A 72,089-nucleotide genomic window follows, 5' to 3' on the forward strand; every position below is an offset into this window, starting at 1 on the left:
GCCAGACAGAGTCAGCCCGCCATCTTTCCAAGCTCAGTAAAATGAGTAATGTAAATTGTACAATAAGAACAAATGTTATTTATGGCCGGTATGCTGAATAAGACATTATGGAGAAAAAAAATTCATTACGCACATAACGTTTAAAAACTGTAGCGTCTTCTGTAGGTCACCTAAGGACCAAAAAAAAGCCATGTACACACAGCAACACTATGAGGTTAAAATGTACTGTTCTTGTTTATCTTTTCCTGGGGCTATTTCAGCAAATTTACTGTGTCTGATTTTGGGATTGATGTTCTTCTTTCACTTTTCATTCAGTACTCTTACTAATCGGTCAGAGTTTTGGGCTCCACTTCTTTTCCTCCAAGTACTCAACATCTCTATAGAACCTACTCTCATGCCTACACTGGGAGCACATTTCTTGCACACGATTGCCATTTGTCCCCTAATAGAAATGTGAAATATTATAGTTCTCAAGTCAGAGTAGTGGCCTCTTCTTCCAACAAGAAAAAAAGTTTGACCTTGTTTCAGTGCATCAGAGAGTGTTTATGTGACTTACGTTAAAGTAATTTCAAAGACCAGAGTGCCAAACTTCGAAGCAAATATACATGCATAAACTGTATCCATTATACTGGAATCCCAAGTGAGTTTAGATGGGTTTTCTTGAAATTGAGATAGGGCAAATCACACCCACAGAGGCATCCATTCTGGAATCATCTGACTCTATAGGGTGATGCACATACTACTTTTAATGCCAGCAAGTGATTCATCACTTTGTTCTTGGAGACACTAAAAGCAATGCTTACCAACTCCATAAATGGAAAGAAGTGAAAAGACAGTAGAAAGAAAGCAGTTTCATAGGTTGGGGAAGTGGTAACAGCAAGGAGGGCGGAGGCTCTGCAGTGTTCATTGGAAGCTCTATGTGGAAAAAGTACAGCCTGGCAGAGCACGTACATGTAAGGACTAAAGACCTCAGCATTGCAAAGCAGTGGCTGCTTCCCCATTAGGGCCGTGGATCATTGCCCCCTGATGCGAGTGCAGCAAAGGTGAAAAATAAAATGGTAATAAAATTAATTTATTACCATTTTATTGATCACTGCTCCCAGCCAAGCCAAATCCATGTGAGGGTGTTACGGGCCATTGCTGCTGACTGGCTGCAGGAGAGGAATGGTGCCCACTCCTATTGAAGAGCACAAATAATTTTGGCTAGCTGTCTTGTGGCTGATGTGTACTGTAAATCTCTCCAACCAAGCTGTCTTAGACATCTGGATGGAGAGCAGGCCCAAGCCCACAGTGCCTGAGGGAATGTCGATCAAGCCCACTCCAACCAATCCTGGTGCTTCTCTCTTATTGCTTAACCTTATCAGCAACATGAGGGCAGCATCTGGATTGCTTAGGGGAGATGGCTCAGACTACATGCTCTGATGGATTGGAAGCAAAGCGAGGACCGGTGTAGGGGAGCCAGTGGGTAAGTGCACATCGTAAGTTTATGTTTATGATCCACTAACAGGTACTGTGACAAACTCACACTGCCTTCAGCCTCAACTCCAGAGCTCTCAGGTGTAATCCTTTATAAGCATTGTTTATAATAAGCTATGATTGAAAGCTTAGGCGTTGACACAAAAGGCATTGATGGTTTTAATGCCTTGTGACACTTCCTGTCAATAGGTCAAAATTGTTGATGTGCTTACCCCATCAATATTCATGTCACCAGCTTCAACTGTCAGTGGGTACTCTGAAGGAAAGCAGTAGCCTGGCAGAGCAATGAAGTCGGTGTGGGTGTAGCTTCTGATGTAGCCAACAGGTAGGGTATTGTTGACAGAGGGCTTGGGTTGGTAATGGGCTCATCTGAAATTTCAAGGTGGCTGGGATGTTTTCTTACATCATCCTTGGACAAATTGCTGCTGCGGGTAAATTAGTTGGCATGGTGGGCCTTTGGCTCTCCTCTCTTCTTTTGGGGCTGTCCTCTACAACAAAATGTAGTAAGTGGATAGAGCTTTGCAGATACGAGGGAGGTCTGTTGAACAGTAGCATTTCATAGTGCCCTACAGGCATTCATTGGCTAATTGGGGGAATATACAGCAAGTTGATGAAGGGCGTATAGACGCTATCGTCCCCACCCTTGCAGAGCAACCCAGGAAAAACAATGATACACTATATGAATGAATAATTGGCAATAAGGATGACGTAGACACACTGTATAAAAATATTAATACAAAGACTCTCAACAGACTCATGTACAATGTCACAACATTATGAGAAGCCAGGACGGTTTTAAGCAGGAGACCCATCTGTGAAGATGCACGATTCAATGCTCACTAATTAAAATGTTCACTGTTTTGAATGCTCACTAATTAAAATGTTTATGGAAAAATTGTAGACATCCACAAAGTGCTGTAGGAGGATACCAACACTGACAAAAATCCCTGTTAGCTAATACTTTAAGGCACACAAGCCAATTACTGAAGAAGACTGAGCCAAAGGCCCTTTCTATTATATGGGCTTTTCTGTTGTACGTGTTATGTGTTGTGTATGTTCAGCATGGTGGGTACTGGTAGCAAGAGGACTTGCAGGTAGCTGTCTGCTGTGCATTGAGTGTGTGATGTCTACTGGTGACATGCAGGATTGGACTGACCTATCAAACAATCAGGCAGTGCCCAATGGGCTGGTCTGACAGGTCAGTGTGTGGGCCAGTTTTTATGTCTGGATGTGGGCTTGTTTAATAGTCTGGTGGGCCAGTTTTTACTCTCAATGTCATTGCCTGTAGCAAGATCAAATCCATATAGCCTCCCATAGTTGAAAAAAAAACCTATGCAGTGTGTCTTTCCAGTTTTAAAACTGCCCCAATTTGCAATTATGGCCCTTTTTTAGCTATCTATTCCACTAATGGGGACCACTTTTATTTTGATGACTGGGCTTTTTTTCTGTCCCAGTCAGATCCTGGTGACATGAGATCTTGTAGACAGCTGCAATGTCAAGCCTGAACCAAAAAGCTACACAGAGCCCAATATGAGTTAAAATTAGAAAGTACTCACAGTTATGATGCTATAGAAAATCCAAGCAGGCTATTCCTCCATAAATATTTAAAAAACAGTTTCATATCAAATTCTCTGCAAAAATAAAAAAAACATAATAAAATAAAATCAGGTAAACCAAAAACATAGAAGAACAAGGTGAAACATGGTACCAAAATAAAGCACTCTAACACATTTTCCCCAAAAACATAAACACATTGAAATAAAGGTAGCTCCAAAAGGGAAGTACCTACAAGCTTAAACAATATGTACACCGACCCCCAGAACAATAAAAATAACTAAAACTTCTACAAACAAAGCTTCATCACAAACTTTAAATATACATTGGTTAGTAAATATTCACCCCTATCCATTCTACACAATTTTACCAAGCACCCATTGACCTACTTCCAATGAAACCTAACCAAGCTGAGGCTGACCTGTGATTCAGGGTCGATGGCTGGATCTTGGATGGTGGTCCTGGCCTCAATGGATCTCCAGGTAGAAAGCTTTTAAGTTCCATATCTTGCAATTTGGAGACAGGACAAATATACTCATCACCCAATTTTCCAGGATGTGGGGAGCTCCCTTTGGGGCGATGAGGGCATGGAAACCGGGCTGCAGGTAGCATCATTAGTAGCTACTCCGTGCAGGTGGGAGCAATGCAGGCACCCATTGGATGCGGGGAGTCAGCAGGGGCCATTGGGGGGCTTGGAACTCCCCTGCAGCTCTCCACAACAGGATGGTGGATGCCTTGGCTAGGCACGAGGGCACCCTTCTCTTGTTACAAGGTCCCTGGGAGCTGAAATTGGCCCAGGGAGAGGGGCCATGTTGACCTCCCTCCAAAATATCCCTGCAGACCTCAGGGGATGGGGTCCCCTGGGCCAAAATTGGACCAGGGAGGGGGGCCCTGCATGCCCCCATCCCTTATTTTTAAATAAGTAGCCCCAGGGATGGAGTCCTGTGGGGCTGTGAGGGCTTGGGGAGGTGGCTCTCACAGAGGACAAACATTTTCCTGAGAGAGCATCTAGAAGTGTCATGAATAAGACCACATCACTGATTGGCTGGCTACCTGTGGCTGTACTGTGGCTTTCTGGTTATCACTTATATGCCATCAAAACAGGATGTCTGCCTGTACTGCTGATCCTCCCTGCTGACAAATAGGATTTATACAAATGAAATCACAATAAACAGAGTCTGATTTATGGTAAAATGTGATATACAATGGCCTGCTTGATATTTCTCTTAGTGAACTGTTAGTCAATGGATATCAGTGAGTGAAGGTTTAATGTAAGCGCCAACCAGGATTTAAACCTATGACAATGAGTTCAGTCACTGATGCCTGAAGTGAATGCATTGGCACATTAAGCCAACAGGCCTATAGTACTATAGATGACAAGCACCATCATCCTTTATAAATAGCAGGATCTATTTTATTTAATTAATTTGCACTAGTCTCTCATTATACGCATGTATCAACTCCTTTGCCTCCTGAGCTCTCCTGTCAATCCTCTGCCAATCAATATTCTTTGGCGAAATTCTCGTTTTCAAAAACTCAATCACCTTATAGTAATATTTCATTACCTCAGGAGACGGTGCACCTGTATTCTTGTCTCTCTCTGGTTCACTTGTTGGCCAATCTGCACTCCTCTTACACTCGATTAACAGATCAGCTTGAACCACTATGTATAATAATGTGTTCAAGTCTTCCCGCAAACGCTTTGCAAGTTTCACAAACCTGTCTGTCTGCTAATACCAATCTACTGGCTTTTCCCTCAATTTTGAATAATCATTTGTGAAGAACAGAATGTCACTTCTGCTCCATGGGACATGAACAAAACTCCCCCCGAAATCTCTCTCATTGGTAAAATTTTCACTGGATTTTTATCCTGCTGCACATTTGCAGTCAGCTCCAAAGAATCCCTTTTTCTCTTGTCTCCTTTCTTTACCCATCCGCCTTCCCATTTGTCTAATGCTCTCCAGGTCTGAGCACTTTGAAGCAATTCCTTAAGGTGTGCCTTCATTCCAGCAGATCTCATGTGATCTGTAACTCCTTTGCAAATGCTTCGTATTCTATATTTCTATGCCATACTTCTCTGCCAAGTCTGCTAATTTCTGATGTACATTGCTCACCTCTCTCGTAATCTTTGGGCACAAATATGCCATACTTCTATGCCAAGTCTGCTAATTTCTGATGTACATTGCTCACCTCTCTCGTAAGCTTTGGGCACAAATATCTAAATTCTGCCCCTGTGTAGGATTCTAACCTATTCACCCCCATGGTTCCCTCAATAAATTTCACCTGCCTCCATGCTTAGTCTAGCTTAATTCAAATACTCGTCTCCCTTAGGAGTACTCTGGGGGTATTCAGCTTGTCTAACCATTCAGTCAATTGCTGAGCTCTCAAACCTTGCAACAAAATGTTACTTGCTGGGACCAGTGGCACCTGCTGTGAAACTACATTCAGGATCTGTGGTGTCAATAATTTCAAACTCTGGATAACATTTGACCCAGCCACAGTATCTGGAAGTGCTGCAAATGGACTAAGGTCTAACAATGATCTTGATCCATCAAAAGTCTACCCACAGGAGAGACTACTCAAGCACCTTCATTATGACCTCCCCTCATTATACTCTAGGACATTGCTCCCTGTTCACCTACAGTAGGTTTCTTCTGTACAGATGAGGGTACGGCTGGACCAACAGTAATAGGCAGCGATATACTATCTGGGGCTATTCTGGCACTTACATTCTGATGGAGAGAAACTCCCCTATTTAGATTAATCATTGGAGTCATATCTGACTGTGTCCCTGTTACTGGAGTGAATCTTGGCATTACCTGCGGCTGCACTTGGGGCAGTAAAAGTGGAGTTTGTTCAGTCTGAACCAACATCGGTCTTGGGTAAACCTGTTCCGTTGGCACCACTAGGTTTACAGTCGTTTCCATAATGGGCACATCAGGATAAATTCTCTGAACCTGTGGCGGTTGCATCTGATTTTGTACTAGAGGAGTGGTAGGCACATTAAGACCACTCTGCATTGCATTCTGTTTCAGGCTAGCATTAACCTGCATCGGCCTCATTGTCGCATTAACCTGTGTCAGGCCTGTTGGATCAGCACTGGTACTTGGACCACTCTCATGTACTGTATATGGTTGTGGGTGATCTCTCAATAACTGTGTAATAATCTCCTCATTGTCCAATTCCTCCTCCACTGTTGAAGACTTTCTAGCCTCCCTACTCTCGGACGGACTTCTGTTAGTCTTCCTAGTAGCTTTCCTTCCTTCCTCCTCATTGTCCTGCGTAATTGCTGGAAACAACTTAATTCCATGCAAAGTCTCCATCCTCCAAACTCTCTGAACACTGTCCCATCTAGTCTCTGCTAGAGTCTTTTCTGCCTTTCTCATCCTCCTCTTGAATTTCTGTCTGGCTACTAGCTCCCAAATCGCTAATGCTTCAAACTGTGCTGGTCTTGGAAGGGGCTTCGATTCATATAGCACCATCCTTAAATGCTCCAAAATACTCAAATTGAACATCCCATTTGTAGGAAACGCTAAGGTCCCGTCCTTCTCTGTCAGTTTTCACCATTGCTTTACACAAAGACATGGCGCAACACCCTTCTCTTCAATTACAATGTAAGCTGGTGTACCTTCTGGTGGGGTAGCCTCGTCTAGACTCGTTATAATATACGTATCTCCCATTCGGGCACTCTTTAAAGCTTTGAAAAACGTCATCTTTTCTACCTTTTTGTTATTCAAAATCAAATCAGGAAGTGACTTTTTAATCCCAAGGTTCTTTTCACCTACTTTCTCAACCATTTGTCTCTCACAGATGGCTGCCAATCCGTGCTCGACCCTTCTCACTAACCGACCTATCCTAGCGCGGATCCAATGACGTCAGACTCACACGTACTGCGGCTGAAAAAGTCTTGTGGCTTGTCCTCCCAAACTCTGATTCACAAGAAATAATTAAAAAATTGTGCGTACTAAATTGAAACCTCAAAAAAAGAAAAATAAATCTGCTGGTTTACTACAGGAAAGGTAACACAATCACTTTGCTTCAGCGCCAAGAAATCCTAGCTATTTCTTCAAACTGAATAGTGGATTTTGAGCCATAGGCCAATGGATTAACGCAACATAGGCTTGAGGGGATGTCAATATTGGACGCTATAGTTATTAACAATAGTCAATATATTCAAAGATCTGAACATTAAACAATAACCACACCAGTTTATTAAGAAGGTTTGTGAATTTATTTCCCTATATTAAGAATGCTAATGTTATGAAAATACCTCTCAAACATAAATGATAAGCATATAGAATCAATAATGGCTGATTAGAACGCCTTATATATCTGAGTTTCATCAATGCAATCAAACAAATTATCTCAAGTATCATAACACTGATTAACATCACTAGGGCCCTCATTATGACATTGGTGGCAAATGCCGCCTACCACCACGGTGACGGCTGCCAACATACCGTCGCAATGGCTATCGACCGTCCATGGAATTATGACCGTAGCCAGAATTCCACTAGAAGGCTGGCAGAATTCTGGCGACGGTCATGGTGGTGGACAGCAGTAAGGTGGCGCTGCTGCCAGTAGCAGCGCCACACCAGCAAAACACCGCCTACCGTATCATGTCCCATGATACGGCCCGGTGGTGTTTTGCTGGTGGATGCTGCTGCTGGCAGCAGCGCTGCATCCCGTCTCGTGCCGGAGGACCCCCTGCAAGCAGGTAAGTCAGGTTCTCTGACAGGAGAAGGGGGTGGAGGGGTGTTGTGTGAGTGTGTGGGGGTTTTTGTGACTGTGTTTGAATGCATGCATGCGTGTGTAATGCGTGTGTGCATGAGTGGGTGTGTGTCTACGTGCATGTTGTGTCATGTGATTGCGTGTGTGCCTGGATATATGTTCGTGAGTGTTGCTGTGAGGGTGTATGAATGTATGCATGCATGATTGAATGTGTGTATGTGTGTGTGTATGGGTGTGCATGTATGTGCATGTATGTGTGTATATCTGGGAGGTGGGAGGGGAAAGGGAAAGGGGGTGGAGAAGGACTCTGGGGAGGGGGAGGGTGGTGGGAGATTCCCCTATCAGTGCCAGGGAAGGAATTCCCTGCCACTGATAGTGACCCCCACCATGGTTTCCATGGCGGTACAGAAACCACGGAAATCATGGCGGTGGGTAGGGTCAAAATGCCATGGGCGGCCTAGTGATGGCCGCCAGACTGGAGACTATAGTGTCCAGCCCGGCGGTCATTACCGCTGTGGCGGTCGGTGTGTTAACTTGGCAGTTTGGTTTTGGCCAAAGCGCCAATGTCATAATAGTAGAGGTATGTACCGCCAGCCTGTTGGTGGTAATACCTCCACTATTGCACTGACCACATGGTCGTAATGACTCCCTAAAATTAGCAACAATGGTAAAGTATACATCAGGGCAAAATAGATAAATTCCCTCACTAACCACAAATTAGCATTAACATGTTGGACTTCATGTAAAAAGAATTTAGAAACACAAATTTAGAAAAACAACACTAGCTCAGGTTATTTGAAAAAACATTGTTATTATGCAGCAATTAAGCTATAAGTTGCAGCTGGTACCTGGAAAGCAAAAGAGACACATATATCAATGCAATTTCATACATTACCCATAGAACAACAACATGCAGTCTACTTCAGCAAGGGGACACCATCAGGTAAGCCTTCAGAGAATCAGGCCTACATCGACAGCTAAACCCACATCGCTAATATGACTCAAATCACTATCAAGAATCATGGCTAAATGATAATCTCAATTGTAAAAGGCAATAGCAAAATCTTGTACTCCCGCTAATCCCCGGAACAGATGACAGACTGTTATATTAAATCTAGAAAAGTTCATGATTGGTCAGTATATGGGGTGGCTTACAATTCAACCAATGAACTTCATATTGGATAATCAAAAGTACGCTGATGACAGTGTTAACTTGGACATAATTATAACAGTAACTTCTCCTCTTCCATCTCGTCTGTGACTCCATTGTTCCATCTCGTCTAAACTTCTCTTCTCAGGAAGAAACATCTTAATCTTTGTATCACTTGCTTCCATCCTCGAGGAAGAAACCACGTATTAGTGACAATTTCAAACAATAGAACAGTCAAACTCATGTAATGACTTAATAAATCTGACCTTGTAAGACATAGTGCAACAACCCACTAGGGGAAGCTTTTTACACACCTATAAGCTATTAATCACACTCTTTTATGTAAGCATTGAGCAACGGAAAATAACTAAGATTTTAACTGAGGTTTTGCTTAGACAGAGAACAAAATGAATTATGGTGACCATTTAAAAAAGTCACCAGTTTTCACATGTTAATTCATCAACGATTAATACATTATTGATTAATAAAGAAATCATTAAAAAATTGCACTGCTGCAGCTTCAGAAACCTTACGGATTTATCCCTGATGGCTCTTCCCGCACTTACAGCTACTTCTTCTTTCTCGGTTTCCCAGATGCGCAAGCAGATATTTGGTCTGCAAATTTTACTCTCAACTGATCAATGGGTCTGTCATGGTGCACATAGGACTCACCAAATCTCTGTCGCAATTTTTCTTTCACTCACTTTACTCACACTCTGACTTGTTGACCACGCCCAAACAGATTACAACATAAAACCAAGTGTCTCATACACTTTTCAACATACCGCAGAGTCTTAGACCACGGAGGTTCCGTACATCAACAACCATGTGGACAATTTTTTAGCACAAAGCACCACACACATGTAAATTTCGATGACTTCCCTACCCACACACTGCGTAGTACGCACACTCCTTCTACAACTTCATTTGGAGTGCGCAAACTCCCTAAAGCCCTCACAAACCTCAAAATTCACCTGCGATTTGCATACGCTGTGCAAGCACAACCTACTTCATTCACGCTGTTACTGGAACGCCGAGAACATCCTCAAACAACCATTTGCAGTAGTCAGGATTCAGGGAAAGTCATTTCTGGACATTAGTGAACATCATTTTCTCTCCAATTAGCATCATTGAAAAATAAAATCCAAATCTCAAGAACAATACATTTTGCTACTACCTCTGGGACCTTCAATCCTGCTACTATCTCTGTTATAAGCTCTTAAGGAGATACACCATTACCTCCCTTACCATCTCTGTTTGCCTATTATTCTATACCAGACGTTTATGGTAAGCTCTTAAGGAGACGAACCATCACTTTGCTACCATCTCTGTTGGCGCATCTGACCTTAATAAGTAAACTTAAAAAGGGATGCGAATAGGTCGATGAACCTTTTGACCGGCAATTAAGATGTTCTTAGCATAGCTTCAGTACATAATCAATACCCAATACACAATAACCAATAATCATTAGCAATCAATAACAGTAATAATCAATGGATTCAGTAATTGTCACCCACCATGACCTTTCAGTCATGAATAACCACACCTTTTACTAAAAGTTAGAATATTTATTCCCCTATATTAACAATGATAAGGTCATGTAGATTAATCTCAAAATCAAATGAAACACTGTAGGAGGCTGGACTGGCTTGTAGTGAGTACCAAGGGGTACTTGCACCTTGCACCAGGCCCAGTTATCCCTTATTAGTGTATAGGGTGTCTAGCAGCTTAGGCTGATAGATAATGGTAGCTTAGCAAAGCAGCTCAGGCTGAACTAGGAGACGTGTGAAGCTACTACAGTACCACTTAGTGTCATATGCACAATATCATAAGAAAACACAATACACAGTTATACTAAAAATAAAGGTACTTTATTTTTATGACAATATGCCAAAGTATCTTAGAGTGTACCCTCAGTGAGAGGATAGGAAATATACACAAGATATATATACACAATAGCAAAAATATGCAGTATAGTCTTAGAAAACAGTGCAAACAATGTATAGTTACAATAGGATGCAATGGGGAAACATAGGGATAGGGGCAACACAAACCATATACTCCAGAAGTGGAATGCGAACCACGAATGGACCCCAAACCTATGTGACCTTGTAGAGGGTCGCTGGGACTATTAGAAAATAGTGAGAGTTAGCAAAATAACCCTCCCCAAGACCCTGAAAAGTGAGTGCAAAGTGCACCAAAGTTCCCCTAAGGACAAAATAGTCGTGTTAGAGGGAGAATGCAAGGAAAACACAAATCAGCAATGCAACAACGATGGATTCCTGTCTGAGGGTACCTGTGGAACAAGGGGACCAAGTCCAAAAGTCACAAGCAGCTCGGAGATGGGCAGATGCCCAAGAAATGCCAGCGGTTGGTGCAAAGAAGCTCTTTCTAGGCTGAAGAACTGTGAATACTGCAGGAACGACAAGGGCTAGAGACTTCCCCTTTGGAGGATGGATCCGCCACGCCTTGGAGAGTCGTGCAGAAGTGTTTTCCCGCCGAATGGACGCCAACAAGCCTTGCTACACGCAAATCGTGCGTTTGGCGTTTTTGGACGCTGCTGGGGCCCAGGAGGGACCAGAAGGTCGCAAATTGGACCTGCAGAGAGAGGGGACGTCGAGCAAGACAAGGAGCCCTAACTGAAGCAGGTAGCACCCGGAGAAGTGCCAGAAACAGGCACTACGAGGATGCGTGAAACGGTGCTCGCCGAAGTTGCACAAAGGAGTCCCACGTCGCCGGAGACCAACTTAGAAAGTCGTGCAATGCAGGTTAGAGTGCCGTGGACCCCGGCTTGGCTGTGCACGAAGGATTTCCGCCGGAAGTGCACAGGGGCCGGAGAAGCTTGCAAAGTCGCGGTTCCCAGCAATGCAGCCCAGCGAGGTGAGGCAAGGACTTACCTCCACCAAACTTGGGCTGAAGAGTCACTGGACTGTGGGGGTCACTTGGACGGTGTCGCTGGATTCGAGGGACCTCGCTCGTCGTGCTGAGAGGAGACCCAAGGGACCGGAGATGCAGCTTTTTGGTGCCTGCGGTTGCAGGGGGACGATTCCGTCGACCCACGGGAGATTTCTTCGGAGCTTCTGGTGCAGAGAGGAGGCAGGCTACCCCCACAGCATGCACAAGCAGGAAAACAGTCGAGAAGGCAGCAGGATCAGCGTTACAGAGTTGCAGTAGTCGTCTTTGCTACTATGTTGCAGGTTTGCAGGCTTCCAGCGCGGTCAGCGGTCGATTCCTTATCAGAAGGTGAAGAGGGAGATGCAGAGGAACTCGGCTGAGCTCATGCATTCGTTATCTAAAGTTTCCCCAGAGACAGAGACCCTAAATAGCCAGAAAAGAGGGTTTGGCTACCTAGGAGAGAGGAAAGGCTACTAACACCTGAAGGAGCCTATCACAAGGAGTCTCTGACGTCACCTGGTGGCACTGGCCACTCAGAGCAGTCCAGTGTGCCAGCAGCACCTCTGTTTCCAAGATGGCAGAGGTCTGGAGCACACTGGAGGAGCTCTGGACACCTCCCAGGGGAGGTGCAGGTCAGGGGAGTGGTCACTCCCCTTTCCTTTGTCCAGTTTCGCGCCAGAGCAGGGGCTAAGGGGTCCCTGAACCGGTGTAGACTGGCTTATGCAGAGTTGGGCACCTCTGTGCCCAACAAAGCATTTCCAGAGGCTGGGGGAGGCTACTCCTCCCCTGCCTTCACACCATTTTCCAAAGGGAGAGGGTGTCACACCCTCTCTCAGAGGAAGTTCTTTGTTCTGCCATCCTGGGCCAGGCCTGGCTGGACCCCAGGAGGGCAGATGCCTGTCTGAGGGGTTGGCAGCAGCAGCAGCTGCAGAGAAACCCCAGGAATGGCAGTCTGGCAGTTCCAGGGTCTGTGCTACAGACCACTGGGATCATGGAATTGTACCAACAATGCCAGGATGGCATAGAGGGGGCAATTCCATGATCATAGACATGTTACATGGCCATATTCGGAGTTACCATGGTGAAGCTACATATAGGTAGTGACCTATATGTAGTGCACGCGTGTAATGGTGTCCCCGCACTCACAAAGTTCAGTGAATTGGCTCTGAACAATGTGGGGGCACCTTGGCTAGTGCCAGGGTGCCCTCACACTAAGTAACTTTGCACCTAACCTTTACCAGGTAAAGGTTAGACATATAGGTGACTTATAAGTTACTTAAGTGCAGTGTAAAATGGCTGTGAAATAACGTGGACGTTATTTCACTCAGGCTGCAGTGGCAGGCCTGTGTAAGAATTGTCAGAGCTCCCTATGGGTGGCAAAAGAAATGCTGCAGCCCATAGGGATCTCCTGGAACCCCAATACCCTGGGTACCTCAGTACCATATACTAGGGGATTATAAGGGTGTTCCAGTAAGCCAATGTAAATTGGTAAAAATGGTCACTAGCCTGTCAGTGACAATTTGGAAAGAAATGAGAGAGCATAACCACTGAGGTTCTGATTAGCAGAGCCTCAGTGAGACAGTTAGTCACTACACAGGTAACACATACAGGCACACTTATGAGCACTGGGGCCCTGGGTTACCAGGGTCCCAGTGACACATACAACTAAAACAACATATATACAGTGAAAAATGGGGGTAACATGCCAGGCAAGATGGTACTTTCCTACAAACACATACAGAAACAATACTGGTTGTCCAAAGCGGCAGAAGAAACGTAATCTAATCAAAGCTTAAATTACAACACATTCTAAGGTTACCGTGCAAATCAGTAACAAAGTCAACTGCGTCAAAGTAATTACATACATTAAGTTTAGTAGAGAAATCCATCAAGCATTAATCCCTGTTATCATGATTTCATTAGCAAGGATCCTTAACTAACACCAGATTTGCATCAGCATGTTGGGCTTCATGCAAAACAATTTAGTAACACAAATTTTGAAAAACATCCAATTATGGCTCTATCAAAACAATGCAGTTGGTACCTAGAAAGAAAAAAAAGCAAAGTTGCATAGTAATAAACAGTCTCATTTATAATATCTGTCCTCAGTGTGGACCAGCAAGCAGAGTCACTCTTCGTCCTCAGGACATCAGTCGATCAGCAAGGCATCAGGATTCAGCATCAAAGTTCAGAAAACGCGAAGTCTCTAAGCATTAAAGGGAAGCATGTTTCCTGTCAAGATGCACAAGAAAATATTGACCTTTCTGACAGCCAGCAAGCAAGTAGGCAAATGGCAATGTCTTCTCTCTATGCAGCGTTGTTAAATTAAAACTACTAAAACTTCTTCCCAAATCCCTATTGGTCAGTTAATCGCATTTTACACTTTGTCCAATTAAACTAAAATTCCAAATCTATGAATTCTACTATTACTCTGTTCACATGTTGTTGATTGGTTTGTCTTGCGAAGTCCTCAACATCGGGCTTGTCAGGTAACAATATTATTGCAGCTTATACTCCAGTCAGAGTGTCCATTGGTCTCCTCCTGAGAAAGTCAGTCTAACACACATTACACGTAAAATGTTACATTAGCAGGAACTTCTGGCAGTCGGACAGCCATTTTATTAAACGTTTAGAAATACAGCTTTGACATGAGGCCTGGAAAACTAGGCCAAGACAGTAGCTAAGTTAAGGCCTACAATTAATAAAGCTAAAGCATAATGCATAACCCTTAATATGACATACTACTACAATAGTAGTAGCTTACTAATAATATATATTCAACATTTCACAATCTTAGGATATTAATAATTACACTTTGTGCACATTGACGGCCACTCTTCGTATCACATTTTCAAATGCATGCATTATTTTTCTTCACTATTAGATTTTCTACACAATCACTTATTCAGAATACATGAACACTCATTAATAATTTTTATTAATACACCTGCGCTAGCAATAGCAACAGGTCCTGGTAATCTCCCAGCCATCATAATTATATCCAATGTTGATTGGTTGGAGCGGTTCTTATTTGTAGTTTTTGAAGTTATTACTCTAACGGATGATTTTCGAAAGTGGTCATAAAACCCATGTACAAAAAAGCATTCCCACCAATCCAAAGAATTATAGACTAATAAACTTAATGAACTCTGGGGTCAAGGTTTAGGCAAAATATATATTCCAGAGGCTGAAGCAATGGACCAAGGAAAACAGTCTAATTCTTATTGAATAAGGTGGCTTTAATAAAGGCCATTCAGCAATGGACCATTGCTTCAGTTTATGGGCAGTAGCTAGGAAGTCAACAAAGATGAAGGGGAATCTCCTTCAGTGTTATATCGACTTCCAGGCAGAGATATACTTTGGGATAGTTTAAAACATATGGAAATACCAAAGGGCTTACTAAGTACTTGAAAGAATTTCATTGGGGAAATTGGCTGAGAGCAGAACTGGATTACAATGACACCTTTTCAGAGAAAATTGCAATAAGAAATGGGCTGTGGCAAGGTTGTGTTCAGGCACACACGCAATTCACATTTTACTTAAGGGATTTACCATTAGCCCTGTCAAGTACTGCTTTTTTCTCCTGCGATTGGAGGTTGCCATGTGCCCTGCCTCCTCCATGCATATAACTCTGTAATGATGGATATGATGCAAATAGGCCTGCAGAGAAAACCTGTGCTATTGACAATACATGTACCATTCAGAGGTATTGTGAAACGACAAATTTAATAGTTAACATGGATAAAAAAAATATTAGTCTTTGGGTACAAGGGGAATGATTTAAATGGTTCTTTTGTAACAAAAAGGGGGATGATTTAAATTCCTGTAAATATTTAGGTATGCAATTTTCTGAAACCCCGTCTTGAAGTGCTGAAGTCCAGTTCATTACCTACATTTGCAGGGCTACGCAAATTTAGAAAGGACTATGGGCGCCCGGTTTAGTACTGGTAGTAACTGCATTTAAAGCAATCCTACCACCAAAATTATCATATTGGATATAAATCGTATTTATGTGTGTGATGCAGAATCGGGAACGTATAGAGTTTCAGTTTTTCAAAATTATTTTGAATGTGCCCATATCTTCAATGTCACAGTCAATAAGGATGGAGACAAAATTGACATCTTGTATCAAATTTTCATGATGTGAACTTTACGATTCTGGAATAAGCTATTAAGCACAAGTGAAAATACAATTGCACGCTGATGTAGGGAAGAAGTCAAAGGAAATAAGTAGAAATGGACTACGAGTTTAAGAAAGCAATTGGATAAGATTGTAGAATAACTCCATAGAAACTCTCCCATTTTAACATCTTGTTTGTGCCTTGTATTAGTCGTTATTAGAGTTTATTTTATTTAGAGATAACAGTATAATTAATGATGTGATACTGTTTGCTGTTTTATGTTTAATGGACCACTGTCTCAATAGACGTATTTTTGGACTGTAAAAAACTGCTTTAAGTGAATATGTGATTTCAGAAGGCAGCCAATGTAGACTAGACAAGACAGGAGTGACGTGCCCGTTGTTTACGTTAGCTTGAAAGCAGGCTTACAATAATATAATTATTTATCACAAAATATTGTGCATGTGATGATTTTGCAGATGATTTTCCTGCAACGCCCTCTACTGATGAACCACAACAACTAACTATCATGTCAAATCTATCTGCCTAGTCGCTTACTGAAAAATAAATGCAGCAGCAAGAATCGAAAGAATGGGCCTTTTTGCTTCTTTTCCTTAAGTCTCTCGACTATGTTATTCTTTGATAAGCTTGCCCATGGTGCTCTTTCTAGTGTGATATTGTGATGCCAAATTCATACTGTTGCACTATAACCTCAATGAAATCTCAGTCCAAATGTTCAAAAGCTTTTATCAAACTGTTCACCAGAGGGAGACCCACTTTTGGGGCTAAGTATCTATTATCAAAGTAATGGGATATTTTGGGAAAATATACCAAACTCATCAATTAATTCATTATTCTGGTTCTAGTAAGTTAGAAGTCGTGCAAACAAGTAGGCTCCTAAAGATGTATAAATACAATTATTATATTAATTGACACATGTGATAGGTTTATACAAACGTCACAAGCTTACAAGCTACAAGCTTAGAAAGAGAACCCTTACTACATCCACTGCTCACAGCATGCTCATGCCTATAAGATGCCTCATGTTTTATGTGTGATTGGTTCGTACCCAAAACCTAACCAAAACGTGACGCTTTCAAAATCATGAACCACTGAACGTTCTCATTCAAAATAACTTTTAAGTGTTTTGTGTAAACATTCATAGTATCTATTTTCTGGTTCACCTTGCAGTCTACATGGCTTATTGCCTCTATTTTAAGACCTGACCAGATTTCCTTGTGCATCAATGCATAGTCCAGCAACTCCATTATTGTAGAGTATTGTGTAATATACGTGTTTAACATACCGGTTTGAGAGCAATGAAAACTTCTCAGATAGCCATCGGATCCAACTTTCGACCTTGGTCAATAAACGCATAAAGAAGGTGCATTGAGAAATGCTGATGACCATCACTGCATCATTTAGGTACTATGGGGCATATTTATACTCCGTTTGCGCCGGAATTGCGTCGTTTTTTTTTACGCAATTTCGACGCAAAACTAACTCCATATTTATACTTTGGCGTTAGACGCGTCTAGCGCCAAAGTCCATGGAGTTTGCGTCATTTTTTAGCGTGGACACCTACTTTGCGTTAATGAGATGCAAGGTAGGCGTTCACGTCTAAAAAATCGACTCCGAGGCATGTGCGTCGGATTTATACTCCCGGGCAAAATTCACGCCCGGGAGTGGGCGGGTCAAAAAAAATGACGTACGGCTGCTTTTGCGCCGTTTTTTAGCGCCTGCAAAAGGCAGGCGTTAAGGGACCTGTGGGCTCTGAAGGAGCCCAGAGGTGCCCTCCCATGCCCCCAGGGACACCCCCGTCACCCTTGCCCACCCCTGAAGGACACCCAAGGATGGAGGGACCCATCCCAGGGACATTAAGGTAAGTTCAGGTAAGTGTTTTTTTATATTTTTTTTGTGGCATAGGGGGGCCTGATTTGTGCCCCCCTACATGCCACTATGCCCAATGACCATGCCCAGGGGACAGAAGTCCCCTGGGCATGGCCATTGGGCAAGGGGGCATGACTCCTGTCTTTGCTAAGTAAAAAAAAATGGCGCAAATCGGGTTGAGGCGAAAAAATTGCCTCAACCTGACTTGCCCCATTTCTTGACGCCCAAGCTCCATTTTCCCCTACGCCGGCGCTGCCTGGTGTACGTCGTTTTTTTTAACGCACACCAGACGGCGCCGGCGGCTAACGCCGGCTAACGTAATTCAATAAATACGGCACCCGCATGGCGCTTCAGAATGGCGTTAGCCGGCGCTAATTTTTTTGACGCAAACTGCGTTAGCGCAGTTTTGCGTCAAAAAGTATAAATATGGGCCTATGTCTATGTACTTGTGACTCCTTACATATGTGAATGTATACATTATGACTTCCTCTCGAAATGTCCTTAATCTGAAACAGCAATACCATATGAGGTACAGCCATGAATAAAGAGTTACATTTTAATTGCATACATGTAAAATACTATTTGATGCACATGATGTTGAATTGTCTGCAAGCTACCCAGCTTTCCTGATACATAGCTAGGTTTAAACTTTATAAACTCCAATATATGCATACCTATACATGTGATCTCACAGCTAAATTGATACATTTAGGTCCTGGATAGCTGGTACTCTCCGAATAGCATATTCACATCAAATCCTGGGCCCAGATTTACTAACACTTTCTGTCGGGTTTGCATCCATCACAAAATTGTGTGCTATGGTATTCACTTTACTTTAGGGAAAGTAGCTCTGAAAGAATGCAAAGCATGGCACTACTTTGTAACAAAGGGAGAAACCATGGGTGGTACATGGGCGTTCCCATGAGATGATCCATAGTTTTGTATGCAAATCCCTATCTACTAGTATTTGTAGAGAGTTATTTTCAACAAAAAATGACACCTTTGCATGGCAAGAGTAACATATAAAGGACAGAAAAAAGTTTAACTAGGTCAAAGCATAGTAGTTCACCCTTCCAATACAAAACCATTACCAGACATATCACACAACCATGCATTATGGTGCAAGGGCGTGTGTGTGGCACAAGATAGCCAAAAGTGAAAAAGCACCATATTTTATTAGATATGGTGCTTTTCTGCTCTCACTCTTTGACTCAGTGCAAACAATATTGGTTTGTCCATGTTGAATGAAATATTTGTAAATTTGCCCCTGGATATAATATATTACACTGTTCTATATGCAGCAGCTCTTCGAAATGCACCTGCTAACATCAGTGCTTAGCTTGTAAAAAAAACATAAGTGCAGGTGCCCAAAGTGCTGCTGAATGATCAAGGTGCCAAATGCTAAAGCAGCCTAGTTTTAATTCCACCTCATTCCTCTTTCTTCCACCACCACACTTTCTGGCAACATCTTATTTTTGCAGAATCTTTTCCATACTTGCTCTGTCCTTTTAAATAATCAGTTGCTCCTTGAAGCTATATCAGTACTGTTGGACTTGGCCCTCTCTGTAGGGTCATCCTGGATTTTTGCTTTCCTTTGCTTCACCTGTATTTGTTGTTTTTTATCACTGTGTACATTTTCCTGCTAACCAGCTGTCAACTACCTGTTCTCGCTCCCTAAAACATTGTAAAATACGCCTGAGCCATACATTTATTTACTTATAAGTCCCTAGTAAATGGTACTACATTCACACAGGACCTGTAAATTAAATGCACTAGAGGGCAGCAGCACTCATTGTGCCACCCACTAAAGTAGCCCTGTAAAGTGCAGTTTTAATTTGCCATTTTGACACAGAAAAATGATCTTTTGCAAGGCCTAAACCTTCCTTTTTAATACTCATAAGTAATCTCCTAGGTAGGCCCTAACAACTCAATGGGAAGGGTGCATGCTATTTAAATAATAGGAAATGTGTGCTTAAGTGTTACATGTCCTGACAGTGAAAAACTCTTAAAGTCATTTTCACTGTTGTAAGCCTATTTCTCCCAAAGTGCATTTTCTTATTACACTTACTAAGTAATATCTTCACTTTCCAAACATTGGGATAAAAGAGAACTAGATGTGAGGGGAGTGGGTCTTCCTGACAGGATGGTGGGGAGGAACTGTGTCCTGCCCTGATTAGACTTCAAAGGGCCACCCATTCTGCACACACAAAGAGAACTGACAAGAGGCCTGCTCTTGCCTTTGGCATACTAAAAACTTTGGAGCCAGGACCAGGGGTAAGGGGAATACTGATCAGAACCACTTATGAGGATAGCCAGGAAATTTCCCCACATAAAGATTAGCACCAGCTATAAAAGTGGCATCTTCAGAACCACTCACCAGAACCTGATCCACAGATCCAGAATCCTGGACCTGTGGAAGAATCAGAAGAAGGACTTCCCTGCCATCTGAAGAAGGAAAAATTGACCTTCTGGACCTGAACCCAGTCTCCCCAGAAGTGACTCAATGATTAGTTGGCTAGCCTGCTTGGCTACTGGCACACGCCAAGCTTCCAGAGGCTTCTCAGAAGATGCCCCGCTGACCAGTACCAACTGGACCTGCCTGAGCCCTACTGCTGTAATCTGATGGAGTGAGTCTTGATACCCAAGAGGTATCACCCCCCAACAAATTCTTGAACTCTTGGCTGGCAACAGAGGGTATTCGTCTTGAACAACTAAAGTCTTGGGGCCAAACAATATCCTCCCTTATGGTGCTCTTCGCATCCTGTCTAGCTTAGTTTGAATGTTGCTAGGCTTGAAGAGAAGGTACAGTTCTGTGGGATTGGTTTTGTATTGGGTCAGATTCACTATTATTCTATGGGATTCTACTTTGTTGTGTTGCATCTTAGCCCTAATCCTACATAGATATAGGTGGAGAAGGCATTTAACTTTTTCAGGGGCTACCTCTTGAGAGAAGTAAAGCCTGTCTGCGCCTACTGCAAGGGGTGTCAGCGAACAGACATAACATTACCTGGCTGATATCTTGGAACCCACGGCAGTCATGTGCTGATACGATGTGTTGTGTAGGAGGGCACTGTGTAGTGCATGTGGAATGCTGGTGTTGTGTTCGGTGTAATTATAAGTGATATGGGAGAGGTCTCTACACAAGCAGGTGACAATTAATTTCTGGATGGAGTCCATTAGACTAGGCAGTGCTTTGGCAGTGAATGGATACAGCAGCACCCACAGTAAACACAAGATATATAATTGTGCAAAAATACATAACTTTTTGAACACTGCAGATCTTGAGATGAATCCATGGGAGATGTCTGTAGTCCTCTGGTGAGGGAGGTTTCTTAGTGTTAACAATTCAAAAGGTTTGCAGTGCAGTTTGTAGTTCTTGATCTTTTTGAGGCTATTGAAGTGGTACAGCTTGAGAGAAAAGATCTTAGTGCAGTTGATCCTGTTGGGATTTTCGATGTGAATGCTGAAAAGTTGACGGTCAGCTTTAAAGGTGGTGCACTTGGAGGCTCAAGTTGGATAAGACCTAGGTTTGGTTTGTTATTTTAGAAAAATATTACATCCTTGCATGTGTCATCGCTTATCATTCTTCATATTTCCTTTGCAGAATTATTAGTGAGGCACTGGAAGGTGGGCCTACTTGGCGTATCTATTTTAAAAAGAGGAATCTATTTTTAAAAAGTGGGTTTAATAAAGTAGATATGCATTAATTTTATGGGTTGTTGACCTCCCCCCTCACCATGACTTGATAAAAAAGCATTTTATTTTACGGCGTAACCTTTTGAGCAAGTGGGTGATTTTTGCTATTAGCTAGTGCTCTGTGGGCGTCCTCATCCCTCCAGTATCCTAGTGTGTGCATGTGGGTGCCATCAATGTGGGCAGTGTCTTTCGACCTACACGTGGTGGGGCAATGTATAAAGAGGAGGAGTGTTGCACTGAACATTGGTTCGCAGTTTGCAACATGCCCTGAGGTCACGTGGCATGCAATGTGACCCTCCCTAGTGGCTGCAGGTATTTTGACTATGCCCTCTTTCTAGGGACTACTTTTGGGCTAGCTTTGGGCTTCTTTTTGTTAGTATTTGGGCACTTCTCTAGACCTTCACATGATCTGCTATCTTAATTGTCATGAATGAAAGGGGGTTGGAGAGTTGTTTTGCAGCCCTCATGTACCTCTCATATTGCGGTGTCCGAGACTGGAACTATTGCTTCCTCTCAGATGGTATTATTAAGCTCTTGTGTGTTGGCTGATTTCTAGGCCTGATGCAGGTGTGAACATATTTCTGCATTCTATTCCCACTCAGAACTGTGGTCGATCATTTCAGACTTCCCTTCCCGAGCACCACCTCTCCCTCGGACCACATCTTTTCCAGACTTGGAAATCTTTGAGGGAAAGGAGGAGGCAAAATAGTTCTGCGTGGAGAGTAAGATGAAAGGCCAAGAACTCATCGAATTTTGCCCAAATCTAACTGATGTACTGGGATGGTTGGTTGTTCTGGTAAACCCCCTCTACCGACTCGGCAGTATGCAGTGCTTCACAATCTGTTGGATTTCATGCATGTGCTGTGGAAGTTATGGGGTCTTAATTATCCGTAGCATATGGGAAACCTGACTCCTGACACTGCAGGATAGCTTAGTTTTGGCACTAAAATGGGGCCTCCATTTGGTTGGAAGATGTTAGTTTTCTGGGGGCACTATTGCGGATGGGACTACACCCCATAAAAACATTTCATTCCCAGACTGGGTGCCCAAGAATGGGGATCTTTCAACTTGGTGATTGCAACCCATCCCTGTTGACTTGTGGGTGCGGGTACCTGGGAACTTTCTTTTAAGCACTTGTCAGGGAGCCACCCTGCCTCCCTTCATCAGACTGCCATCCCCCTGGGGTGTGTCCATCAAACCCCACCCAGGGAGATCAGCAGCAGAGTGGGGCCTAGGCTTCCACAGGCACCCTGAATGGTGGACTCTAGTGAGTATACCTGATCAACAGAACACGTATAGCAGCCCTGAGCTCCCAATACACAACTAAAGGCTTGAACCCCTAATGTTGTCTCAATGGTCCTTCTTTTGAGTTTTAGTACAGTGAATTTTGAGGTGTACATGGAATGGTGCTTCACATTGGGGGTTTCAACTCACCACACATTTGGTTCTGCAATTACGCAATGGTATTTCTTCCCCAAATAGTTACTCCTCCTTGCTGTTGTTGTGGCCCGGTCGTTCTTGGGCTGGTTTCCCTGTCTGTGGTTGCCACATATTTGTCCAACCATCGGACTCCTGTTGCGGTGGTGTGGCCGTAGACTGACTTCTTTGAGTGTAAGGTGCATTTGGGATTCCCTAGGCTTGGTTTTGTGTGTGAAAATTGTACTAGAACTAGCTCTGGTTCATTGAGCTGTTTGTGATATGCCTTTAGCCGGCTTCTGTCGGCCATATGACCCATTCTATGGCACTAGTAACATTCTATAAGGTCTGGCTGTGGCTCACCTTCCTGGTTTTTGCTGTTATAACTAGGTTGAAACCCTCTGAGGTTTTTCAGTGGGGTTCTCTTCAGAACTGGTGCCATTTGCACGCTAGCAGCTAGCACAGTCCTCTCGAGGGTGGTCTTTTTCAGTTTGTGTTGGACCAACTAAGCGGTGTCTCTCTGGGCTTGCTCCTGTCTTTCCCTGTCCTATTCTTGTTCCTTTTTGTGATAATGTAATATGGGAGCTTGTATCTCCCGCCAGGGTTTGGTGCCTAGCCCCACTACGCTGGCCATCCCTCTTTGTATTTCAGTGGGATATTTTGAAAGAATGCAACCTAGGGGCCCATATTGGTCCATGGCTTTCCTGTCTTTTGTTCCCATTGTTCCCTCATCCTATCCAGAAAATCGGTAAGGGTCTCTCCAGGTTTTATGGTTTCTGCCATTAATCATCCTATGTCTCAGCAGTCAGGGAAAGGGCCCTCAATATGTTGTGCCTGAATGAATTGAATGTGGCCCTGTCATGCTTGGTGTTTGTCAGGATGATTGCTGGGATGAGAACTTGTGCAAACACCATTTTAGTCTGCTCTCCGATAACAAAACTTAGCAGACTTTTGACATCACCTATCACTAGGTTTATTCCTGTGGTGTTCTTCTCAAAGCATCAGATCCATTTCCCCGTCCCACTCCAATAACGGTGGTGTCAGGAATCCCCAAGGTGCCTCCTGCATTATCTGTCAGCATCCCCAGGGATTAGGATTAAATCATATCTCTGTCCTTGGTTAAACCTTCATGTTTCTAAGTAAACATAATGTGCTGTGTTACACAATTGGTTTTATCAATGCTTGTTTTACCAATGCTTGATGCTAATGTGAGCAGGTGTAGACATGTGCTTCTAATTGGGCGCGGTGACTCATCCACATGTGGAAACTCAACTGCTTTCCAGATTGGCTATAAATAGCAGAGTGAAACATGCCTCCCTGCTTGGCTTTGTTTTGCTTTCTGATCTCAGCATCTGACTTGGCAGTCCATCCCCTGCTGTCATCCTCGTATTCAGGACTTTTGACGCCATTCTTTTCTTCGTTCCTGTACCAGCTGACACCAGGCATACCTCCAGCACTCCGGAAAAGACTGCAGCTAAGTGACTAGTATTCTCCAGGGACTTTGGGCCAGATGTAGGAAGCACTTTGCGAGTCGCAAAAGGCTAAATTTGCCGTTTGCGACTCGCAAATGCGTGTTTCCTATGCAGAAATGCATTTTGCGAGTCGTTACCGACTCGCAAAATGCATTTCCGAATCGCAAATAGGAAGGGGTGTTCCCTTCCTATTTGCGATTCGCAATGGTATGCAATTCCATTTGTGACCGCTTATGCGGTCGCAAATGGAGTCGCAGTTACCATCCACTTGAAGTGGATGGTAACCCATTCGCAAACGGGAAGGGGTCCCCATGGGACCCCTTCCCCTTTGTGAATGGACCCCAAAATATTTTTTCAGGGCAGGGAGTGGTCCAAGGGACCACTCCCTGCCCTGAAAAAACCGAAACAAAAGGTTTCGGATTTTTTTAAATGCAGCTCGTTTTCCCTTAGGGAAAACGTGCTACATTTAAAAAAAAAAAAAAACTGCTTTATTGAAAAGCAGGTCGCTAACATGGAGGCCTGCTGACTACAGCAGGCCTCCATGTTAGCGAGTGCCTATACTCGCTATGGGGCCGCAATTTGCGACCCACCTCATGAATATTCATGAGGTGGGTCATTGCGACCCCATAGCGAGTTGCAGTCGGTGTCTGAGACACCGTACTGCATAGCAATTTGCGAGTTGCAAATTGCGAGTCGGAAGGACTCGCAATTTGCAACTCACAAATTGCTTCCTTCCTACATCTGGCCCTTTGTTCTTTGAGGGCCGTGCTTTTCTAGAACAGCTGGTGTATTTCAGATCTCGTATTTTGGCAGAGTGCTTATCTTGAAGAGAAAAATGCATTTCTGAACATTCTACATTGTTATTGTAGTTACTTGCCTAAATGTGCTTCAGGAAATCTGCTTGAGCTCAAGTACTACAAAAAGTGACAGTGCAATTTTGAAAGAGCATTTATGTAACTTCTCTTTTTCTAACAGCATAACTCTTGGATTTAAATTGTGTCATTCATATCTGTGTTTCAGGTTTGAGGAATTTGCTTTTTGAAGGGTTTTTCACACACACAGTGAAACCAAACCAAACTGTGCCACCATAACTGTTTGAACCCAGAGTGGACATTTGTATTCCTTGGATTGTTTTTGTTCCTTTTAGTTTAACCTATGTGTTGGACCTGGCCCTTTTACAGGGTTATTCCCCAGACATTTTGCTGTTTGCCCCCTTATTTTTCTGACCTTTGTTGGCTGCCATTTTGACTCTGAGCTCTTTTTCACTGCTAACCAGTGCATGTGCTCTCCCTTACAAAATTGGTATGATTGGCTTATACCTAATTGGCATATTTAATTTACCTATAAGTCCCTAGTAAAGTGGTATCCCTATACCCAGGGCCTTTAAATGAAATGCTAAGAGTAGGCCTGCAGCACTGCTTGCGCCACCCACTGAAGTGGCCTGTCAAACCTATGTAAGGCCTGCTAGCGCAGAGTCAGTTTTCTCCAACAGGAACCTGGCATCTAAATTTACTTGCCAGGCCCAGAAATCCCCTTTTACTACATGTACATCACCCCTAAGGTACGCCCTAGCTAGCCCTTTGTGTAGGGTGCCATGTATGTAGAAGGCAGGACATGTGCCATGTTGCATGGCCTGTCCTGATAGTGACAAACAGCCTAACTTGGTGTCTCACTGCTGTGAGTGCTGCCTCCACATAGGATTGCATTGGAAATGCCCTGCCTTATGTGTAAGGGGTATTGTCTGATTTATGAGGGGGTAGCGTAGGCATGTTTGGTATAGTGGTGAGAAATGCTGCTTACTGGTGTGGGTGTATTTTTTATTATTATCACAGAAATGCCACTTCTAGAAAATGCATATTTATCTGTGCTTATGACTTTGGTGTTTTGCAGCTTGCCTCCAATCCATGTCTGGGCAGACTGACAGTTGGGGCTTTGTGCATACTTCTCAGACAGCCTGAACACAGTGAGGGTGGAGGTGTCACAGAGGTGCATCTACATATTGTAAAGCCTTCCTGGGCTGAGAGAAGGGACAGGTGGGGCACACATGCATTTGTAAATTATGTGCCCTGGCCTCACACAATAGGGTCGTTTACCCCCCACTGATGTTTGTAGCCTGTACTAGAGGAGAGAAAGGGCACTCCCAGAACCAGTTGTAACTGGTTGGAACCCCCTCTCCTGCCCATTGTAAAACACACTGGGGAATTTTCCACACAAATTAGACATCATTGGACATCACTTTGAACTCCAGGAACCTTACCTGGAGCTGTACGCAGGACGCTGATGAGAGGACTCACCAGGATCACCTTGGACTGCTGCTGCTGTGCTGACTTGTGACCTGCTTGGTCACTAGGAGAAACTACCACTGCTGGCATCCGCTTGTGTGCTGGCCTGTAGCTGGGTTCGCCGGCCTGTAGTCTCCAGAGGCAGGGTGCTGTGGCCCCTGACCTCTGTCAATTTCTTCCAGCACAAGGAGTGCTGCTGTGGCTGCATAGCGCTTCTAGAGCGCTCCTTTTTGACTGGGAAGTGCTTCTCCAAAGTGCGCTTTTCGAACTGAAGAGAATCACTGCAGCAACCCGGGCTGCAGATTTGGGCACTAGCGCTTCTGAAACACGCTCTCCCAATTGCCCCTAAATCACCGCCGTCACCCGGGCCTCTAATCTCTACACAGCGCGAGGACCGCACTCTCTCCGGTGCCCCCGGGGCACCAGAAGAAGCCAAGAGGAGCAAGTGTGCTCCTGTCAGCACCCCCGGGGTACGGTCCGCTCTTGGGAGCGCCCCCGGGGCACCAGCCACCTCAGATTCACCAAGAATCATCGCGGCAGCCCAGGAACAGCTTAGGACACTTGCGCACCACGCTGGGTGCAGGCGAGTGCCTTCTCGGTCCCCCGGAGGGGTCCGAGTTTCAAAGAAGCTGCATCGCAGGACTCGGGGAAGGCACGGGGAGCACACCTTTCCCCGGTCCCTGCAGTAGGAGCAGGACGCTCTTGTTTCTCTTCCCTCTACCAAACAGGCATTGTCCTTACAAACCAGGAAGGGAGACCTCCACGGAGGCCCCCTCCTTCTCGCCCTAATTGTTGTTAGACCTTGCCTGGCCCCCACCCTGAGGACAGGGTGTGAGGAGGCTGAGGCAGGACCCCATCCGCATCACAGGCCCCTGGAGGGGCCCGTTGTCTACTAGGAGAGGGTGCCGACAGCCCCTCTCCCCCAGGAGCACCGTGTGGCCCCCGTTTTGCGCATTGGAGCACCGGGGGGCCCCATGCTCAACTTCTAGGCACTAGGAGTGCCTCTGCTCCAGGAAATCAGATACTTTTAGGAATATAGTGGCTCACTGAGCCAAGTATGGACCTAGGGGAATGTCTATGTTTTTACCTGCTTTTCTTGCCAGTACACATATGTGCTAATGTTCCTTTTATGGGCATGATTTGCTGATATGTATTTATGTGAATTATTCATAACAAGTGCATAGAATTCTTACTGTAATTCCTGACTACAGCTTGTGTAGCAGAATTTTGAGAACTTACAAGTTCTAATTTGACAACTGCGTATTCTTGCAGCGTATTAGTAACTTGTGTAACGCTAAGGTAGCAGGGTATTACTTACGTGTAATGTTGGTCTAATTATGTTTTGTGCAATGCAGTTTATTTTTACATAGCTCAGTGTTGTGTTAACTTTGTGGTGTACATTTTGCGTCACGTCTGTTGTGTGTGTTGTGCAAACGCTTTACACATTGCCTCTGGGATAGGCCTGACTGCTCGTGCCAAGCTACCAAGAGCAGTGGTTACCTTGGACATGTAACTTCCTTGCCCGACTAGAGTGGGTAAGTTCTGCCTGGCTGAGGTGCATACCCTAGCCAACCAGAAACCCCATTTCCAACACTATGCATGCAGGAAAGTTATATGTGATGTAATGAATGCCCTTGTTTGTCTTTCTTGTGCATGATAAGTGCAACCACAGTGCTAATTGTAGTGTGCAATAGTGAATCTCTGTGAAGCCAGCCCTAGTGTCACATTACTTATTGTTATGGTAATCAGTTTGGGTTTTTGGTAATGCAGTGTTAGTAATTGTGCCAACAGTTATTATTATCCAAGAAAAGTGCTGGAGCATCCTGGTGTTCTTCTAGCTTTCCCGTGCCCATATCAGAAAGAGAGATTCAGTTTCAAGGAAGTTGAGTACACTAACTCTACTATCACTCTGTCAACAGCGACCTGCCCCCCGAAGATACAGGGTGCCTGGCTAGACCCTCAAGACGTGGCAGTGTTTTTTCTCTTTCTCTTCCACTCCCCCTTTCCTTTTGGGACACCTGCCGGGGTTTCGGTGTCCACCAGGAAGTGCCGAGAGGTGTTCCAGGAGGTCGGGGCATACCATCGCCCCTGCAGACATCCTGTTTTTCAGGTGAGTGGCCACGTCTCGACAGGTGGCAACTTGGTCCTTAGCCCTTCCTTATCCATCTGAACCTATAGCACATAGATGGTCCTTGATGTGCCCTTCTGCAGTAGTTGGCATATGTTGGCTTTGGGCATCTCCACTTGTTTCTCCTCAACATAGCTGTTGGACTTTTGCTTTTGCAGGGTCATCCCCAGACTTTTTTGCCTCCTGCCTCCTATATTTTTCTGACATGTTGCTGTTGGCTTTTCAACTCTGAGCACTTTACCACTGCTAACCAGTGCTAAAGTGCATATGCTCTCCTGTTTAAATTGTATGTAAGTGGTTTATCCATGATTGGCATATTTGATTTACCAGTAAGTCCCTAGTAAGGGGCACTAGAGGTGCCAGGGCCTGTAAATCAAATGCTACTAGTGGGCCTGCAGCACTGGTTGTGCCACCCACATAAGTAGCTCTGTAATCATGTCTCAGACCTGCCACTGCAGTGTCTGTATGTGTATTTTTACACTGTAAATTCGACTTGGCAAGTGTACCCACTTGCCAGGCCTAAACCTTCCCTTTTCTTACATGTAAGGCACCCCTAAGGTAGGCCCTAGGTAGCCCCAAGGGCAGGGTGCAGTGTATGGATAAGGTAGGACATATAGTAATGTGGTTTATATGTCCTGACAGTGAAATACTGCCAATTTCGTTTTCACTGTTGCAAGGTCTGTCTCTCTCTCATAGGATAATATGGGGGCTACCTTTAAATATGATTAAAGTGTAGATTCCCCTAGAGAAGAGATGGACAGGTGGAGTTTGGGATCCCTGAACTCACAATTTAAAAATGCATCTTTTAGTAAAGTTGATTTTGAGATTGTGCGTTTGAAAATGCCACTTTTAGAAAGTGAGCATTTTCTTGCTTAAACCATTCTGTGACTCTGCCTTGTTTGTGGATTCCCTGTCTGGGTCAGTTGACAGTTGGGTTATTTTTCACCTCACACCAGACAGTGACACAAAGGGAGCTGGGGTGTGATCTGCATTCCTGATTAGCCATCTCTGCTAGGAGGGAGGGGTGGAGTGGTCACTCTCATCTGAAAGGACTGTGCCTGCCTCTGACAATGCTGTCTCCAGCCCCCTGGTGTGTGTCTGAGGTCTTGCCTGGGCAAGGCAGGATTTCACAAGAAGGTGTGAGTCCCCTTTGAAGGAAGGTGACTTCAAAGACTAAAATGGGTATAAGAAGGGCATCCAAACTTACAAACTTTAGAAACACTTCTGGAATCAAGAGGAACCTCTGCCTGGAGAAGAGCTGATCGCTGAGGAACAAGTGCTGCCCTGCCTGTGACTGTGCTTTGTGGAGCTTTCCTGCAGTGCTGCTTCTGCCAGAGTAAGAGGGCAAAGACTGGACTTTGTGTGCCTTCCATCTTGAAGAAGAAATCTCCAAGGGCTTGATGTAGAGCTTGCCTCCTGTTATTGAAGTCTCAGGGATAGCAAAGACTTCTTCCTGCCAGCACCTGGAGTCTCTGGAGAGACCCCTACTCTGCTCTGTGGTGCCCTTCCAGTTCCTGGGACCCTGAAAGGAGAGGCTGGCAGCCTAAGGACAAAAATACACGCACCGAGCACCGTGCGGAGAAAAGATCGACGCGAATCCGATCGCGGCTGAGAAAACGACGCGACGCCGGCTCCGCAGCTGAGAAACGACGCCGCAGGAAACGCGACCGGAGAATCGACGCCCGGAGCAGGAGAAACGACGCGCAGCATCGCTGACGAAGGCTGAGAGATCGCAACCTGCGCCGCGGGACTTTCGGACCGTCGCGTGGCTGGCTTTTTCGACGCGCATCGCCGTGCCGAGTTGTTTTCGACGCATATAACCGTGCAGGGTTATTTTCGACGCGCACCGCCCGTGCGGGGTTATTTTTGACGCAAACCAGGTACATTTACACGCTAGCAGCGCTAGTGTGTTGTTACAACTACCTAAAGACTCTTTTTATTTTAAACCTTTAAAAAATCATAACTTGACTTGTGTATGTTGGATTTTTGTCGTTTTGGTCTAGTTTTGTCTAGATAAATATTTCCTATTTTTCTAAACTGGTGTTGTGTCATTTTGTAGTGTTTTCATTAAGTTACTGTGTGTGTTGGTACAAATACTTTACGCCCAGCACTCTGAGGTTAAGCCTACTGCTCTGCCAAGCTACCAAGGGGGTAAGCAGGGGTTAGCTGAGGGTGATTCTCTTTTATCCTAACTAGAGTGAGGGTCCTTGCTTGAACAGGGGGTAACCTGACTGTCAACCAAAGACCCCATTTCTAACAATAGCTCTCCCATCTTCTTAGATAATCCTGCATGTAGGGGAAGCTCCACTTGGGATCCCCTCCTCTGTGCCGGAGGCAGTCTTCTGCAATTGCTATTTCCTCTGGTAAGAAGGATCCCTCCTCAGACCATGGTCTATTGTACTGGTCAGTTCCCTCAGTCCAACGGGCTAGCAGGTGACAAAATGGGTGTGCAGAGATCTCGATTTCCTCTTGGGCCTCCATGTCTCTTGGGGTTAGTTTGTCTGTCTTGTGCTTTTGGGAAAGCAGCGGACATCTTCGTAGCTGCTTTCCTCATGCCCATGCAAAGGTGCCTCCTTGGTTCTTCTACATCTAAGTTGAGTTTGCACTAAGCTACCTTGGTCTGTTATTTCCTGGTTAGCCCCTTTTCTATGTTGAGCCTCTATGGCGAGGCTTGGATCCCAGCCAAATGCCTCTCGTCTAGTTCTATCTTCATCAAGCAGGACTCTGTACCTACACTGCTCTCCTCAGGAGGAGGGTGCGCTTATCTACTATCTTATTGTGCTTCAAGGGTGCGAGTTCTCTCTCTCTCCCTCCTTAGTTTGCACCTTTCCTCTAAATCCCACCTAGGTGGCCTTCTTCGTTCTGAGCTATGCACTGTTATTTTTTGTCAAATCCTGCCCTCAAACTTGTTTTCTATTGTTTCTTTGGCTACCTGAGCAAACCATGTGGCTTCCTCCTTGTCATCTGATCCCTGAGGACTGGGACACCTTTCCTCACCCCCTCTAGGTGTCTTCCTGTCCAGAACTGCTATGAATCTCCCTTGTCACTCGGGTGTGATCCCCAGATCAAGTGGGATTGAGTATTCTCTGTGACGCGGGGGTTTGATGGGCTGAATGTGACAGATGGGGGTCAAACTTCAGGGAGCTTTAGCACTGGACTGGGGTGGTACTGGGATTGCCTGGAACTTCCGGCCTGTTAGTCTTTCATGCCTGGACCTAAGAGTTCATTGGTCAGTAGGAGACCCTTAGACTCCCTTGGCCGGCAGCTTGATGTACCCCAATGAGGGAATAGCAGGCATCTGGGAGAGCACCTCCATTCCTGCATATTGCAGGGGAGATTCGGACATCTTGCCTCCTGATTGGGGGGTAGTGTTATTGGTCTGGGCCTCCTCGAAGATGACCCATAATTCTAGTAGTGCTTCTCTCCTGTCCTTCTTTTGCTATACGTATTTAGTCTGTATGTGTCCTCATGTGTTTGATTTTATGAGTGTCAAAGGTTCCCTCCTTTGGCCAGGGAAACGCGTGTGCCTTAGTGTGTGTGTGCCATTCGTGGAAAAGCTTGTTAAGCTGTTTAGCCTGTGTGTGGAACCTAGTTTTGGGCAGTTTTTAGGGGACAGATACATTTCTAGCTTTTCTGATTTTAGGAGACTTTAGGTTCTACTCTGGTAGTGGAAATATATACAAGGGTATTGTTAGTTCTACTCTGGTAGTGGGGAAATATATACATGGGGATTGCTAGTTCTAACTACTTTACTATGAGCTCAGAGTTATTTGCAGATGCATCAACATGAACATTTCACAAACACATATAGCAGTGTTTATGAAGGGCCACACCTAGAAGAAAGTGCAATTGTTAATATAAAATCATTAAATTTGGCATCAAATAACAAACTTTACTACAGTATTAAAAATAGTAATTGTGAGAAATAGCAATGCCTTCATATAGCATATAAGTCAAGAACAAATACAATGCTCAACACAATGCTCAAGACAAAACATAGTATCAATTTTCTACTACAATAAAGAAAAAAGTGACACAGAAAAAATAATAACTTTGTCCAAAAATACCTTAGCCCACTCCTAGCACGTGGTATCTTGTGACCAAGGGAAGCTCTGAGCGGTACACTGAACCAAGTGAGCCTGATTATCTGTCATTATCAGCTTCAGGGACAAAGGTAGCAATAATTTATGTGGATAAAAGAAATAACTTGGCAACCACAGGCCCTTCTTGGATAAACACATGCTACCTCTAAACTCCCAGATCCAAATCTTTTTCCCTAATTCTGAATCACAGCCTCTACAACACCCAGTGGTCATGCGTACCCTCTGTGTCACATCTTTCATATACCAACACTGTTAAGAAACCGGTGGCACTGAGAAAGCCCTTTTAGACTAAAAAATAAGATTGAGGTGCCAGCCCTACATCACACTCAGGATCCATGTGTACCATTGGTGTGATGCCCAGTGGCCAAGGCAGTGAGGCCTCAACCCTTTCTCACACCCAGGGAACAAGCATGTCAGGCCCAGCAGCCCAAACGAATGACACCTCTCACTTATGGAGGTGTCAGCCCTATATCACACCAAGGGCCTATGCGTACCATCTGTGTCATGCCCACCGGCCCAAGCAACAAGCAAAATTCACCTTTCCTAGCACGCTGACTACCTCTGAGACCGCCCTGCGACAACTCAGTTCAGACACAAAAAATAGGTAATATGCAAGGTTTCTGTCTGTGGCGGGGAACTCAGGACACAATTTTGCTTCTTCGTACGCTGCCATATACCAAATGCAAGGACAACAGCTCTGATGTAGTTTCTTACCCTTCTGATAGCAGCTTCAAGATGGACCTCCGCCCCTGCGGATTCAGCAGAACTTCCAATCAACTGCAGCGTGTGCTCACCTTCCTCATTGCAGAAATGAGAATCTGTCTGGATATGATTCCCTTCCTTTGGTGGCATGGGGGTCCTAGGAGCCAATCAGCGGCTCTCTGGCTCACCAAAATGTTTCTCTAATGAGAATTTACTTTGAAAAAAATAAAAGGCAAGAGTCATTTGGCAAAACAGGAACAATTTGTTTAATTAAACTTTACGGCCTGGAGAACAGTTACAGAAATGGAGTCTGAGGATGGTCTCAAAGTACAATTGACCAGAGCGGTGTTTTATGCATTTCTCTGGGTACATAAAACAATTTCGGAGTTCCTTTTAGGTAAGATTTGTGGGCTGTTGTCTTGGAATCATAAATAAGATCCTGACAGGTGTGCCCCGACCATGCTTAGACACAATGTGGGTCAGTGGGTAACGTGTCCAGAGATCCAACCTGAGGGGCGCATGTTTGCTACATGTTGCTGTGCGTGCTGTGTTCTGATTGGCTAAGTGTTCCTAACTTCATGTGGCATCTGATTTTATGGTGCTTTGGGAATGTGTGCACCCCTTTTCCTATTTATGTTGTATTGAGGCAAATTTCTTCAGACCATTGTGGTGTCACCGTGCCTCTCAGATTCCTTTATGCACATTTTTCTGGCGGCTACACACCATCCCACCAGTGACCAGTTAATCAGTAACCTCAAGCCTAGGTCTCAGAGTTTGCCTGACCACGTACTTCTGTGTAGGGGTTGATGGAGAGTTCATGATGGGTGAGTTTAATAATGGTGACATGATTTCATTCTTATATAGGAATGTATCATTGTGTGCATCAGCATAAATTTTTCTAATAATAACAGTGTTTATAACTGGTTATGTAATTTGTGTGAGAAATTCCTGCCACACACAATATGTGATGTGCAATATGTAAAAGCATGGCTTATTCTTTGTCAATAACTTGCCCATTGCTAATGAATATAGTGACTGTTGTCCTGTTAACCCCTTTTGTGCATCAGATGGCTCCCAGCCATCTGACACCAAAGTGCTTGTGCAAGTCGGACGTCTCCCAGCGGTCTATGCACATGGCACAGGAAATCCCTCTGGTGCTTGCACCAGAGGGATTTCCTTTCTGCCAAAACATCTCTGGAGCTGGGGTATAGATTCCCAAGCAACCGAGGATGTTTTAGGTTTTTGTGTGAAGTGACGATCAGCAAGCATGGCACTCTGATGTCATTTCACTGAAAACGAAAGTGAAATGAGCTGATCGTCTCAGTTAATTTTCAGTGCCTCAGCGCTCAGGGGGCTATCCCAGCCCTCCATGCATTGAGGCAGATGCAGGAGGTTTAATTGAAAAAGGGAGAATCTGGAACCTATTTTTCACTCTTTACATTTTACCAAATAAATTACTGTATATCTGGTGCACAATAAAAAACCATTGCAAGGTGCAGCTCAGTTATTGGCTGTGGGTACCTAGGGTTCTTGGTGAACCTACAAGCCCTATATATCTCCACAACCAGAAGGGACCAGAGGACTTAGCAGTATGTTGCTTTCAAAAAGCTGACATAGTTAGAAGACATTACAGGTGAAAATGCAGACACAAGTGGCTGTTATTTTCAACTCAATTTCAAATTGTTTTATTAAACTGTTACTTGCCAAAAGAAAACCTTGAAGGATCTATACAAATGACTGAATTCAGAATTTTGTCTACATTTCAGAAATGTATAGTTTTCTGGGTACCACCATTGGTTTCATACCCATTTTTACCACTAACTGAAAGGAGATTGAAAGCACAGGAAATAGGAAAAATGGGCTATGAAAAATGTGAAAAACTGTGTTGAATAATTGTTTTTTTTTATTCAAGTTGCCTGCTCCTGAAAGCTGGGAAGATGGTGATTTTAGCACCACAAAACCTTTATTGATGCCATTTGCAGGGAAAAAAAGCAGACACTTTCTTCTGCAGCACTTTTTTCCCTTTTGCCCAAAAACCCTAATTTCCTGGTCCTCTCCAGGGGAATCCACAATCTATGGGTACCTTTAGAATCCCCAGGATGTTGGAAAAAAGGATGCAAATTTGACATGGATATCTCATTTGGACAAAACTCTATGGGGGCCTAAGTGAGAACTACCCCAATTAGCCAAAAACGACTTAGCACTGTGGGGGGAAGGTCTAGCAGTGAAAGGGTTAATATCAGATATTGCAATAATGTTATTAAATAAGGAGGAATGTGTGTGTATAAATAAGAATAAGAGATTAATTTTATTTTTTCATTTTTCATATACTAAACAAGCAATTTTTGCTATAAAGTCCTGCTAAGATTTTGTTATATGATAAGATGATGGATTGAATGTTCTTGCAAATATTGTTTTGTCAATGGTATTTGTATTATTAACTCTTCTACATATGGAAGAATGGGATTGCATAATAATAGTAAGAGATGAAATTTCCTTCTCATATATTACATCTGCACCGTTTGCAGAACATCTCTGTTGAAGTTCGCGGAATTCCGCTATGTGGAGCTCCATTAAGTGCCTAAAACTTCAGCCACGCTACGTGGAGTTCTGCAAGTGGCGGAATGCGTTAGGTCATGCCATTCATGCTGATTTTTAGCCCCAGTCATTTGTACCGTGCTGAAAAATCTGTGTGACCAGCTCCCTGTGCAGTGTAAGAGGGCACTGCTTCTTTTCTGCTGCTCGAGTTGATTTTCTACTCGAGCGGCAGATACCTCAATGAGAATGGATGGTTTCTCAAAGTGAGCGGTCGCAACCATACTGTGACTGCTCGCATTGAGAAATCCCGCCAGGAGGTGGTCTTGAGTGAGATTTACCTTGCTCGCGCTCGCCAAGTCACCGTTGAGTGCAAGTGAGGAAAAAACTCTGCTGTGCTCCACTACGTGGAGTTTTTCGGAACTCCATGCTCCACGTGGCGTGGAAAAACTATGCAAACTCCACGAGTGGAGCGGAGTTCATCGCCCAAACCTAATGGTAACATGTTTTTAAACATATGTGTGAAATGGTAGGATGGGTTTAATTGTGTGATCTGAACTCTTTCTGATAAAATATTCTATCTTAACTAGTATATGTGAATGTATGCCTGTATGTTGTAATAATGTGCCTGTGCATTTATTTAAGTGTTTAATGAAGATTTTTATTAGAATTTATTTTTGTACATTTTGTATGTAGCAGCCCTGATTGTCACAACTCCATGTTGTGCGCCGTGTGTGGTGGGTATTACTCACTGGCCTAATGTCATTCCTTCCGCTGTGGTGCCTATCTCGAGTACTCCATGGCTCCCCCACCTTCCCAAAAAGCCTGAACCATTGACCCTTTTGTTCTGTTGCTTTGCAAGTTTAGTCTAGTTAGCACCTGCAGATATCATGTGTCTTTTTAGGATAGTCATGTTTCTATTGTGAACCATTGAACTGTACCATCATGCACTTCAGTTGTACTTGTTATTGTTGTCAATTACCTTTTTGCCCATGCTGGCTGGTAGGCCTCATATCCATTGTACGGAACATGTGATTTTCCCAGGTTCATTGGAAAATTCCACGCTTCCTCTATAAATACCCTCTCTGAACCTCCATCAATGCTTGGCCTCATACCTGTTCCTATCCTGCACAAGCAATGTGCTTGAACTCACCTCCTGAGTCACCCAGCTATTCCTGCATTCTTGTCAAGTACAAGCTTCATCCCTGCACTCAGATCCCTACACTCAACTCTCAAGTCTCCCGGACCTTCAGCGCTCCAGCCCTGCACACCTCTCATCTTTTCACTCAACTCCTATGTTGCCCAGATGTGCCCAGTGCTCCAGTCTTCCAAGCCTTCCTGATGATTCCGTAATCCCGACTTTTGCAACACTTCCAATGTCTCCCTTCCTGAGCTACGATTCCACTTCCTCTTGAACTTCTTGCACCGATCTGCCTGCCATCTGCAAACTCTTGTAAAAGTACAAGCCAAGGCAAAGTACTTCTCCTTCAGGTTAGTTCACACTAAGCCTTTAAAATAGTTGATCAGGCCTGAGTTTCAACACCTTCAAAGCCTATAGACTTGTCTCATGGTCCTTCTTCATGATTGTTTTCTCCAGTGCTCTATGATTGTCTTCCCTCCATACTATCTGGGCATTTACTTCTTTTTGGCTCATGGACTAGAGACTTAGGGCCTGATTTAGATATTGGGGGATGGGTTACTCCGTCACAATGGTGAAGCATATCCCATCTGCCGATATCTAAATAAATCCCAAAGGAAATAATGGGATATAGGTTTCAGCAGACAGAATATTCGTCACCATTGTCACAGAAGAACCCATCTGCCAATATCTAAATCAGGCTCTAAATCTTGTATTTCACCTCTGGACTGAGTATAACCTTGTTTCTAGTATATCTTGGAAGTGCCCCTCAAGTCCAACCTATGTACCGAGTGCAAACTTGTTTTTAGTGTGTCTTGGGAGTGTTTCTGACTCCAAACCCATGTTTCGAGTACAGCCTTGAGAGTGTCTCGTAATTCCAATTTCGTGCCAAGAATAATCTTGTTTTGAATATAACCTTGTTCTGAGCATAACCTTGTTCCGAGTGTAACCTTGCTTCGAGTATTTTTCTATGTATTACCTATGTACCAAGTGTAACAAGTTCTAAATGTAATCTTGTCTGTAGCATACCTTAAGAGTTTGTTTAAGCTCCATTCCATGTACCATGAGCAACTTTGTTTCTATTATACCCTGAGAGTATCCCCGACTCCAACCATGTATCGAGTATAACCTTGGGAGTGCCAGTAACTCCAATCTATGCTCAGAGTTTACCCTGGGTGAGTCACAGACTCCCGTCAGTATTCGATGATCTTCCTCGAGTGTCTCAGAAGGCTGTCATCCAAGAGTCTGGTAATGCTGCTCTTCTGCTGTGATTTGAAAGAATCCTGTAAGTGTTGGTTATTGAAGCAGTGCATTGTAAATTGTGTAAAGGCTTGTTGATATATAGATGGTAATTGCCTCTGCTTCCTGTCCCCAGTGTAATGCATCTTCACAAAACCAGAGATGCTGGTCCCATAAACAGTCACCATCGCATACCCAGAAGGACTCAGGAGTGATGCATTCTGTTAAGCAAAGTAGTACCATCACTAAGCAGAACCGAACCTGCAAGTTTTCTTTTTCTTATTTTGTACCTTCCTTCTCTAGAGGCTGGCCAGGTCCAGGTGTACCGTCCCTGGGTCCTGTGTCTTCCTGAGAAGGAGTGGAGGTACAGCGTTAGCTCCAGTGTCATTTCTGCGATTTGGAACCATGTGAGTTTGTGACACTGATGAAGCTCGAGTATGAGCGAAACGTGTTGGCTGCTTTTATGTGAAGAAATCAGGAATAAAGAATCTATTCAAATGAAATCAAATGGAAAGACTTCCAAATTTTGATTGTTGGACTAACTTTAAAAAAATTCTTTGGAGGTGGATTGGATACATTTGTTACCTCTCTGCTTTTGATATACATGTACTTTTCCTGAACTCAAGCTGAAAGTACAGATGTGTTGGGTTCCTCGCAAACGTGAAGTTACCTCATCATGCTGAGAAAGGATTGCCATGATGACCACCAGTGCGAAGCTGAAGCCGGGACTGCACTTCACGCCAACAGTAAACTTCCATGACAAACACCTTCTCGAAGCTCCATCGAGACCTGATCTTCACATCGACAGCAAAATCCTTTGTCAACCAGCAACATGAAGCTCCAGCGATGATTGGATCTTTGAATTACAACAGTAACCATCCGAAAGACCCAACCTGCCCCTTGCAACAACAATTACTTCCTCATTGCCCCTCTCACCCAGACTTGAGAAGGTAACTCTTCAGCGGGACCAACCTAGACCCTGTATCTGAACTGCACCCTATTACCATTGGCCTAAAATGTTGACTTTACCGCAGTCCAGCATCACCAAATAACCTTGAGTAGTGATTTGTGCTTTTTGGTGCTATTTTCACCTGAAATGTTAAAAACACATATCACTGGTTCTTCTGATTGGATTGTTGTCGTTTTGGTATCATTTTATCTATTAAATTTTACTCCATTGTTTCTAAATTGGCTTGCATTTTTTAATTATCTTTTCACTTTACTATAGTTTAGGTGCTGCATAAATATTTTACACATTTTCTCTAAATTAAACCTGACTGCATTTGTGCCAAGCTACCACAGGGTTAATATAAGGTTTCTTTAGTACCTATTTGACTGGGCCTCTCAGCTAATAACCTAATTTCTTACAAGTACCATATGAAAAGCCTAACTAAATGTACATCTTTAAAAATATCTACATTTGTATATGTGACAGCCAGATCGGTCATATTTTATCAGTGCTCCAAAGGGGTATGGTAAGTGCAGAGAAAATAAAATGAACATGCAAATATGTGTAGCATTGCAGGGAACTACGGCGATTAAATAGGTGAGGTGGCCTGAAACTATATAATGTTTCTAATAGGCGGAATCAAAAATTGGCTATTTTATTTTCTATAGGATTTATAGAAATATCGCTGTTTACAATGAATAGCAAGACGCTCTAATTGGAAATTGGAAATGTAGACATCTTTCGGTTCATTTGCTGCCCATCAGTGAGACACATCTCGAACTGTCAAACCTGAGTTTGTATAGATGTGCCTGACATTTTTCATAGTTTTAGGTTAATCGTGGGAAATATTGTCACTCTAAAGGACATCAAGGGGAAATTAGGACTTTCCTAATCAGGGAAAACTGCACTTGCATTTTCTGCAGAACACTGCATCTCAGTCCCTTTCAATCAATACAGTCGGATAAATGTGATGAGTACCCTGCTGCTAACCTGCTTGTATCTTCCTGCGCAGACTTTTGTTTTGATGTGATGTCTGAAAAGCTTTAAGATTTTTAATACTGCTTTGGCTCTGGTTTTCTAGGAAGCATCAAAGAAGCTGGGAAATATACCAGGGGCCAACATATCTGGTATTGATCCGAAAGAAAAAGCACAGCAGCTGAATGGTGCACTCCCCATAACCTGACTTCACAGTGCGTCCAAGCAGCAGGAAAAGGCAGAGGGTTAACTGCTGAGCTGTAGAGAAATAGAGATACAGGGCCAATAAACAATCGATAATTCATGTATCAAAGAGCAACGCATAGGCCAGACATCACTAAAAGAGATACGAGTGAATATGTAATTGAAGCGACACACTTATATTTTTTAACTTCTACGTGGCCTGTTTTCAATGTCCAGTTGGAAACATCTTTGTGAGTTCTTGTGTCACTCGTGTTTATCCGAGAAAATCGTCTGCTTGCCCTCACCCCACACTGAGAACAATAGGTAAGTTTTTTTTTCGGTTTTATATAGCGTGAACTCGCCCCACGAATGTTGGAGAGCTTTACATAAGCAACTGTTACATTACAAAGGTTTTTGGTTTTTTAGGCACGGCGGTAAAACCGATTTCCCCTATTGCTGTATGGATCTCTGTTAGTTGACTCGAAGCGCTATAAGGGAGATGACATTTAGAAATACAATTTCAAATTGTGAAGCCAAGGTGATTCCACAATAAGAACCAGGAATCAATAATTAGGGTTACATATATTTAATTCAAGATATTGATCAATCCAGAATATATGCAGAATGAGAGTACATTCAGAAGATATAGCAGTATAATTTGTAGGCTGAAATGTCTCCGTAGATTAAGCCCCAATAACATGAGATACAGAATGGGAACAGCCATAACAATAATAAACCAGATTATCGCAACTAGGTGTTCCATAAAGAAACTTCCCTTCACTCTTCTAGAGATAGATTGAGCACAAGATTCTCTAACAGGGATATCTATACAGGGAGCATAGAAGATCTTAGCATAGCCTAGACTTCTATAGAATTAGAAGGGAAGAAAATAAGGGGCATATTTATACTTCTTTTGCGCCAAATTTGCATCATTTTTTTAACGCAAATTCGGTGAAAAACTAACTCCATATTTATATTGTGGCTCTAGACCCGTCTAGTGCCAAATTTATGGAGTTAAAGTCATTTTTTTTATGTGGAAACCTACTTTGTGTCAATAAGATGCAAAGTAGGCATTCTCATGCAAAAAATTACTCTATGGCCTTAGCGCTATATTAATCCCCTGTGCTAAAATCATACACAGGAGGGAGGAGGGGTCAAACAATTGTGCAAAGTTTACTTTGCACCATTTTGTAACACCTGGGTCAGGGCAGGCGTTAGGGGACCTGTGGGCCTATTCATGGAATAAGCCCACAGGTGCCCTCCCTGAACCCCAGGGGCACCCACAACAGAGGGACAGCAAAGGATGGGGAACCCCATCCCAGGTAAGTATAGGTAAGTACAGGTAAGTATTTTTTTTTTAAGTGCCATTGGGGGCCCTGAAATGGGCCCCCTACATGGCCCTGGGTGCAATGGCTATGCCCAGGGGGCCCTGGCCCCCTGTGCTGGCCATTGGGGTGGTGGGCATGACTCCCGCCTATTCAACTTAAGGGATCATGATGATTTCTTTCACATTCATCATGATCCCTTAAGTTGACTTCTCATCGAAAATGTAACTGCAGCACTCAACCTTGAACATCCCACCATCCTGGTATGTGATAAACAGAATCACTCCTTTGACCATTAATTCTTCAAGTTTGCTGCAAGCTTTGCTCCCCATAAGCCTCACTATCAGATGTCTAACACAATGAGCCTTTCTCTATCTAACAAGAAACATGATAATGCACCTGCAAAAGGAAGAAACAGTAATCTAGCATGGTTTAAACAAATGTTCAAGCACAGCCTAAAGTCAGGCTGAGATAACTCAATAATCAACATATACATAGTTACATAATTATTCTGACACATGTGCATAAGGAGAATAAATGTGAGACATACATTTAAAAGAAATATGATTACATTGGTCAATTGATAATTTTATACATCATGTGTACATTTCTGGTGTCTACAATGATTACATACATTTAGATGCATCACACTTGTTATTGGAATCAAGCCACACACTGAATACAAATGTAATTTTTGACCATATAAGGGTACAATTCTGATGTATAAAAAGGAGGGGCCTAAATTACTCTGCTATCTGATGGCTAGGATGGGACGATATCACGTTAATCTTCTCATGAGACCAGCTCAAAACCTTGTTGTTTTCAACATCCCATATCTTGCATTTTCCAAGTGTTTCATCTCATCACAAAAAACCCACACTGACCCGCTTCCAATTCCACATCTTTTCTTTTACTTTTCACTCCCCTTCCATACGGTTCCTCAATTCTGGATTTAAGAACGGATACCCCTTAAATATGACAAACAAATCACACAATTGATAATGACAATAAGGGGTCTCAGTATGGAACCAAAGATCCCACTACCTAACTTTCCAAACCGTTTGCCTGATGCAGCGAATCCATTTCCAATTGCTTCCCATGGGCCTGTAGCTTCGAACTCTTCCAAATTTCCCTGCAAATCGGTGATGTTCTTGATGAACTTCTTTATCTCCTCACGCTTATCAGAGATATAGATGCGACATTGTTGTACCTTTAACATCTTACAGATGTCGGCCTCCTTCGCGAGAGGTATGTCTAATGTTAGGCAGTGCTGCATAACCATGGACCTGATAGCAATCATTTCAGTGTTGATGGCTAACATTGACCCAGCTGTACTGACGGCTAATTTATACACTATGGTGGATAACATTTTAATCTTGGATCATTCATGACCTCTTCAACAGAAGGAATCATTGCACCAAATATATCTCCCAATATTTCAGAAACACTACTACTTCGTTTTGGCCTACCATATCAACTCCATACTGGGTCATCCAAATGTTATACATGATAAATCTTTGGAAAGACTACAGCCAAGCAGCAGGTTCCATACCAACCTTGGGGCAGTGTAAAATATGCATGCTCTCCATAAACATAATAGCCTCCAGGAACAACAGGATCTATCCCTACCATAAATTGATCCCAATTTTCAACATATTCATAAATATGGTGACAATCATTCCTCTCTATTAATTGATTATGAACAGCATAGTGCCTTCTAATCAGGTATAACTTTCCCTATGTTTCCAATTTAAAGTCAGTGTGGCTAAAACCCCTGACTACTGATATTCAAATTTTTCCATAGTCCATCTATTCTTGTGTTTCTGATCTTTACCTGATCTTTACCTGTCCTCCATCGTTCATCTATCACTTGCTTCTTGTCCTCCACTGAATCTAAAAATGTCATCATGACCTCAGTTAAGGAACAGGTCAAAATGTGCCAATTGGCACTAGCAGTGTCTAATTTCACAAAGCTCCCAGCAGTATCCATTTCCTTAGCACTGGAATGAGGGTTCAAATGTTTAAACATAGGGATTTCAGAAAAGCTAAGGGCCTGAATTAGATCTTGGAGGAGGAGAATACACCATCACAAATGTGAAGGATATCCTGTCTGCTGTATTACGATTCTATAATATCCTATGGAGATGCTGGATGGAATATCTATATTAACTCCTCTGCCAAGATCTAAATCAGACCCTAAGTAATAAGTCAAAAATTAATGTTGGAAAAGCCCTTTTCCATACAAAGGCTAAGCGAAAGACTACAACTGATGCCGTACGTGAGGGGATTGTATCAGTAGGTGATCCCCTCTGCTGCTTAGGCAGGCAACTGTGTGCCAGCATAACAGTCCTTATCCTCCATAGTTTAAATATCTTCATAAAGCAACTCAGAATAAGCATTTGAAGAAAATGTACATGTAAGGTCTTAAAATTAAAAGTTTTAAATTACCATTAGTGGGAACAAGAATATTAAGGTTATGTTTACAATTGGATTCAGTTGGCTTGGAAGAGGTGGTTGAATATTGTCTTTAAAACAAAACAATTAACCCTACAACAATAGCCACTAACACACAAGCCACTTTAAACCTATGTCTACTATGATTACTAGTTTCCATGATTTCACTAAGATCAGACAGTTGACTAGAAAATAGCAGCCAACGGATTCCCCTCCATATGTTTCTACTTGTGCAAATAGGAAAACCAAGTTCATAAAATTATATGATACATTTATTTACAGTGTTCTTTATGAGTCTTCCTGAACCCTACTCCACCTTCTTCTAAAATTACACCTTTATACTCATTCTGCAGCCTTGAGCCTAGGGAATCTTCTGAAGCCTTTTAAACAAAGTTTCTCAAATTGTCTCTAATGGAAATAAATGTCAAAGTTCAATTCAAAGACCTGGCCAGATACAAATTGGGTATGTTTTGTTTGGAAAAACACATTAAAAATGATGTTCCATAGCAAAGGTAGACTCAAAGAGGTGCACTTAGAACCTCACTATTACTATCCAAATCATAAAGCCACTTGTCGCTGTCATTGATCACAAAGTATGTCCACTTAGGGGCATTCAAGCTCTCTTCGACCTCCTGAGTGCAGGTCATTCGTCTTCACTGTCACTTAGATCAGAAACTTCAGTATCTTCTCCACAGGCAAACTTGGTCCTCTTCTTGTCTTTTTGGCAAATCATCTACTGCTCCAACTTGAATGACAACACCACAAGGCCCTTCACCAGGATCAATGTCAGGTTCCACTTGCATCACGTGCAAGACTCTCTCTCTGCCTTAACCCCAGATACTAAACACATCAAGGCCCCCCTCCGGCCTAGGTTGTGATGCTGCAGGATTCTTGGGCAGCCACTGAACTCCGAGGCCCTGCCTACTGTCAATTCCTGCCTTTTCAGTGCTCTTTAGTGCCTGTCTGCACTTCAAGGGAGAAGCGCTGCCACATCATCAAGGAGACATTCCGCTTTTTGAGTATGGGCAGCATGCACCCAACTGGGGAGACCTCCACCTCAAACAGCTGTGTTTGTTGCAAGGGCGACTTGGAAGGGTCTACTCCAACAACATTCCAGACACATTTTCCAAACATATTTCTTCACCAAGACACCGTCTCCAGGACTGAAGTCATGGCACTGCTCCTGCTGCGGGAGAGCAGTGAAAGCTCCAACTTGGTGAGACACAGAATGCACCACATCAGCCAACCCTTTGCAATAGTTGAGATTCATGTAATTGGTAATATTTACAAATGCAATTGCAGGCACTGCAGGTAGCCTCATTGCTCGAACATGATAATTTCATAAGAAGACAGTCTGCCCTCCCATCAGGAATGTTGCAAAAACTCATCAACACCACATGCAAAGCATCAGGTCACTTCAGAAATGTCAATGCACACACTTTGGCTAGCCTAGATGTCAGCGTGCCTGGGGATCAGTTCCTGCAAAAACAACTTGACGAAAGTGAGGCTGTTATTTCTCCTAGTTGGGTAAACTCCAACCCAATGTGAGGAAATACACACAATCACCAGGGCATATCTCAGTCTGTTGCATACAGACACCCCAATGAAATTCAACTGCATCCTGTTAAATGCCCCTCCTTACCACCCTATATGGATCAATGTCACTGGAAGTCTTTTCTCTACAATCATCTATTGCCACAGAACACATCTGTGGCATAATCTTTCAGCCACCACCTGGGGTTTGCACAAATTCTGACAGAGCATCCCTCCCAATGTGTGAAGGACCATGGAAATGCCTGGCCATTGGGGACAACAAACTATCTGGCAATACAGGTCTTTCACCTGCTTACACCCAGATTTCATCAACCTTCTTAACACAACCAGTTCTGATTCAACCCTACTGATCTGCCTCCAGTATTTCTCCCTACACCCTTTTAACTTCTTCCTAAGTATCAGCCACACCAAACAAAAGTTTGTAGTTGGTCTCATTTTTAGATTCATTTACATATTCTTCATTAGATGTATGGCATCCATAAGCATAATACAGTGCCACTCCATCCGCATCCGCATACCAGTTACATCTCTGCTTTTGTGTTTGCCACTTTGCAACTGTAATTTCAATAGGCAGCTGCAATGCTTTGAGCAGTCTAATACAATGCTCCTCATTATGGATGAGGGAACGCTCATCATAAATCCCCTCTGTGTTCTGACTGTCAATAAAAATAGTCACTTTTAGCTGCTCAGAAACACAATAGCTTCCAGTAAGACCAATCAGCTCAGCCACTTGTGCAGAGGTTAAACCTGAAAGTCAGGAAGCTTTCACTACCCCCTCAACTGCTCAAACTGTGTAAACAGCTGTAGGGTTCCCCATTGTTTCTCAGCCAAGACCCATCCAAGGCAGGATATAATCGGATTCTGCCAGCAGCTTATCTTGAATATCGGTCTTGGCTTGGTGCATAATTGCGTGACATCGAGACAGTCATGCTCTACTTCTACATCATCATTTTCATCTTCAGGAAATGGAAACAAAGTAACAGGGTTCAGTGAAATATATCTTTTGAGAGTGATGTTCTCCGCAGCAAGTATGGTCTGCTCATATTTAGTCAGTCTGCTCTTTGTAAAGTGCTGAGTGAGTTTCTGCATCAGCGATATCTTGACTGAATGAGGCATCATGACAGTAAGACTGTGCCCCATGACAATGTTCTCACATCTTTCAATGCTGACACATACTGCTGCTACAGCTTTATGGCAACCTGGCAGACCTGCGGCTTCAGGATCAAGAGTAGTAGAAAAATAAGACACTGATCATCATGCATCCCCATGAATTTGTGTTAATAATGAGAGAGGGAAGGCCTCCCTCGCACTTCAGAAAAGTATAAAAGCTTTATTGTAATGAGGCATTCCCAGTGCCAGGGAACAATAGAGACTTTCTCTCAGCTCTAAGAATACAGAAAAACAGTTGTTGTCCCTGTGGCATTAGATCAGACACATTCTGATGTGTCAGCCTCTGTAAAGATCCAAGTAGTTTCACAGCGCAATGGTGTCTTGTTTACAGGCTTCCTGAGTATCTCATGCCACTAGCAGATCATAGATAAACTGAACCGGGACAGAGTTACAGGGCATCACTAAGGATTCCAAGTTCTTTTTAAGAATTGTTCAAATCTGATTAAAGATCTAATGACTCTTTTTATACCCTTGTGAGACTCAGTTCCACACCAAAACACTTTTTTGGAACTGAAAGGCAAAAAGGTACTGACTGTCCTCATGGAAAGAAATAGATAAGAAAGTTGGGCACACATTGATCACAGTAAATTACTCAGCTTCACATGGATTCTGAAATAGTACATGTTGGAAAGTGGATTATTGGTAAGGGCAGGTAAGTACCTATACCTAGTAATAGCCCACTAGCCCCCACTTGGATCCAGTGAGATCTCAATAAATGAATCCCCCCTCAACCCTTGGTAGCTTGGCAATGAGCAACAAGGCTTAACTTAGGAGACAAGTGTGTAAAGCATTTAAAAATCACAAAACACTAAATAAGTAAAACACAAAACACAATACAAATACAACATGAATTTATAAACATAGAGTATATATCTATCTTTAAAATGACACCAAACCGATTAAAATCGGATAAGGGGAACCAGAGATATGAATTTTGAAAGAATTCATGTTTTGTAGCGCATAGAAGCAACTGGCACTCCAAGGGTAAAAAATGGTCACACTGGACAGGGACAAAGTCCAGAGTTCAGGCCACTCACAAGTTAATCCTGTTCCACTTACTTTCAGAAGTGTTTCTTGATTCAGTAAAGTGGTCCACAGCACCAGCCAAGGGTTCAGAGGCTCTGGTTTGCCTCTTGGGGTCTGGGGCTACAACTCCTATAATGCACCTCTTCAACTTATGGATTCCAAATGTTTCAAAACTTCTGGACCTTCTTCCAGAGGTTCTTTGTGGGTCATTTCATTGTCCACAACTTGATCCAAGGTTCCAGAAGCTCTGAGTTGCTCATTTGGAGCTGGGACTATTCTTCACAGAATGCACCTGGTCAGTATCCTCAAATGCCCCTGGTCGCTGGTCAGCTGGGCTCTGCTTGCAGGACTTGATGCAGAGGACTCTGGACAGCTCCTTTGTACCTGTAGCAAACAGGGAATCCCTTCCTCAAGCAGTAGAAGACAGGCAAAGTCCTTTTAGTGTTGATGCCCAAGTGTGAAGCTGGTGCAGTTCTTCGAGTGCAGGCTCCAGATGCAGGCCAGTGGTCCTTCTTCTCATTCTTGCTTTTATCCAGTAGGGATCTGAAGTGTGGGGCAGCTCTGCCATATTTATCCTTGCTCTTGGGATGGCAAGCAGGTGGATGCTCCTGTCCAATCACGTGTGGGCCACCACCCTCTTGGGTGTACCACAACACTGGATTCTTCCTCAATTTATGGAAATAATTTCTGAATGCAGCAAGGTCACATCTACTTCAAGTTACATGAAGATAACCTGCACCATGCACTTCTCTTAATTGGAAGTTTGGGGCCCCCTCTTTGTCTAGTGAAGAAGTTTCCCTTTCCTTTGCCCCCTGTGGTAGATACTACATTCAGCATCTTCTGGTCTTTCTTTTTTACCCAACTACCTTCCTACTTATCTAACTCACTCCACTTCATTACACTACTAATCAGTTCCTTAATTTGCAATTCCATCCTGACGTCCTCATACTGGTTATATCACTTTCATTAAAACACATGCAATAGCTCTTCTGTAATGGATGCATATATTACTCTTGGCCCAATTCAGAAAGCTTATCATGAGCTTTTCCTGAACGGCTGGTAACATCCTCGCATGTGTATATACATTTGTATTGTAGATAAGAATTTAGACAGGAAAGGTTGAGATTTCCTAAAATCATCTCACCCATCTCTAATTTTAATTTGGCCACCTTCACTGCGGTATCACTCTCTGGAAACTGGACTTCTCTTCTTAACTGAGCATTCACACCCTCTAGGTCACCCATTGGAAAATCTAATTAAATCATCTAGCTCTTGTCAATTGACACAATTTTGGGTTCCAGCAGTATTAGAAGTTACCCCCCCTGGGCTACTGCTTGAAATATACTGGGGTGAATTCCAGATTGGTATATGAGAATTGTGAGGTATATGGGCAGGTTCTCTCTGGGAGAAACCCCAGTCATGTTTAACTTTGAGGAAGCAGGAGCAGCGTAAGGTGAAGTTACCTTAGTTGGGACCAAAGGAGTCCTTCTCATTCTTCCCACCACAGGGGCAACAGGAACAGTGGTTGACGTATTTACTCCAGTAGGAACTGCCAAAGCATGTGTCAAAACCCCCATTATGCATCTAAACCCCAGATACCTCTGGTTTATATAAAGGGACTGTGGGACCAATGATAACATAAACAGTTTTTGCATCTGGGGTATTAGAGACAGAGAAATTCACAGAACCATAAACCCCCGAAGCCTCTCCCATCAGGGCCTGGCTTAGATCCACAGAGGCAGTGGCCTGCTCTGAATGTATGGCCTTGAAAGCACTACCTATCCCTTCAGACAGGGCCATGTTACAAGGTGGCAGGTGGGATAGCAGTAGCACATTCAAAAAGTCATCACTAGAATCGCTATCGCTACTCTCCCCTAAGCCCTCTGTATTTTTTGCTTTGTCCTTTCCTTCCTTCCTTTTCCTTTTCTGGGGTTTCCCACTTGTCAATGCGGGGTATAATCATGTTCCCTCGATTATTTCTGCTAACCATTTCTGCTGCTCTGCATCCCACTTAGCTTCCACATAGCTATGGGCTGCTCTCCTAAGTTTAACCTAATAATTTTGGAGTGACAGAGAAGCAACCGTTTATTCAAGCAGCCATCATATAGATTTTTGGAAAACTGAACCAAGCATCACTTCAAGGTGCACAGTATGCATCAATTCACTTAAAGGTATGAAGTCCAAACATTCATTACATGGAACGCTAAAAGCCGATAATGTCAAACATAAAGGACATAACAGTACAATTCGAAATGTGCGTATGGCAATGAAAATTCCACTGAGTAGCAAACGAGGAGCAACCTGCAGGGAGTGCTCGATAGTCAGCCAGCACATTTTCTATATGTAGTCAAATCGTGAGCACACGTGAGGCAACAACATAGCAGGTATGTTTAGCCCGAGGTAACAATATTTGTAGCTGTATGCTTTGGAAGAACTATGACTGGCATTTTATATGAACTGAAGAGGAGACGAATTGATATGAGAGGCATAGAAAGCAGCAGGAGTTCTGACACTATGCCCTACTGGCCTGAACAGAACTGAACAAGGAAGATACAACAGTAAGACTCCTTTAATACCTCTGGCCTTTACCGGATGCGTGGGCTGAAGGCCATGTAAGAATGAGAGCTCAGAAGGAGAGAAGTGAGCTCACCTGACTTTGGACAGTACCGGAGATGAGAAACGAAGAACTATGATTGAGACGGGACTCCCAGCAGTTTTAGGTGGAGGAAGAGCCAGCCCAGACATGAATTGCTGTGGCCCCGAAAGGTGGGAGGAAAGTAAATTGAGTGATGAAGAGGGAAAAGTGGCGAAAATTTATCACATCATGGACACGATTTGGAGCCTCAGAAAGAAGGCAGACGTTACTTAAATGAACAAAGCAGAGTTAAGATCGCAAGAGACAGTTTTAGTGCAGAATATATTAAACCAGGTACATTCAGAAATCAATACATTTGCAGTGAGAGTTCAAACAAAAAAAGGAAATGTTGTGAAAATCTCCGTCATAATATGTATGGTGCATTTTAAAACTTCTTCGTAAGTATCGCGTATATGAGGGTCAGTATTTCAATGGAATCAACATACTTAAGTGCCTCTACTTCTTTTATCTTTGTTCAGTTTGTATGGTTGTTTGCAAAACAAGACAAAGTTATGTCTGTTGGAAAATACATTATGAGACAAATAATTATGGCTCGTCTTAGAGCCTGGGTGGCTCTAAGACGAGCCATAATTATTTGTCTCATTTACTGGCTGAAAAGTCGACGTCCCAATCTCTCTCTTTGAAAGGGATGTTTACAGCTATTATACATCATTTTAAGTATTTATGTTAAGAAAAATAAACATTGTTATCATTATGCAGGGCGTGAGAAACAGTCCTTACACATGTGAAAATCTAAGGCTATTCTGCTTTCTCCAAGGCAGCATCTGTCTAAATGAATGCAGGATGTATGACTAGAAGCATCTAATCAAAAGGCAAGGTAAATTGTACTTATGCATATTGTTGTACAATAATTAAAATAAATGCATCAGCTGGTGCAAATGGCTAATAACATATGATCTAAGGAGATGAGCAAATTATATATACGAGGGGCAGGGGAGGGGTGTTAAAATACATATAACTCAAAATGTATTACAGGATCACTTCCTGGATCTGTGAGGGCTTCAGTCCCTGCAGCTGTAAATTTGAGATTAAAGAGATGCAATCTACGATACTTACTAAATCCAAGGTTGGAAACTGGCAGTAAGCAACAGTGAATATTAACATTTTTCTAGTTGGTGATGATGAAGCTTAGTATGTATTATTTTGTAATTTGGAAAAAGATAGTCATTAACTCTTCATTCTGATGGGGGGAGGGCACACGTGGTAGCCCCAAGAGGAATAATATGTAGAATATCCTCTTCAGAAAAAAGAAGAAAAGGTGTCTCACTCCTCTCAACGAGTTTGCTCATTCACAAAAGGAGTGTTAGGAGTTGCACAACCATGTCACAGTAACTCTCATCTGCAAGGGGATTCTTTTCAATAGATAAGGATCTCCATCTGACCCCTAGAAATAGTACACACACACATTTGTTAGTATTTTAAAACATACATTTATTTTTTATATTCTATTCACCCATTATGTGATGATGGTGGTATTTTTTATATAAGCTCAGCAACCATGATATAAAACCAAAAAAATATTAGGAAAATCGCAACATATTTTATCACGTTACTACTTTCTGAAATTCCCTATTCAATTAGTCTTATCCCTACCTAATATCTACATGTGCTCTCACAATAAAGTAGTCACTAACATATTGGTTAAATTATTGCTTTTAAATTACTTCAATGCGTATTAGATGATTGTTGGTAAGTGGATTATTAGTAAGGTAAGGTAGGTACCTACACTTGGTAATAGGCTGCAAACTCCCACTAGGTGTGGTCAAGGTCTCAATAAATTAATCCTGGCTCAACCTTTGGTAGCTTGGCCATGAGCAGTCAGGCTTAACTTACCAGACAGGTGTGTAACACATTTAATATCTACAAAATAGTGAATAAGTAAAACACAAAACACAATAAAAATCCAACACCAATATATAACAATCTTCTATTTTTTTCTTTAACATGAAATTAAAATGACAAACATCCAATATAGGGAACTGGAGATATGATTTTTTAAAGATTAAACGTTTTTAGCACCTAGAAACAAAAAGTGCCATTCTGGACATTTGATCACACTCGACCAAGGCAAAGCCAAAAGTTGAGGCCGACCGCGGTGGAGCCCTGCTCCGCTACACTGAGCGGGTGGCCTGTGTAAAAAGAGTTGCCTTCACACTTAGTCGATTTCTTGAAGATTGTTTTCCCACCAGGACGAAGTCACAACTTGAGGCCAAACACACTGGAGCCCTCTTCAGGTACATTGTGTGGGAGGCCTCAGTGAAGTTTTATACGTTTCGACTCCAAAGTTTTTTTGGGGAGATTACCTCCGACTAAGACCAAGTTGAAAGTTGAGGCAGACCACGATGGAGCCCTCCTCGGATACACTGCGCAGTAGGACTCGGTCAAACTTTTACCTTTGGACTTAGAAACGTTTTGGGAGATTTTCTTCCAGAACGTCGTGCAGTCCTCCTCAGCAAGCTGATTTCAATGCAATGTCATCGGATTGCCTTTCCACAAGCCCCCGTCAAATCCTGGAAGTCTGGGGCTCGGGAGCTTTTCAGTGGGACGAACCTGCAGGTCAGACAGGGTCCTAGTCGATGTTGGCCTGCTTGACTCTCGACGTCGGGTTAGTCCACTTATGACGTTTTTTTCCAAAGTTGCTCCAAATGTCTGGATCTTCCTCCAGGAGTACTTTGGAGATCCTTCAAGCGTCTACAACTCACCTCAAGGTTCAAGAAGGTCTGAATTGCTCCTTGGGGGTTAGGACTTACACTTCCATAACACACCTGGTCAAACTCCTAAAATGGTTGTACAAGTAAGGCAAATCCCTCTTCTTGGTGAAGCTCAAAGTGTGCAGTTGGTACAGTCCTTCTGAGTGCATGGTCCAGGTGCAGGCCAGTGGTCCAGCAGGGCAGTCCATTTCCTTCTTCTTGCCTTTTTCCAGTAGGGATCTGAAGTGTGGGGCAGCTCTGCCATATTTTTCCTTGCTCCTGGGATGGCAAGCAGGGGGATGCGCCTGTCCAATCATGTGCGGGCCACCACCCTCTTGAATGACCACTTCCTGTGAAGTGTGGAAAAAATCAATCCCAGGGATCAACATTCCTCCAAAATCCAAGATGGCAAAAACTCAAACTTAGAGTTTAGATCTGGCTGAATCCACCACTAGTGTGGGTAAGTTTCCCTTAACATACCCCTTTCCAGCCTTCTCTTAATCTAATCAAGGAGCACCTGGTTGTCTGGGGCTGCAGAAAATGGGGGGAGTCCAGTTGCTGTCCCAATTGTCCTTTCTTCCTTTGAAGTCCAGTTTGACTGCTCTCCCTCATCCTGTTCTACCATCTGCTGAAACAGATCTCCTCTCAACAGATGTTTCCTTTGTTTCAGCCCAGGCCACTTGACACCTCATCAAGGCAGCCTGGCTCAGACTGCCAGAGGCTGACCAATCAGAGAAGGACACGACAGGGGTGAAGTTGGTAACTTGTAGCAAGAGTTCTAAAACTATTTCCCTTTTTAACTTACTTATATTACATTTAACAATGGTAAGTTGTTGGATTTAATATAACTTTGACCTTGTTATCCAACTTGCAATATTTAACTCTTTCCTATGGAAAATAAGACTTTATTATTTTAAAATAAAGTCTCTCCGTGTTAGCCCATGGAGCCCATTCACTACAATGGGAAAAAACAAATGTGGCTATTTTTGCCTCACCCGAGCTTATAACACTTCTTTTATAAAGTCTCTGCTTATAGCTACACTGCACCCAACCCTGGGGGCATTTGGGGCATACCTTAAGAGTGACATGTATGTAAAAATAAGGTAGCTTAGGACACTGGGCACCACAGCATGGGTGTACTACCTATGCTGGGGCCCCTAAACCTACATGTCCTACCATAAACTATGGACTTATAGGTAGGTTGGTACAGCCAATTATAATTATCCTAATTTGCACATACCATTGTATTCAGAGCATTGGCCCTGGGACTGATTAGCAGTGCCCAGGGCACCATCAGAGTCAGGAAAACACCAGTATGAGTGAAACATGGAGGCAAAAAGTGAGCAGGCTTCTGCAATCAGCCCAGTTTTCCCACACATCCCCCCCCCCAGCCAACACACCCAGGATACTCAGCCAACCTTGGTAGAGACTTCCTGGCTTGTCAGGTGAGGAAGACAGTGAGGAAAACTGGCTGGCATTTTGCAGGGCCTAATCTGCCTTACCTCCTGCTATCGGTGTCCCTCCCTCTGGGCAGTGAACCCATCCCAACAGTAAAGGGACCCATTTAAACTGAAACTTCCCTCTAGGGGGGTCTTCCTCCTCTCTCTCTGCCAGCTTGGGTAGTGAGGTGCCCACCTCCCCTACCCCTAACTTTTCTAGGGCAACACCTAGCTTATCCACAGAGGTACCCAGCACCTGAACAACCCCACCATGACCAACAGGATCACTTACCATGGTGTGACTAACACATGTGTCTCTTAGGCCAGTGGTAGGGATCCCATTCACCTGAATGGAGTGAAAGTGCCTACTCCCACCCTCAGGGATCACCAGCTTACCATCTGGACCTGTGCAATGCTATGAGGGCCTTATCATCTGAGGAGTCCTCCTCAACTGCTACACTGGCCAGCCCAGTGCTAACTAACTTCTTGGAACAGGCTGTATCACTGCTGAAGTGACCTGTCTACTGACAGTCAATGCAGGCCCTGTTATCCAAGAGCTTTTTTTAAACTTGGTCTCCCTACCTCTGCTTGTCAGAGTGGAAGTGTGATTTACTCTCCTCCTTTTAGGGTTCTGGGGTACAGAGGGAGTCCCTGTGTTGGGCTGACTACCTCCCTCCTTAGGCTTTTGTGGACCTGACCCCACCTCCTTTTTGGAGTCTCTCCCCTGGGACTTGGTAATCATTCTGGTCCTCAACCATTCATCATCTGCTCTCACCCAGCTCTCTGGATCTGGACAGCTTAGAGTCCGCTAGATACTGGCATAATATCTCTGAAATACAATTGGTCAAGATGTACTCCATCATGATCGAATTGTATAGCCCCTCATAAGTACTTACTTTGTTACCAGGTTTCCAGCCCTATAGTGCCTTAACCGAGGTGTCTACAAAGTCTTACCAAGACTGGGTATTGACTTTCTGGGTGCTCCTAAGCTTTATCCTCTACTGATCTGGGTGAGAATGAAATTCTGGATCAGGCACTTCTTAGGACTCTGCCTCATCCTCCCATAGGAACGAACCCCAGTACTGAGGTCTAAACCTCCTCATCCAGAGAGCCCTCTCAAAGGCTGTCAGCCACTTGTATATATCATCACCCTCCCGGTAGTTCAAAACAATCCGCTTGGGTAGTCTGGGGCGCAACCAACACCCCTGGACACCTCAACCTCTATGTCACTGCCATCATCTCTTTGTTCACCCTTTGCTCACTTCTTCTTCTCTAGGGCCAACTTCTCTGCCTCCAAACGGGGCCTCAAGTTCCCTCTACCTGAGGACCAGGTCTGCTTCTTCTTCACAGAACCTCCCCCTCCCACTAGGTTTGGATGGGGCCCCAACCTCTGAAGTAAAGGACAGGTGATCATCCACCTCCTCCTCCTGGACTTTGAAGAGGACATCCTCCCCATCACTTCCTATCTCTGAAGCTTTCTCTGTTTCCACTCACACTACTCAGGTTTCACGGAACTGAATCATCACAGCCTTCCTAAGGTTGTTAGCAGCAGGCAATTACCTGTTTCTACACAACACCCTAAGCTCAGCTGCATTGAGTGTGGGTTGGCTAGCCAGGTTAAGCTCTATGGTATCCCTAGTTCCATGTCACTAAAAACTTTAGCACCAATTTATCAGAACAATTTAGAAAAATCCAAAATGAAGCAACTAAAAAATAATTTGTCCTAATTCGAAAGACTAAAATAATTTTGCTCTATGTCAATTTGGAGGATTTTTAATTTGCTTCATTTAAAACTGTAATGTGATATTAAACACATGCACTGGATCCTACCACTGCACACCACAAATGTTGGATAGTGGATTATTGGCAAGGACAGGCAAGTACCTACATTTAGGAATAGGCCAAAAGCCGCCAATAGGCCCAGTCAAGGTCTCAATAAATTAATCCTGGTTCAACCCTTGGTAGCTTGGTCACGAGCAGTTAGGCTTAGGAGACAGGTGTATAAAGCATTTAATATCAACAAAAGAGTAAATAAGTAAAATACAAAACACAGTAAAAATCCAACACCAATTTATAAAAATAGATTATATTTTTATCTTTAAAATTATACTAAAAATCCAATTTAGGGAACCGGAGATATGAATTTTTAAAGCTTAAGGGCCTCATTACGAATGGCAGTCCGAGGACCGCCATGTTGATGGTGGCGGTCATACCGCCAAAAGGCAGGCATAGAAGAACACCAAATTATGACTTCAGCAATCTTCCCTGCAGATTACAGCCAAAGCACTGCGGTCAGACCGTCACTGACGACCGAAGGCACCTGCAGGCCAGTGATGACCATGTTTTTGCCAGACACATTACAAGGCTTCACATTGTCAAGAGTTCCACTGCGGTCACACCACCACTGAAAACCTGGCAGAAACTAACTCTCCTCCAGGAAGCCAAACACTTCTGGAGCCTCCGTGGAACCACAACTAGATGTCATCCTGCTGCTCCTGCTTGCCGAAAGACTTTGGAATCTTCACAGACGATGACAGCAACCGTTTTGAACACATACATAACATCATGAAGGGGATGCGAGGGCGAAACTCACACATAACTGTACACTGACAAGCACACTCACATACACCCACACAGACAACATGCACAAAACACACACCATCACACAGTCAAAGCACACAAAGCCACACAACACAGCAACAAACAAATGTCAACACAAACATCACACAATACCATGACAATAACATATGCATGCCCATCACACAACACACACCCTATTCCTGGGGGAAAAAAGTACTGGACACCCACACATACTGGCCATACAATACAGGAACCACAAGTACCACACAAACACAAATGCTGACACACGACCAATGTCTAACCTAGGAAAAGAAATGCAGGACCAAGATGTAACCAGGAAACCAACAACTGGTTGGTCTGAAAATATTTCTCACAAAATGAGATGACAATCAAACGCCATAGCCCTGTCCATAGTCCATGGTGTGTGCACCAAAGGCAACTCCTGTCTGCCATGTAACCTCCACAGGTAGTGGCATCAAGGGGGCAGGCAGGCACCTCAGGAATTATCTGGGGGAATGACCGAGGGGGGTTTGGGCTTAGACTTGGGAGGGGAAGCTTTGGGATTTGGCTTGGGAGGGGGGTTAGGTTTAGGCTTAGGGCAGAGGTGGGAGGGGGTAGACCTCTTGGTGAGGGAGGGGCATGGGTACTTTCAGACTGGTAGGAGAGGCCTTGGAGGTGGAAAGGATGAACTTGGGGAGGGTAACAGCACATTTAGGGGTTTCACTGGGGAGAGGAGTAGGGAAAAGGGCAAACTCAGAAAGGAAAGCTTTTCTAGACACACAGGGGCAGTTATAGCAAAAGGGTTTGGGTGTGGAGGGAGAGGGAGTGGTTGTATGAGGTGCTGGTGTGGATGTCTTGGGTGCTTACTTATGGGAAGTATGCTAGTGGGTGGTGGGTGTCTGTTGGGCGTGTGAGTGATGGCGTTATGTGTTTTGGGTGGAGTGGGGTGGAAGTGCCGGGAGATGCTGTGGTGGGTACATGGCTGTCTGTTGGGGTGGTGATAGCAGGTATGGTGGATGTGCTGCATGCAAGAGTGTCAGTGGTCGTGGTGTCTGTGGGTGTAGTGACTGGAGTGGATATCTGTGGGTCTGCTGTGGTGCTGTCTGAGGGTAGGATAGGTGTAGTGACTAGGAATGTGAATGTTGGTGTGGTGTTTGGTGTGCTGTGTGTGATGCTGCGGGTGGTGGGGGTGTCAGAGCAGGTTGTGACTGTTGCTGTGTATGCAGTGAATGTTGCTTGTGTGCATGCCGGTGGTGTGTCCTACGGTGCTTATGTTTATCTGAGCTACCCTTGGATGTTGAGGTGGATGCATGCCTGTCTGTGTGTGTGCTTTGGCTGGGTCGGGGAAGAGGGGTTTGGGATTGGGAAGAGGAAGGCAAAGGGGGACTGGCTGCTGTCAGTGTGGAGGCCAGAGCCTGAAAGGATCTCTGTAGGCCAGCCAGAGTATTGTGAATGCCTTCCAGGAACGCATAACTCTGTTGGATTTGAGTTGCCAGTCCCTGGATGGCATTCACGATGGTTGACTGACCCACAGAGATCGACCTCAAGAGTTCAATAGCCTCCTCAATGAGGGCAACAGGGCTAACAGGTGCTGAGGCAGAGGTGCCTACAGCAAAGGAGATGTCCACCCTCATGGATGAGGGGGCATGGTCAACTGGGTGGGGAGCTACAGGGAGGGCAGTCATAAAAAAGGGGGTGTCCGACCGAGATGGGAGTGTCCACTTGAGGAGGGTTCTAAAGATGATGAGGTAGATCCTGTCGCCCCCTGGCACTCCCCTTGCCCTCTGGGCACTGGTACCCTCACAGTCAGTGGTATCATGACTTGAGGTTCTGTGGCCAGCAGTTTCCACACTCAGCTGTGCCCCATCTCCTTTGCCTGCCGATGCTAGAAAACAGGAAGAGAGGTAGGGTCATCACATTCTTTTCATACACTAACATCACACTGCACACATCATTCACATTACATCCAGTTATACTACATCCCCAGGTAGAACGAGGTTAGCACCAATATCATGTCACATCCAGATACTATCTACACCCTTACATTACAACAATGTCACACACCACCTAAGCCACCTATCACATACCTACTATACCATCATATCAGTAGAGCTATCACAATAACCATTCCATGACAACCTGACTTGGCAACACCATTCTGAGCCCCTATCCACCACAACATAGTCAACCAACAAACAAGTAATGGGAAATAGTGGTTACATTCATTTCCACATACCACATACACAAAATCCACAAATACCTACATTATTACCTGATGTCATATACCAGGAAAGGAACCTTATTATATGCCAAACACAAGACAGCATATTGCATACAAGCCAAACCATTTCATGTCACAGAGTTCACAACATTCACAATTGAAATTTGCAAACATTCAAGAACTATACTTGGCATTTCCTAATGTGGAGTATGATAGTCTAAACACATGTCACCAACACATGTACCAATAGTCATGTAGGAAAGGATGAAACATACTTTTCTAACTTGCTTATCTTAGCCATTTTCTGCCTGTAAAGAAAGTCTTGCACACTCATAAGGGCCCAATTAGCTCATAGCATTTACCCACAGACGGCCACAGGTAGCATATTTTGGGCCTGATTACAACTTTGGAGGAGGTGTTAATCTGTTGCAAAAGTGGCGGTAAAGTGACGGATATACCACCAGCCGTATTACGAGTTCCATAGGATATAATGGACTTGTAATACGGCTGGTGGTATATCCGTCACTTTACCGTCACTTTTGGGACGGATTAACACCTCCTCCAAAGTTGTAATCAGGCCCCTAGTCCTTAAAGATAATGAACACCTGTCATGTGTATGAGGGCCACATATAGTACAATGTATCATGATGAGGGGTAACAGCAATAGTCCAATGCTTGAATAGGAACATCACTATCCACACTTCAGACATGAGGAGTCTTACATCTGTGTCAGATTTTGTCAATGACATAAATCACATCTGAGGATACCATGATGGAGACATACACCTTGAGCCTAGCCAAACGACTGACTACACATACCATTCCACCCACATGTGAATGTGAACTACAACACCTGCACCACAATGTAGCCAGTGGAAATAATAGGTTTCCATATTAAACACAATCAAAACATATTAAATAAAGCACAATAAAGTATGTCTATGATACATTACAATGTTTATTTATTACAGAACCCTGCAATGTACACATGCTGTTGGCAGAAACCAGTGAAGAATATAACTGTTCATAAGATGCCTTGGCCTATTTAGCATGGCCATAACACAATGAGTAAGGAAATAGCTGTGTAGCTACTTACCATCCAAAGAACATGTACATGGTACTAACATTCAGAGCTCTGATAATGTATGTGGTGCAATAATAGTCTAGCAATACCTCCATGGTTTCCAACATGTAGGATGCACACTCAGATGAGACATTACAGGGGTCAATGTACAGCCCTCACTTACCAAATGGGTTCACCTCCTAACAGCTCTGAGTAAGTTTAGCAAGTATGACATGCGAAATGTCAGATGAACATCAAAGCCTTACATGAAGTTGTCACTCATCAGAAACCTCATGAAAAGTAGGTATGACTAAAACTTGGCAGGCTCTATGTTGCACATAGACATGTATCAAGGGGCATTAGAATGGACAGAAGGCAAAGACCTGAACAACTTATCATAATGATATTGGGAGTATGGATCTGTAGGTGGGAAGTATCAACCAGCAGAGTATGTATAGAAGTATACTGGTAAACATATGACCCAGTCACATGTGCATCATCATATACATTTGTACAGAAGGGATAACATATGAGAGTAATATGTCCCTATACACACTTGTATATGCACACTTGTGTACCAATGTCGAGGACTTTACACCCATGTGTTCCTTGGAGATCTTTGACCCTTTTCACATACCACATCGTCACAGCTTAGATTCTATCACTTCATACACTGGCATGGCTTAGGGATGAAAAAATGTTAAGTCAGTTCTGGTGAACATTTACCTTCATGAATGACACAGACAAGAGGAGAAAGTCATGGCCACATGTACCATCCCAAAACAAGAAGGGTGAAACAAAAGTTAGTGCAAGTAGCCATACAAAACACTTCCTTCAACATCCCGTTCTATGTGGAATGACAATCTGCAGAAAGGCCATGTGTGAAGTGGAGTCAGGCATGCAACATGAATATACAGTACCAGGTCTTTGCTAGAAACATATGACCAAACCACAAGCATGTCTTTAAACATGGTATAAAGATATACAACTATTTCAAATACCATCTTCATTTATCATATTGTACAGTTTTTCTATGGGTCAGGGTACATACATCACACACTCCCTGCTATGTATCAGGGATCAAAACCATCTATGCACATGTGCACATGCCCTTCTACCCACACATATCATCCCAATCCTTCATTCCATCCACATTCCATCAACATCATCATACACTCAATATTTCATACATTCATATAGCAGTGCACTTACCTGCTCCTCTGGTGCACAATATAGCTGTCCATACAGGACCTCCTCCACAAACTTGTCCAGCTCATCAGCCGATAAGGCAGGGGCCTTATCACCTGTAGGATGCGACATGATTGCTCCCAGAGGCAGTTCACTGCAGTTCCTGTCACATGAAGCATGGGATGGCGGTCATGTCTGCCACTTACAGGACTGTAACCACCAGCGAACGTCGCCATTGGCCCAAGTCGGCCAAAGTCAGCAATGTGTTCCAATGGCAACATCCCCTGCAGTTGTGATCGCCTACTGCCATGACCATATCAGCCAGCAGAGTTAGGTCACTAACTGATGTCCAGTACAGTAGGTAAGCCAGCTGCTATTTTGTGTCTCATATATACACGTTAAGGTTATTGAAGTTACGTCATTGAATAAGATTCATATTTTGTGATAATGTGTTAACTGCTGGCTTAATGAAAACATGTAGCAATGTGGAGTTAATATGTATAGGATGTGAAAATGAAGTGTCCTGAGTTATGTACATGAAACAGTATTGCAACGATCTGAACATAGTATAGGTGTTCCAGCTATGTTACACATGCTACGTAAGTTGATGTCCCTTTTACAGCAAGTGACATGTTTTTCTGTTCAAAGAGAATGCTAGGGTTAAGGGGATCTGATTACAGTATTTAGGCAAATGTTGCCTAGGTATGTGCTGAGTACAACTTTTTCACTGTGTCTTGTGCCATAATGTAGCTTTATGTGTGATGTTGGTGTGATCATACTTATGATATATAGATTGAGTCATACACATACTTTCTGGTTTTGCCCCAGATAGATACCCTGGCATGAGAAAAGCAAGGCAATCTCAAGTGAACCGTCCACTAGCAGACCTGCACACAATGGAGGAGCGAAATGTCATCCAAATCTACCGCCTGTGTAAGCAGACAATCATGGATCTCTGTCATCAGTTGGAGCAGGATGTCAGTGCTACACTTCCTGACCACTGAGTCCTTTCAAAATACAGTGGCACTGACTTGAGGGATGTCTCAGCCCATGTACAGTCTGGGTTTGAAGGCTGTACTCTGCATTGTTGAAACACCTGGACAGCTACATTAGATTTCCCAAACATGGGGATTTGGCCCATGTAAAGGCTGCTTTGGGACACATTCCACACGTGGTTGGAGCCATATATGACACCCATGTAGCCTTGGTTCCCCCAAGTGCCCATGGACATGTATATAGGAAGAGGAAAAACCTCCACTTCATCAATGTCCAAGTGGTCTGTTTGGCTGACCTCTACATTTCACAAGTTTGTGCAAAGTATCTAGGGTCAGTCCATGATTCCTTCATCATGCAGAACAGCAACATCCCTCTGCTAATGACACAACTATACACAGAGAGGGGCTGGCTGTTTGCTAAGTCATATATGTAATGTATGTCTGTACCTTTTATCTGCTACCATGTATGTGGATGTCCAAGATTAATGTTTGGATTGTTGTAACCATTCCTTATAGGGGACTCTGGCTACCCAAACCATCCTTGGTTGTTGACACCAGTGAAGTACCCAACCACACCAGGTGTAGTCCTCTTCAATGAGGTCCAGGGAAGGACAAGGCGTGTCATGGAGTGGACATTTAGGCTCCTGAAGGTAAGGTTTTGCAGCATTGACAAGTCTAGAGGAGCCCTCCTTTACTCACCCAACAAGGCTTGATGTTGCCTGCTGCATGCTCCACAACCTCGCCCTGAGACGTCAGATACCATTCATACCAGATGAGGGGGAGCCAGCAGATCCTGTGGGTGGAAATGCAGATTTGCCAAGTGAGGATGAGTATGATGAGGATGAAGCTGGAGAGATCAGGGCTGATATCATCAATCAGTACTTCAACTGAATCAAGGAATATGATTTGATACAATAGAAATGATTCAATGGGGTATTGGTGAGGTTAAGAATACCAGATACGGTCCCTATTATGACCCTCAGATAGGTCATAAGTAGCTACAAAGCCCCTGACTCAGATATCCATGCAGATTGTTACTTGGAGCTGTGTACAGAACTTTTATGTACATGGTCTAATGTTTTCGCAATGAACAATTCAAGTAACATATGCACATATGATTTGGCAGTGTAATGTACATGTATCAATGTGACCTGCACCTTACATTTGTCAATTTCAGATTGCAGATTGACTGTTTGGCCCATCCTCATTTGGCAATATCTGACAGTGTCACAGGCAGATGGGATTTGCAGACTGACATGTGAAGGGAACGTGGATTAAACCAGTTACTGTCTGGCATGAGATTTGTGATGTGTGAGTTCTACGCCCAGACTGTCAGGACAGTGGGATGGAAGTATCCTTTTCCACACTAAAAGCTGTTTGGTATTGGAGGTGGGGCCAATGGGTGCATGTGTGTGCTCATTGGTCTCAAAGACATGTCATAATGTGGTATCCAAACCCTCTAACATCATAATGTTTTGTGTTGTATGTGAACTAACTTGTACATAGCTGTCAGTGTGTTTCCACTTTGCAGACCAATGTGCATGTGTCTGAAGACTAACATAGGTGAGTGGCAAGCCTACAGATACCTGACCATGGTAAGTGGAGGGTTCCATGATTAGGGACATTAGTACCAAATAAAGATGTGAGAACGTACACTACAAGTGATTTGTGTTGTGTATATAATACATTGGCAATGCAATATGTATCCTGGTTATATAGTACTTGTGTAATAACCATGGCAAATGTTTTACATTAGAGAGGAACATTTTAATATAAGCCTTTCATACATGACAGTTGTATATGGTTGATAAATCACACTACACATCATCTGTGGATAGGTGGTAGTTATTGGGGACTACACCGCAAATTGAGTGATAAGAAACCAAAATAACACAAACAAAACAGTGAAAGGTTCAGTCATGGTGGATGAAACATCAGGGTAACTACTACACCATTTGGAAACACAAAGCTAGTGTTCTTGTGCCATAGGAAAATGGAGATAGGTTTCAGAACAGTGAACAGTGTATATCTGTGCCACACAAGGGGAACCAATCAGTAGAGGATCACTTCCTGGAAGCGGGTTTGATCCTGGCATATGCTCCTCCTGGATGTCTGGGTAGACATCTACGTTTGCAGGGGGGGTTCTTCTGGTACAGTGGGTGGGATCTCTTAAGTATCCCCTTCCCCTGGCAGGGCCTCCATTCTATTAGCAGCCACGGATGTAGCAGGGCCTGATGTTTTTTTGCTAATGGAAGAGGTCTGATGTTCAGTACAAAACCTACTCAGGGTGGTATTCATGTCCCTCAGCATCCTAGTAATGGAAGCCAGGATGGCATTTTGGGCCTGCCACTGATGCATGGCTTCCTGGTGGTTGTCCCTCTGCAGCTGTCAGATCTTCCCCATCATGGTCAGTATCTGTCTCATCATGCCTTGGGAATGTTGGTAGGCTCCAAAGACTTGGAAGATAGTGTCCTCACAGTTGTTGACTGCGCAGCTGTCCCTGATGGGCCAGCTTTGTCCTCAGTGTCCAAATATCCAGGGGTATTTTCCTCACTGGCACCTTCATCCAGAGGGGTTGTGTCAGTCTCTGATGTCCTCTCCATGTTGAAAATGGCAAGGTTACCTGTAGGAGAAGTGGAACACACAGTTGCTGTAAGTGATGCAACAAGTGATGCTAAACTTTGGAAACTAGACATGGTATTCGACATGCACACTCTGCCTTTACATGATCCCCTGATATGACAATGCCAGCTTCTTCCAAAACTGGGTTAGAGCAATGTGGGACCCAGAGATTTGAAGTTACATACACCGTGCTTTAAGCTCTTGGAGTATGTTGGTGTTTAGATGTCTGCTGATACCTTCATATCTTTGCCTGAGTAAAGACATGACAATGTACATTTCTCTCCTAGTAAGGTGTATGGCATCATTGATTCAACTTAGAGCTGGACAATGCACAATGGTGACAGAGCTGGCACACAGTATGGGAGTTACCATTTGACCCCGGCCTCACTATGAATGTACTGCAAGTACATCCAGTTTCCCATAGTGTTTTCCCTCCCGGGTGAGCATATGACATTGTTAGGAAGGTTTTCTCAAAGGGCAGTTTGGTAAGAGACACAGCTGTAGTTGTGGTTTGCTTGTAGTGGGCTATAGAGTTGCTGTCATTGCAATGGACTGTAAGTTAGTGGTGCTTTTGGGGTGAGTTAAATTGCTTGTTAGTTTCACATGCAAGACATTGTAAAATTGAGTACACTGTTCTGGTTTTATTACAGGTGGAACAGTGCCTGCGGGAGTTGTAGTGCTGTCGGTCCCTGTCCTTCACATGGCATACACAAACACTGTGGCCCAGGCTGAGTTTAGTTGACATGTGGCATTCTAGACAGGAGTATTTAGACATTTGTACACAGGGGAAGTGGGTGGTTTGGTCATTGAGGTGGGGAAAGGTGATTAGTGAGCATGCAAGACAAAACATTTTGGTGACATGAATTGTGTAGTGACTTGCCAGATTCTACTCCCCCATCTTTTCCTGTCAGGCCCTCAAGATGCGGTATGTCCATGACCTTCTCATCACATGATATGAAAGTAGGAGGAGGAGGTAGGGGTCCACCACCAGTCTTGCGGACCGCCAGCTGGTGCCTGGCAGCTATGGAATGTACCTTCCTCCGGAGGTTGTTCCACCTCATCCTGAGGTCCTCCCTTGTGCGTGGGTAAATGCCTACAGAATTCACTGTCGACTATCCTTTGCCGCAACTCCATTTTCCTGGCTATTGATGTTTGCTGGACCTGTGCTCCAAAAACGTATGGCTCTACTCTGACAATTTCATCCACCATGACCCTAAACTCATCATCTGTGAAACTTGGATGTTATTCTGGGGACATGGTGATGGTGGAAGAGACGGTGAGGTAGTGAAAAATGTGTTGGACAATTTTTAACGATGAGGTGTGGGTGCTGTGATGTGAGTGGGTGACGGTTGTTGTGTATTGTGTGGGGTACAAAACTGTGTGCTGTGTAAGCTGTAGAAGTGTGGGGTGAGTGCTGAGTGAAATGTGTAGGGGTGCTGTAAGAAAGTCATCTTTTTTGCCCTGGGCACCCCAAATGTTTTGGGCAGATACTGGTGATTACTGACTCTTGGCTGTGCCCTGGCTATTGCTTACCAGTCCCAGGGCCAGTGCTCTGTGTAACTTGGATATGCTAATTAGGCTAATTATAATTGGCAGTATCAACCTACCTATAAGTCCCTAGTATCTGGTAGGGCATGTAGGTTTGGGGACCCCAGCATAGGCAATGCACCCATGGCTGCACTGCAGAGGTGCCCAGTGTCATTTTAAAGGCAGGCCTGCCTTTCTGGCTACTTTTATATTAAAGTTATATGCAAATTTGACTTTGGAATTAAAAGTACTTCCAAAGTCTTAAACAACCTTATTTTTACATATATGTCACCCCTAAGGTGTGCCCTATATGCCCCTAGAGTTGGGTGCCATGTAACTATAAGTAGGTACCTTATAACAAAAAATTATAGGCCCTGGTGAGGTAAAATAGCCAAATTTGTTTTTCCCTCACTGCAGTGAATGGCCTCTATATGCTAAAATGGGGAGACTTTGGGGGTCATTCCAACCCTGGCGGTCGGTGTTAAAACGGCGGTCAAACCGCCAACAGGCTGGCGGTAAAAAAAATGCAATTCCGACCCTGACGGAAACCGCCAACAGAGACCGCCACTTTAACACACCGCTCGCCACGGCGGGACAAACAAACCGCCCACCCTATCACAACCCACCAATCCGCCACCTTTTCCGGGGCGGTAGCCCCGCCGATAAAAACACGGCGGAAACAGACATTTCAAACGGAAAACGCTCACCTCCATACACCCCATGAGGAATCTGGACGGCATGGAACCTGAACTACACATCCTACCAGCCATTGTCTTCCTGCTCCTCTACCAGGAGCACGAACGCCGGCGCAGAAGACAACGGTGAGTACTGCACCTACGACACAGGGGAGGGGGAGGCAAAAAATTACGGGGACACACATATGCGACACACCCACCCTCACCCTCAACCACTACAACACACACATCAATGCATAGCAACACATCACAGTTACACCCCCAAACCCCCCGGAAGAATGCAAAGGCAAAAGGAAATGATTATAAATATAGAATTATATTGTAAGACTGAGTATAAAATATATCAAACATCTATAACTTTATATACATAAATTGTCCAGTCCGATATGTCCATCAGCCATTGTTCGTGGGCCACTGGGCAAAAACACATGGGCAAAGCCCACACAGGATACCTGCCTCCAACGGAGAGAACACTGCAGGGGCATCAGATAGGAAAACTATAGGCACCTCAGGGGGAAGGGAAGGGGGGGCACCTCAGCCAGATGAGTCCACGATGCCAGATCCACGAGGGGCCTCCATGGCCACTGTGCCATCCTGGGAGTGCAAAGCCACAGTCTCACAAGTCTCTACAGTGGGTGAGTTGCCCACTGTGCCATCCTGGGGAGTGCAAAGCCACAGTCTCTCAAGTCTCTACAGTGGGTGGCTTGCCCACTGCCATATCCTGGGGAGTGCAAAGCCACAGTCTCTCAAGTCTCTACAGTGGGTGGGTTGCCCACTGTGCCATTCTGGGGAGTGCAAAGCCACAGTCTCTCAAGTCTCTACAGTGGGTGGGTTGCCCACTGTGCCATCCTGGGGAGTGCAAAGCCACAGTCTCTCAAGTCTCTACAGTGGGTGGTTTGCCCACTGTTCAATCCTGGGGACTGCAATGCCACAGTCTCTGCAGTGGATAACAGTCTCCACTGGTACTGGAGGGGGACTAGTGCCCAGAGTGCTTCGTGCAGCCCTGCCCGACACCGATGCGGGCCTGCCCCTTCCGCCAATGGGCCAGCGGTGCTTGAGATGAAGGGCTCAGTTCAGCGGTGCTTGAGATGAAGGGCCCAGTTCAGCGGTGCTTGAGACGGCGGTGCCCAGCGGAGCGGTGCTTGGGATGAAGGGCCCAGTTCAGCGGTGCTTGAGACGCCGGTGCCCAGCAGAGCAGTGCTTGAGATGAAGGGCCCAGCGGAGCTGTGCTTGAGATGAAGGGCCCAGCGGAGGGGTGCTTGAGATGAAGGACCCAGTTCAGCGGTACTTGAGACGCCGGTGCCCAGCGGAGCGGTGCTTGAGATGAAGGGCCCAGTGCAGCGGTTCTTGAGACGGCGGTGCCCAGCGGAGCGGTGCTTGAGATGAAGGGCCCAGCGGAGCGGTGCTTGAGATGAAGGGCCCAGTTCAGCGGTGCTTGAGACGGCGGTGCCCAGCGGAGCGGTGCTTGAGATGAAGGGCCCAGTTCAGCGGTGCTTGAGATGAAGGGCCCAGTTCAGCGGTGCTTGAGATGAAGGGCCCAGTTCAGCGGTGCTTGAGACGGCGGTGCCCATCGGAGCGGTGCTTGAGATGAAGGGCCCAGTTCAGCGGTGCTTGAGACGGCGGTGCCCAGCGGAGCGGTGCTTGAGATGAAGGGCCCAGTTCAGCGGTGCTTGAGATGAAGGGCCCAGTGCAGCGGTTCTTGAGACGGCGGTGCCCAGCGGAGCGGTGCTTGAGATGAAGGGCCCAGTGCAGCGGTTCTTGGGACGGCGGTGCCCAGCGGAGCGGTGCTTGAGATGAAGGGCCCAGTTCAGCGGTGCTTGAGACGGCGGTGCCCAGCGGAGCGGTGCTTGAGATGAAGGGCCCAGTTCAGCGGTGCTTGAGATGAAGGGCCCAGTTCAGCGGTGCTTGAGATGAAGGGCCCAGCGGAGCGGTGCTTGAGATGAAGGGCCCAGTGCAGCGGTTCTTGAGACGGCGGTGCCCAGCGGAGCGGTGCTTCAGATGAAGGGCCCAGTGGAGCGGTGCTTGAGATGAAGGGCCCAGTGCAGCGGTTCTTGAGACGGCGGTGCCCAGCGGAGTGGTGCTTGAGATGAAGGGCCCAGCGGAGCGGTGCTTGAGATGAAGGGCCCAGTTCAGCGGTGCTTGAGACGGCGGTGCCCAGCGGAGCGGTGCTTGAGATGAAGGGCCCAGTTCAGCAGTGCTTAAGACGGCGGTGCCCAGCGGAGCGGTGCTTGAGATGAAGGGCCCAGTTCAGCGGTGCTTGAGATGAAGGGCCCAGTTCAGCGGTGCTTGAGATGAAGGGCCCAGTTCAGCGGTGCTTGAGACGGCGGTGCCCAGCGGAGCGGTGCTTGAGATGAAGGGCCCAGTTCAGCGGTGCTTGTCCTGTTCAGCGGTGCTTGCCTTGGCGGTCCTTGCCCTGTTCAGCGGTGCTTGCCTTGGCGGTCCTTGCCCTGTTCAGCGGTCCTTGCCCTGTTCAGCGGTGCTTGCCCTGTTCAGCGGTGCTTGCCTTGGCGGTCCTTGCCCTGTTCAGCGGTCCTTGCCCTGTTCAGCGGTGCTTGCCCTGTTCAGCGGTGCTTGCATTGGCGGTCCTTGCCCTGTTCAGCGGTGCTTGCCTTGGCGGTCCTTGCCCTGTTCAGCGGTCCTTTCCCTGTTCAGCGGTGCTTGCCTTGGCAGTCCTTGCCATGTTCAGCGGTGCTTGAGTTGGCGGTCCTTCATTGCCCAGCTGGGCTGTGGCTGGCGGTCCTTCATTGCCCAGCTTGGCTGTGGCTGGCGGGGCCCTCCTGGGCAGCTGGGCTGTGGCTGGCGGGGCCCTCCTGGGCAGCTGGGCTGTGGCTGGCGGGGCCCTCCTGGGCTGCAGTACCGGGCCTGTGTGTGTCCTCCTGCACACCTGGGATGGGGCTGGTGGGGCCCTCCTGGCCAGCTGGCCTGCTGCCGGACTTGTCGGGCATGCTGCCCTTCCCTCCCTTCCCTGCATGCTTGTGGCCCTTTCCCACCTTTGGCGGTGTGCCAGGTGGCACCTCACTTCCTGACGGATCCAATGTAAGGATTTTGGTCCCTGGGGTCTTTGGTCGCTCGCGCCGGGCACTGGCAATCTTAGGATGCTTTTCCGGTGGTGGGCTGGCCGTGCCTTGGCTCCTAGCTGAACTGGATGCCCTTGAGGGTGGGGGACTCCACAGTCCATGGACAACAGTCTTCACTGGTCCCGGTTTTGTGGTGGCTGAGGTGCTGATTGGAGTCTTATGAGATGGACGGGGTGGGGGAGTTGTAGGAAAGAGGTCAAGTTTGGAAAGGAAAAGCAATTTGGAAAGAGAGGGACGGGTAGGTGTAGTGGGTATGGGAGTGGAGGAAGAGGATGTGGTTGCAGGAGTGTGAAGTCTGGTGTCTTTGGGTGCAGGTGCTTGGGCTGGAGGCTGTCGTGAGGTGGATGGCTGTTGGGTCGGTGGCTGCCTGCGTTTGTGTAGTTTGGAGGAGGGGGTGACAGACACACTTGGAGAGGACACAGGGGACGTGTAAATGGTAGTGGGGGTGATGACTGCACATGTGCGGAGTGTTCTGGTGGGTGTGCTGGTGATGGACGTAGTGGCTGAAGATGTTGTGCATGCAAGTGTGAGTGGAGACGTCACAGGGAGGGAGGAGGGAGACGAGGAGGAGGGGGACACAGTGGAGGCAGTGGCTGTTGGTATGTCTGCATGTGGATGTTGCTTGTGTGAATGCTTGTGTGATGTGTGGTGCTTATGTCTGGATGAGCTTCCCTTGGGTTTTGAGGTGTGTGCAGGCTGGTCTGTAGGTGTGTCTCGGATAGGCAGAGGTACAGGGGATTGGGTCTGGGTGGAGGAAGTTGGAGGGGGGAGGCTAGAGACAGGGACAATTGCTGCCGTCAGTGCTGAGGCCAGAGCATTGAACGATCACTGATGGGCAGCCTGACCCGAATGAATGCCCTCCAGGTATGCATTACTCTGGTGCACCTCTCTTTGTACACCCTGGATGGCATTCAAAAGGGTAGACTGCCCAACAATGATGGTCCTTAGGAGGTCAATGACCTCCTCACTGAGGGCAGCAGGGGTGACAGGGGCAGGGCCTGAGGTGCCTGGGGCGAAAGAGATGCCCACCTTCCTGGGTGAGCGGGCACGGGGCAAACGATGAGGGGCTGCTGGGAGGGCGGTGCTGGTGCTCTGGGTGGCGGCTGTACCTGTTGTTGCGGGGGGCACGGATGTTGCCACCACCACAAGGGAACTCCCTTCAGAGGACGAGT

The sequence above is a fragment of the Pleurodeles waltl genome, chromosome 4_1 (genome assembly GCF_031143425.1).
Source record: "Pleurodeles waltl isolate 20211129_DDA chromosome 4_1, aPleWal1.hap1.20221129, whole genome shotgun sequence".
NCBI classification, from domain to species: Eukaryota; Metazoa; Chordata; class Amphibia; order Caudata; family Salamandridae; genus Pleurodeles; species Pleurodeles waltl.